This window comes from Mirounga leonina, unplaced genomic scaffold (assembly GCF_011800145.1).
Source record: "Mirounga leonina isolate KUSES-001 unplaced genomic scaffold, KU_Mleo_1.0 Mir_180, whole genome shotgun sequence".
In the NCBI taxonomy this organism is placed as follows: domain Eukaryota; kingdom Metazoa; phylum Chordata; class Mammalia; order Carnivora; family Phocidae; genus Mirounga; species Mirounga leonina.
In genome coordinates, this window is record NW_023270469.1 from 11576026 (window position 1) to 11646523 (window position 70498).

Here is a 70498-nt window from a genome sequence, read left to right on the forward strand (position 1 = left end):
TTAAGCCTGGGTTGGCTGTTTGTGATTGGTTATCCTTAGTGTTTTGCTTTTTTTTTTTTTTTAAGATTTTATTTATTTATTTGACACAGCGCACAAGCAGGGGGAGTGGCAGGCAGAGGCAGAGGGAGAAGCAGGCTCGATCCCAGGACCCCGGGATCATGACCTGAGCTGAAGGCAGTTACTTAACCAACTGAGCCACCCAGGCGCCCCGTGTTTTGCTTTTTTAACTTAGAGGCATGTACAGACTTAGATCATGGTTTGCTTACATAGGCCACCATAACATTAGAGCCGCATCAATCTAATGGCCTTGTTTAATTTAACTCAATGCTGGGGGCTCATTGTAGAAATAGCAGTTTTCAGAAGCTGCATGCATTGGGACTCAGTAAAGCCTTTTTTAAAACAACAACAAAAAATGCTGAGCTGTATCCATCACCATATGATCTCATTCTGCTAAGAAGCTTTTCATACATTTGAGTCCAAGTGAAATCATTGAGTGAGCAGAGACAAGAATAGAAGAGTTTCCTAGCGAAGTAGCCTCTCAGGTCTGGTCTGCTTAATGGTTTTTTATTCATGGCTTTACATTGCCGTTGCAGCTCCCTTGCTTCCCAAGGAGCTCAAGACAATCAGGAACATGAAATGTTCCTTTTTTTGGAATATTAATCATGGTTGACAGTAACAGTGCTTAACGTTGTAGCAGTTGCTTTTTATGTATATTACTTAGTCCTCACAATAACCCATAGATTAAATACTACTGTTACCCTATTTTAACAGATAAAGAAACAGGAAGAGAGAGGTTAGGTAATCTACCCAATTGGTAGCAAAGTCAGGATTATAACGCAGAAAGGGTAACTCCAGCGCAAAATCCTGTGAGGAGAACGCTCGACTGATGAGAAAGCTCTGGGCTGTCACTTCTCCCACCTGCCTCATAAAACGTTATAGGAGAAATTAAAGCGTTTTCTTGATGGGGGTCATCAGTGGAGATTTATTAGAGGGAGATAAAGAGTCAGTCTTCTGGGATAAAGTCGGAGAAGAGAAAAATAAAAGGTCTGAAAAAGAGGATGGAAAAGAAGACCATCTGCCCAGAAAGACAAACCATATATGGTTAGAGTCTGCCCAAAGGCAGCTGAGGTCTGCAGTACCTGACGTGCTACTTCCAAATGAAAATTGGAGTAGCAAGGATATTTCCCTCTCATGCGCTTTTATTTTTGTAGTAGGTTCAGATTCATTAGATACATGTCAGATGTCCAACATTTAAAAAGAAACAGCTTTAAGAAATAGGGTGTCTTCTGGGGTTGGTGGAATCTGGGACTTAGTTGATCTTTCCTTAAAAATGAAAAGGGGAGGGGCGCTTGGGTGGCTCTGTGGGTTAAGCCTCCAACTCTTGATCTCAGCTCAGGTCTTGATCTCAGCGTCACAAGTTCAGGCCCCGCGTGGGGCTCCACGCTGGGTATGGAGCCTACTTTAAAAAAGGGGGGAGATGGGCACCTGGGTAGCTCAGTTGGTTAAGCGACTGCCTTCGGCTCAGGTCATGATCCTGGAGTCCCTGGATCGAGTCCCGCATCGGGCTCCCTGCTCGGCAGGGAGTCTGCTTCTCCCTCTCCCACTCCCCGTTTGTGTTCCCTCTCTCGCTGTGTCTTTCTCTGTCAAATAAATAAATAAAATCTTTAAAAAATAAAAAAATTAAAAATTAAAAAGGGGGGAGAGGGGACAGGGAAGTAGTAGAAGAAAATGACCATTACAATTCCAGGTAGAAAAACCTCTGTATGAATGCAGTCCGGCTACCCTGAAAGCTTGTTGAAGCACCTGGGCAAGAGTTGTAGCATCTTGCGTTGGTTCTCTTTTCTGTACTTCCAATGGCTGTGGTTTTTGATCAGGCTCAGCACTAACTCAGACCATGTGGACCGCAGATGAGATTGCCCAGCTGTGTTACGAGCACTATAGGACCAGGCTGCCCAAGCAGGGGAAGCCTGAGCCCAACCGTGAGTGGACATTACTAGCAGCCGTGGTGAAGATAAAACCTGCAGCTGACCAGGCCTGCGGCGGCACTAACAAACCAGCACAAGGTGAGGCCTTTTCACCTCCCAACGCTCCCTCTCCCTGTCAGAGATGGTAGGGGAACTGTTCATGGCCGGGCAGGGACAGTCCTGGCTGGTGTCAGCTGCAGTGGTGGGCAGTACTTGCAGTGGGAGCTGGCGGTGCTCGAACCACATTTGACATTTTATAAGAGCTCACCTAATGATTCATTCTTTTCCTCTCAGTGACAAAGGAAGTTGTCTCAATGGGAACAGGAACGAAATGCATAGGCCAGTCCAAAATGAGGAGGAGCGGTAAGCCTGGGTAGGGTTTAAACAACGCCTGTCTAGGGAGCTTTGGCAACCACCCTGCATTTTGTCCTTTCCTCTCTTCCTGTTAAAGGGGCCACATCAGGGGCGCCTGGGTGGCTCAGTCGGTTGGGCGTCTGCCTTCAGCTCAGGTCATGATCCCAGGGTCCTGGGATCGAGCCCCACATCGGGCTCCCTGCTCCGCGGGGGGCCTGCTTCTCCCTCTGCCCCTCCCCCTGCTTGTGTTCCCTCTCTTGCTGTGTCTCTCTCTGTCAAATAAATAAATAAAATATTTTTTAAAAAGGGGGGGCCACATCACTGAGGTGGCTGACCTTTCCATTCCCCCTGTCACTCCATTGGGAAGGACAGTACTCATTTTAAGAATCGGAATACACAATGGAGGCAAAGGCCACCAGGAACATGCTTTCTGCATAGATTGGAAGTTGGCCAGTATTTTCATGCGCAAAACAAAAGTTCCCTGGACTTAGCTGCTCCCCATTAGGTCCAGGGCCCCCCAAGAGCAATCTCGAATTACATGGAGATTTGGACACCAAAAAGACTGGAAATCCCTTAGAGATCTGGCATCTTCACCTCCTGCATCCAGTTAGCAGATTGCTTCCCAAGTTTGCTTTCCCCATTTTCCCAGCCTTGCCTTCTGTGTGCCAGGACCACTGTGGATTGAGTTTGATGGAATTGTATCACCCCATGCTCAAGTGTGATATCAGGGTACTAAAGACTTGGATCCCTTTCCTCCAGCTATTTTCCTATAAAGCAGTCGTTCCCAGCTATGGGGAGATTTTTGTCCCCCAGAGGACATTTGGCAGTGGCTGGAGACATTTTTGGTTGCCACAACTCAGGGGAGGGCGATACTATACTTCCTGCCTCTGGTGGTAGAGGCCAGGAATGCTACTAAACATCCTACCTTCCACAGGACAGAGCCTCACAACAAAGAATTTTCTAACCCAAAATGTCAGTAGTGCTGAGTTGAGGAACCCCTGCATTGCCATCAGCGATTGCAGTACTTCCTGACAGTCCTCCAGGAGCTACATGGCCGTCTTGGCCGCCGGGGGAAACCGCTGCGTTCTACTGCTAGGAAACAGGGCCTCTCCAGGTTCTGTATGTCTTCACTAGTGTCCTGTCTTTGCCATAGGAGACATCCTCAATGATAGCCATGCTGAGGTCATAGCCAGGAGGAGTTTCCAAAGGTAAAGGCACATCCCCAGAGAATGTGACTTAGCCTGCCATGGGGAGCCCCAGAATTTGCATTTCTAATAAACTCTCAAGTAACATTGATGATGTGGGTCTGTGAACTACACTTTGAATAGCCCTGGTCTAGACCGTGGTTCTCGTGCTTGATTTGCATCAGAATTATCTACATTTATGAAAAACCAGATTGCTGGGCCCTCCGCCGGAGATTCTGATTCAGCAGGTCGGGGGTGGGACCTGAGAAGTTGCGTTTCTAACAAATTTCAGATGATGCTGGTTCAAAGGCCACACTCCGAGAATCACTGGTCTAGATCATTCTCGTAATTCCAAATCACTGCCAGTCCCATCAGTCTCAGTAACTCTTTCTTAGAAAGTCATCAACCAGCCAGAGTGTTTCCCTTCACCGCAGAGATTGGCTGTTCATTCTGATAACACCTTGTGCCCCATTAGGTACCTTCTCCATCAGCTCCACTTGGCGGCCGCCCTGAAGGAGGATAGCATCTTTGTCCCCGGAACTCAGAGAGGGCTGTGGAAACTCAGACCAGACCTCTTGTTTGTGTTTTTCTCCAGCCATACGCCCTGTAAGTATAGTCAAGCCTTTGGATTAATGTTACGTTGTCTGTTTACTTATGTCCTCTTATCCATAGATACATTTCTCAAAAAAGCTCTTCTGGCTGCAGTGTAGCTGCAAACAGTGGACAGTGCCTTTTTCTGAACAGGCCATGGTGCCTGATCACTTCTCCATCAAGGAGCAACATTGCAGTTCTCGATTCCCAGTTAGGATTGGGAAGCTTCAAGCTGAAACCCCACAAGGTCTGAAACCATCAGTTGGGCTTAGAAGTCCAAAGCCTTGAGTTCTATAGCGATTTATCCTGAAACTCATTCTGTTCATTCATTCAACAGATATTTTCTACTACTTGTCAGTTACAGTATGACATTGGGTATATGGCAGTGAGTAAGACTGGTCCCTTGCGTAGCCTCATAGAATCCTTTCTGGAATGTGGATCTAGTCATGATCAGTTCAGTTAAATTTTGATGAGTTATAAGGGGATGTTCAGGTGCTGTGATTGCATCAGGCAGGAGGACCAGACATAGCCTAGGGGTGACCACTGTATATTTATTTGTCTTGAAAATGGAGAATAATTTCTACTCCTTTTAGATAGCAGCTTAGGAATGGTAGTAAAATTTCCTTACCCTAAAACCTTTGAAGTAAGGATATAATATTGTCCTGTAAGTATTAAACTTTAAAACTAATACATGCAATTAGAGCAGATATAGGTAATGGCTCCGAGGAGACAGAAGAGCTGTCAAGACTTGATCATAGTTCAAATCAGAAATATAATGCAGCTTAAGGAAGAATGAGTCTATCAGAAAAGAATTGGTTGAGTCAAAGGCCAGAAAAATTATATACAGAGATAGGCAGGACTCATCCGTGCTTTCTTATGAGCAGCGGATACCCTGGTCCAAAAAAGGATGTTTCCTAACTCGGTGCTTCTCAAACTATAATATGCCTATGAATCACCCACAGATCTTAATAAAATGTGGATTCAAATTCATTAGGTCTGGGATGAAGCCTAAGATTCTGCATTTCTTTTTTTTTTTTTTTTTTTTTTTAAGATTTTAGTTATTTATTTGACAGAGAGAGACAGCGAGAGAGGGAACACAAGCAGGGGGAGTGGGAGAGGGAGAAGCAGGAGAGGGAGAAGCAGGCCTCCCGCAGAGCAGGGAGCCCGACGCGGGGCTTGATCCCAGGACCCTGGGATCATGACCTGAGCCGAAGGCAGACGCCCAACGACTGAGCCACCCAGGCGCCCCAGATTCTGCATTTCTGACCAAGTCCCCATGATGTCAGTGGTGTTGGCCTGTGGACCACACTTTGAATAGCCAGGGCTTGGCTGATCCAATGGCGGGTGTAGCTTGTGGAGAGAGAGATCTGTGGATCACAGCTAGCCTGACCAACTAATTAGACCACATAAATCTGGTCTACAGGTTGGTCCATAGCCAAATGGGAAAAATCAGGACTATAGTGAGTTTTTCAAAAAGCTAATTTCTTTCCATGGAAAGGTTACGAGATTTTTATCTTTTTATTTTAAATAGTGGCAATTAGGAAAAAAAAATAGTGGTAATTAGGATTTTTAAAGATCTTGCTTGATGGAATACAAAATTGATCACCCCCTCTGTTGATCATAAAATCTGGAAATTTTACTGGTCTGTGAAATCAAAATCTAGAACTACTGACCTAACTGCCCTGGGCGAATGGGTCATCTTTTGAACTGTGATGCCCATGCATGGTTTGTCTGCAGGAGGAAAGGACATTACATGGAGAACGTGACTGTCCATCTCCCTTTGCCTTTAGTCCTCATTACTAATTGATAATTTGGTGCCTAGGTTAGCTGCTTCAGACTCTTACTTGTGAGTTTTATTAGCATGAGTCAGCATCTAGAGTTTAGGCATCTGTCTGGATCAAATCTCCGAGCCTTCAGAGTGGGAGGTGGGCCCCAGTCAGTTCTCCAAAGTCACTGTCACCTTGTGAGGTCTCTGGAACTCCACCAGCCAGCCTTTCTGGCAACAGTCCCACTTCTACATCTCTTGCCTTTCCCACTCTTAGGTTATAAAAGACTACAGATGTATTATTTACACACTTTAGAAAAGCAACACACTAGGTTAGTGTTTGAAGAAGTAGCTCCTTTCTCAAGGGGAAGCTATGCTTTTTACTAACCTCTGGTTTTCTGTTATTCTGTTTAAGCACAGAGTTAGGTCAGAATTCTCTGACCCAGCACAGGGAAACACCACTTGTATAATTCACTGCAGAGTCTTTACTGTGAAGATATGCACATAAATCTCCAAGATGGGGAAATTGGGAACATTTTTGCCAAAATATTTAACCATGAAATCAACCTCCCACTTTAGTTTTCCAAAGCATCTCACGGGATAACATTCCACATAATGCACTTGGGAAACTGTGCTCATCGTAAACCAAGGGTTCTCAACTCAGGACAGTTTTGCTTCTCGGGACATTTAGCAACATCTGGAGACTTTTTTTTTTTTTTTTAAGATTTTATTTATTTATTTGACAGAGAGAGACATACAGCGAGAGAGGGAACACAAGCAGGGGGAGAGGGAGAGGGAGAAGCAGGCCTCCCGCGGAGCAGGGAGCCTGATGCGGGGCTCGATCCCAGGACCCTGGGATCATGACTTGAGCCGAAGGCAGACGCTTAACAACTGAGCCACCCAGGCGCCCCTGGAGACATTTTTGATGGTCAGACTGGGAGGTGCTATTGGTACCTAGTAGGTAGAGACCAAGGAGCTGCTAACCATCCTTTGATGTAAAGGATAGCCCCCAAGCAAAGAATCATCTGGCCCAAAATGTCAGTACTAGGAACGTTGACAAACCCTGTTCTAAGCTAGTGTTTCCAAAAATTCCTGTGATGAGAACTACCTGGGATCTTTGTTAAAGTATTCTGCTTTCCAGATCCTCCCCACCGCAGAGTTTCTAACTCACTGGGTTTAGGTAGGATAGAGCCACAAAGGATTCTTACTCAGGAAATTTGGGCAAGTGTTCCTAATTCATCTCAGGTCAGCTAAGAAAATAGAATTAAACTTTGTTTCAGACAGTGGTTCCCCTGTCATCAGAATGACCTGGAGAGCTTATTAAAATACACACTGCTGCAGACCACCTCCAGAGTTCAGACTCAGCAGGTCCACTGTGAGTTCCAAGAATTTGCATTTCTAACAAGTTCCTGAGGGATGTTGATGTGGCTGATCCGGGGGCCTCACTTTAAGAACCACTGGTTTTTAAGGGGTTCCTTCTCCTGCAGGTGGGGATGCCTCCATCATTCCAATGCTTGAGTTTGAAGATCAGCCCTGCTGTCCTATCCATAGAGATTGGGCCAATAACCCATTAGTAGAAGCCAGTAGTGACCTGGAAGATCCTGAAGATAAAAAGAAATGTGAAGACTTGGGTAGTCCTGTGACCAAAAAGATGAGGCCTGAGCCTGGGATTCCTGACATTGTGGCCCACCATCAGAGTTTTGGCCATCAGGAAAGTGGCCCAGTCCCACCAAGTGTCAGTGGCTCTCATCTTACTGCAGAGGAACTGGCCACTGTCACCGGAATGGCCCCCAGTGGTGCCAAAGTAGTGGACGTTTATAGAACCGGAGCCAAATGTGTGCCGGGAGAAGCTGGAGACTCGGGGAAGCCTGGTGCTGCGTATCACCAGGTGGGGCTGCTCCGAGTGAAGCCCGGCCGGGGAGACCGGACTTGCTCCCTGTCCTGCAGTGACAAGCTGGCCCGGTGGAACGTCCTCGGATGCCAGGGGGCACTGTTGATGCACCTTCTAGAAGAGCCCGTCTACCTGTCAGCCGTGGTGATTGGGAGGTGCCCATACAGCCAGGAGGCCATGCAGAGAGCTCTGACCGGGAGGTGAGCAGGGAGGGAGGTCGAAGCAGTCTGAGAGGATGTCCAAAGAGCCTTTAAAACATCTATACGTTTTGATCCAGCGGTTCCATTGCTAGGAATTTGTCCTAAGGAAATAAGAAAGCGCTCAAATGTTTAGCTTTGTGTGTAGTCATGTTTAAGAAAGAAAAGAAAACTAGTGAAATGACCAGCAGTAGCTTAGGTGATTTTTGTTAAAACTAATATTGACGAATGTTTGACCTGGAAAGATGCTCATAATTTTTAAAGAGCAAGTTAAAAGATTATGATGAGTTCGTGTTGGTCTTAAAGTATATATGCACATAGAAAAAAAATTGTGGGAGGATATACACCAAGATATTGGTATGATTATCTCTGAGTTGTGATATTTTGGGTTTTTTTTCTTCTTTGTGGTTACTCTGTTTTTTAATTTTTGTGCAATGTACATATATATCACTACTGTAATTTTTAAAAACCATCAACGTCAGTGTCTTTGAAAGATTAAAGACAAAGGATGATCACTCAAATGTGGTCTTCCTAAGGAAGGGCAGCCAAGCCCAGTTAAGGCTATGGTAAATGAGGGCAGAGTGAGGCCATGGCCAGGGGAGGCCTCTCATGTCGGATGCACTGCTCCCAAGGCCGAGTCCGGGGAGCACACTCACTAATTCCACTCCAGGGGGGGTGTACCCAGGAGAAATGAAAACATGCATCCACATAAAAACTTGTACGTGAATGTTCATAGCAGTACCAGTCACAATAGCCACAAAGTGAAACAGTCCAAATGTGCATCAGCTGGTGAATGGATAAATGAAAGGTGATAGACTGTTACACTGGGTTATCAGCCCCAAAAAGGAGCAAAGGCTGGCTCAAGCTGCGACATGGATGAGCCTTGAAAGCTCTGTGCTAAGTGGCAGGAGCGGCATAGCGTATGATTTCACGGTGTGAAATGTCCAAAATGGGCAAATCCAGAAGTAGATTGGTGGGTGCTGGAGAAGGGCGTGGGGAGTGACTGCTGATAGGTGCAGGGTTTCTTATCAGGGGTGAAAGGTGATAAACTTAGATTGTGGGGACAGTGGCACAATTCTGTGAATATAGTAAAAAAAAAAAAAAAAGAACCCTTGAATTATACATTTAAAATGGATGAATTCTATGGTATCCACTATTTCCCAATAAGATGTTTTCAACGAAAGCACCCCTATGCCCAAGACATTTTCTGTGTTTTCCATGCTTTCCCTATTCTGAGGCTTTAGAGCTGCTGTCCACTTGGTTCCAGAGCAGTGTCAATGTTGGCCTCTAGATGGTATGAAAGACCCAAGAGGGAAAAACGAAGCTTTTATATTATAGGAGAGTTTTGGTTTCTGGTGTGTTTGGAGGATTCCTTAGGAAGCAGATGCCAACAAGTTAATATTTCTGTTTAAGGGTTTGAAATCTTTCAAAGCCAGTACCAGGACTGGAGTTTAGAGTCCCTGAAGTCACTGAGAGGTGGTGACTCAGCTCACCGTTTTCACTTCAGAGAGATAGGAAGGGATCTTCCTCCGGCTGTAAGGCTCACATGATCTCGATTCTCTTCTGTCACACCCTCTCACCGAGACTCAGCGGTGGTGAAGGGGTCCACGGGCCTAGACACTGTCTTCCTCGAGGAGCATGCCCAAACTGAGTGCATTTTCCCTCACATTTAGGTGTCGGAATGTCTCAGCGCTACCCAGAGGCTTTGGAGTTCAAGAAGTGAAAATAGAGCAGTCAGGTTTCCTGTTTGAACAGAGCCGCTGCGCAGTGCAGGCCAAAAGGGCTGACGGCCCGGGCCGACTTGTTCCTTGTGGTGCAGGTAAGGTATCCGCGCTCTGCTTGCCCTGGAGTAACTTTTCCCCAGACTGTGAAATGGCCTGGGAGGGGTTGCATCCAGCCCCAGGAAGGCAGCTTGTTCCCTGAGTCATCAGTAGTGTAGGCTTGACCACCCTGAGGCAGGTTCATGCTCGAGCAACTTTCTCATCCTGCCTTAGCCTGAGGTTCTTCGTCTTCAGATAAGAATATCATTTCTTGGGCGCCTGCGTGGCTCAGATGGTTGGGCGTCTGCCTTCGGCTCAGGTCATGATCTCAGGGTCCTGAGATCGAGTCCTGCATCGGGCTCCCTGCTCTTTGGGAGCCTGCTTCTCCCTCTGCCTCTCTCTCTCTGTCTCTAATGAATAAATAAATAAAATCTTTTAAAAAAAAAAAAAGAATATCATTTCTTAAACATTTAGTCCAATTAATAAAATGGGCAGAAGGCATGAACAGACATTTCCTCAAAGAAGACATCCAGATGGCCAACAGACACATGAGAAGATGATCAACATCACTCATCATTGGGGAAATGGAAATAAAAACTACAGTGAGATATCACCTCACACCTGTCACAGTGGCTAAAATCAACACAAGAAACAAGTGTTGGCAAGGATGTGGAGAAAAAGGAACCTCCTTGTACTGTTGTTGGTGGGAATGCAAACCGGTGCATCCACTGTGGAAAACAGTTTGGAGGTTCTTCAAAAAATTAAAACTGACCTATGCTAGTAATTGCACTACAGGGTATTTACCTTAAAAGTACAAAACACTAACTCAGAGGAATACTTGCACTCCTATGTTTATTGCAGCATTATTTACAATAGCCAAGCTATGAAAGCAGCCCAAGTTTGCATCGACTGATGAATGGATAAAGAAGATGTGGTGTATATACACAGTGGACTCTTGCTCAGCCATAGAAGAAAATGAAATCTTGCCATTTGGAACAATGTGGATGCAGCTAGAGTGTATTATGCTAAGCAAAATAAGTCAGAGAAAGACACACCATATTATCTCACTCATATGTAGAATTTAGTAAACAAAACAACTAGCAAAGGGGAAAAAGACACAAACCAAGAAACAGACTTTTTTTTTTTTTAGATTCATAAGACAGAGCATGCACAAGCAGGGGGAGGTGCAGAGGGAGAAGCAGACTCTCCACCAAGGAGGGAGCCCAATGTGGGACTCGATCCCAGGCCCCAGGGATCATGACCTGAGCCAAAGGCAGATGCTTAACTAAGTGAACCACCCAGGTGCCCCAAGAAACAGACCCTTTAACTCTAGAGAACAAACTGATGTTATCGGGTGGGAGGGGTGAAAGAGGAGATGAGGATTATAAGAGTATGCCTATGATGAAAAAAATATGTCATGTTCTTACCAGGATTGTTATGAGGATTAAATGAGAAATCCTGTTTCATGCATTGACTGTGTGCCCAGCATAGAATAGGGGCTTAGTGGTTATTAGGTCTTCTAATGAAGATGATGAGTGATGAACCTCTTTATATTACTAGATTCTGGAGGCCAAGCATCAGAGTGGCAGCCATTGACTCTGATCTGGAGGGAGAGGGAAATATTTTTGTGAAAACACTTCTGACGTTCACAGGAAACTGAACAGTTTTAACTCCAGAATCTTGTCTTTTCGTAGCCATCAGCTGGAGCGCAGTTCCTGAGCAGCCACTGGATGTCACTGCCAATGGTTTTCCGCAGGGAACAACGAAGAAAGCAATCAGGTGCCTTCAGGCCAGGTACAGCCATATTGGGGCAGAAGGAGATGGTGGTTGTGCAGGCACTGTTTACCACTATCTAATTCCAGAACATCTTCATGACCCCAGAAAGAAACCTTGAACCTGTTAGCAGTCATTCCCCAGGCCCTACTCCAGCCCCTGACATCCATGAATCGGCTTTCTGTCTCTGTGGATTTGTCCATTCTAGACATTTCACTACATGAAATCATATAGTATGTGGCTTATTTTACTTAGCATAAGGTTTTCTTTTTCTTTTCTTTTTTTTTTTTTAAAGATTTTATTTATTCATTTTGACAGAGACCGCGAGAGAGGGAACACAAGCAGGGGGAGTGGGAGAGGGAGAAGCAGGCTCCCCACTGAGCAGGGAGCCCAACGCGAGGCTTGATCCCAGGACCCTGGGATCATGACCGGAGCCAAAGGCAGACGCTTAACGACTAAGCCACCCAGGCGCCCCTTAGCATAAGGTTTTCAAGGCTCATCCCTGTTGTAACACGTATCAGTCCTTCATTCCTGTATACCATTGTGTGGATCTGACTACTGCTTTTTGTTTATCCATTCTTCCATCGATGGACATTTGGGTTATTTCACTTTCGTGCTATTAGAACTGGTGCTGCTGCGAATTTTTATATAATGAGCTTTTAGGTGGACATACGTTTTCAATTCTCTTGGGTATACCTTGGCGTGGAATTGCTGGGTCCTATGATAACCCTGGGGTTTTTTTCTTTTTTGAGGAATTGCCAAACTGTTTGCCACAGCACCTGCACCATTTTAAACTCCTACCAGCAATGTATGAGTCTCAATTATCCTACCTCCTTTACCACACTCATTATTGTCTGTCTTTTTTATTGTAGCCATCCTAGTGGGTGTGATGTGCTATCTCATTGTGATTTTGGTGTGCCTTTCCCTAATAAGTGTTCATGCTTCTTTTGATGTTGAGCGTTTTTTTCATATCCTTATTAGCCATTTGTATATCTTCTTCGGAGAAATATCTATTCTGATCCCTTTGCCCGTTTTTAAACTTGGTTTATTTATCTTTTTATTGTTGAATTAAAAAAATTTTTTTTTAAGATTTTATTTATTTATTTGAGAGAGAGAGAATGAGAGACAGAGAGCACGAGAGGGAAGAGGGCAGAGGGAGAAGCAGACCCCCTGCTGAGCAGGGAGCCCGATGTGGGACTCGATCCGGGGACTCCAGGATCATTACCTGAGCCGAAGGCAGTCGCTTAACCAACTGAGCCACCCAGGCGCCCGAATTGAAATATTTCTTTATATAATCTGGATGCTAGTCTTTTATCACAGACATATTTGAACATATTTTCTGCAGTTCTCTGGGTTGTCTTTTCACTTTTTGAAAGGGTCCTTTAAAGCACAGAAGTTTTAAATTTTGATGAAGTCAGTCCGTTTTATCTTTTTTCCTTTGATGGTTTGTGCTTTTAGTGTCACAGGTAAGAAACCATTGCCTGATTCAACGTCACAAAGATTTGCTCTATTTTCTTCTCATGGTTTTATAGTTTTAGCTCTTAGGTTTATGACTTTGACCCATTTTGAGTTAACTTTTCTTTAAGGTGTGAGGAAGGGGTCCAACTTCATTCTTTTGCACGGGGATATCCAGTTGTCCTGCTGCCATTTTTTTGGAAAGACTGTTCTTCCCCCTGGAAGATTTTGAAAAGAACACTTTCTTGGGCTTTACCACTAGGGATCCTGGTTTCATTAGGTGAAGCTTGGAACCCAAGAATCATTTGTGAAGCTCCACAGTGATTGGACTGGCAAAAAGGGCACCATGAAAGCAGGATTTTTTATCTTCAAATTGGCTTTTACTGAAATGTAGAGCATGAGGTCTGCTGGACATGGGACTCCCTTTGTATTTGAAATTCATGCATCCGCCTTACTGGTTTTTCTTTTTCTAAATGTTCAGATGATCCCACTCTGCTTTTCCCTCCCAGTAGTCTTTAATAGCCTGAGGGTGGGAGGGGCTGCAGGGGAATGGCCTCTCCACCAAAGGCATTTACATCTCGGGTCAGTGAGCTGCCCCTGAGTGACTTTTATAGGATCCCACCATTTACAGGTACAGTTAACCCTTGAACAGTGGAAGGTTTAGGGGCGCTGATACCCCTTGCGTTTGAAAATCCATGTATAACTTTTGATTTCTCAAAACCTTAACCACTAACAGCCTGTTCATGACTAGAAGCCTTACTGATAGCATAAACAGTTGATTAACATGTATTTCATATTCTGTATATATTGTATACCATTTTTTTTTTTTTGAGAGAGTGCACACATGTGCATGAGTTGCAGGGAGGGACAGAGGGAGAGGGAGAGAGCATCTTAAGCAGGCTCCACACCCAGCGTGGAGCCCATTGTGGGGCTCCATCGCACGACCCTGAGATCATGACCTGAGAAGAAATCAAGAGTCAGACACTTAATTGACTGAGCCACACAGACACCCCCTTATATACTATATTCTCACCATAAAGTAAACTAGAGAAAAGAAAGTGTTATTTAAAAAATTACAAGGAGGGTGTCTGGGTGGCTCAGTCGGTTAAGGGTCTGCCTTCGGCCCAGTTCATGATCCCAGAGTCCTGGCATCAAGCCCCCGCATCTGGTTCCCTACTCAGCAGGGAGTCTGCTTCTCCCTCTCCCTCTGCCCTCCCCCCTGCTTGTACTCTCTCTCTCAAATAAATAAAATCTTTAAAAAATTATAAGGAAAGTACACTTACAATACTGTATTTATTGGAAAAAATCCTGTGTAAGTGGACCCTGTGCAATTCAAAGCCATGTCATTCAAAGGTCAACTGTAGTTCTTTTCACTCTGAGTTGTTTTTCCATCTCTTTACTATTTCCTCATAAAAAGTTGTAATTAAAGTTTACAGGTGGATTTGTTTCTTTTTGATATGCTTATTTGCCGGCCCCAACACAGACAGCAGTAACAACTTACATCTCTTTAGACTTTTATTTTTTGTGTATTTTTTTATTATTATGTTATGTTAGTCACCATACAGTACATCATTAGTTTTTGATGTAGTGTTCCATGATTCTTTAGACTGTAAAAGAGAAAGTTTTGTTCTTCGCAGCCACTAACCAGGGTTGAAATGGCCTAGTCTGCAGAGTGAGTGACAGTGACAAAATTAGGGGTGGAGATTTTGGGTCAGTTTCTCCCCAAGCGTCTCCAGGCTTCGGGCCACTGTTTACATCTCTCAGGGGACTAGCTGTTAGCCACAGACCAGGGTGTGTGGGCAGGGCGGGTCGTACCTTCACAGGGACCACATTTCCTGCAGAGTTCCGGCTCTGTGCACAGGCCGGCAGCAGCCCCACCCACCCGGCTGTGGCTGCGGTTTGTGCTTTGCTCTTTGCTCGGGTACCAGTGCTCTTCCCTAGGAATCCACGCCCTCTTTTACCTTCAGAGCTCAGCTCATCTACCCCTGCCTTCTGGCTCACAATTACCATCCTCTTTTCAAATTCCTGTAGTGCTGTTCTCCCGGCTTGTCCCAATACGTTGGTGCTCTCTGTTGACTGGGAGCACCTCACGTTCCCACACTCGCTCTGTCTCCAGTTATCCACATGACTTTGGACGGCCCAGTTGCTCTCCAGGCCTCCGCGCACGCGTGCGTCTCTGTGAAATGAGGATGTTGGAGTAGATGATCTGAGGTCTCTGACAGGTTGTAGATGTCTCTCCGTTTAGAAGGCAGACTCCGTACAGGGAGGAAGTGGAGGGGGGAAAGAGCAGAAGCTTTACGGTTCAGGAGACATATTTAATTCCTAGTTCGCTTTCTCCCCAGGGTGTGACCTTGGGCACATTACCTCTCTGAGCCTCCGTTTCCCCACCTGTAGAGCAAGGGGAACTAAAAGTGTGTTTCACCCGTGAATGTGGTAGAAGTGCCGGCAAATGTGGTGCAGGCTTGCAGCAAACACCTTGTCAAGATTGAGTTCCCCTTCGCTTGTCCAGAGAAGCGTCATACTCTGTGTGGAAGAGTCAGTTTCTTCTGTTCTAAAGACTCACAGGGTTTCTCATTGCTCATTCCCTCGTGCTGGCATCCTGGGACCACCTTCTTTAGAACTGTGGGGAATATGAATGTGGACTGCAACATTAGAGACATTTAATATACTAATGCAATAGGAAAAGAAAATATTTCATTTAAGTCCTTGTGTTCTTTTACACACAATGCAATAATAACAGACACCAGGTAAAGGACCCTCATTTTCAAGAAGCTTCATTTTACTCTTTTCCCTTAAGTGTCAAATTCTCTTCCCATCCCAGAGCATCCCGGAGAGATCATTACATGCCTCATTGGATTATAAAAGAAAAGGATGAGGGATTAAAAAAAAAAAAAAAGACACCTAAGTGCATCTGAGTTTGTTAAAGATAGGAGATAGGGCCAGATTAAGAATACCAATTAGGGGAGCCTCTGTGACTCAGTCGGTTAAGCATCTGCCTTCCACTCAGGTCATGATCCCAGGGTACTGGGATCGAGCCCCGTGTTGGGCTCCCTGCTCAGCAGGGGTCTCCTTCTCCCTCTTAGTCTCCCTCTATGTCCTCTCCTCTCTCTCTCAAATAAATGAAATCTTGAAAAAAAAAAAAAAAAAACAATGTAAATGTGTAATCTCTAAGAGATTATACATGTGTGTATAGCTTTCCTGGCTCTTTGATGCACCAACCAGCAATGTTAACCAACTCACCAGGAAGAACCTAGTATCCAAGAGTGTAATCCTTGCTGCTGAAAGGAACCCGGGCTCCTTGGAGAGAGGCGGCTGCCAGGATGGCTGTGGATGATTGTTGTGCTCCATAGATGACCTGAGTGGTTACTAGTGAGTAGGTCTTGTTGATGGAGGAATTACTAGTATGGTCACTCTGTTCTGCTGTTGAATAAATCTTCAAAAAGGTCTTATCTCTCTGGAGGGAGCTCTTTTTGCCGCAGAGGAGAGGTTCCCAGCATCCCCCTTCTGTCTTTATAGGTATGATACCTTAGCATTACTCACAAGGCGATTGACTTAGGCTAAAAACATTGATAAGAGAAAGGGCTGTTTGTTCCTCCAGAGAGAAGAATGTTGGAACCATTTACAGAACTGGTCTCAAGAAGCTGTTAAGCTCACACTGATGGCTTCTTACAGTGACCCTGGAGGCCTTGACATTTCTCTACAATGTTGGTGGTAAATCGAATCCTTTAGGGCTCCTTCCAGTGCGGTTTAAGTGATGTGTTTCTTTAACAAACCTTGATGTGGAGCCATCTCCAGCTCCAGATGGGCACGGTTGATTGCTAAGGTTTCTTGTTTTGGTGGATGCTTCATTAATGCTCTGTAAAAATAAAGCCAGATGCATAGTTGCACATCAGTGGCCCCTGGGCTGTAGCAAAAGTTTCAGGGGTCACCTCTCAGTGTTTCAAGGGGAAGCGCGAGCATCTGGGCAAGACACTAGTTTATTTTTGCTGATTTATTTTGCTGATTCTGGGTGGGTGAGGTGGGCAATGGAAATGTTGAGTCTGTAAGACTGTCTAGGCTTCCTGAACAATAAGATGTGTGGTCCCGTCTCCTAAAATGATGAAACAGACTCAGAAATACGAGAACAAACTGGTGGTTGCCAGAGGGGAGGGAAGGGAGGGGATGGGTGAGAAAAGATGAAAAGGATTAAGAAGTACAGACTTCCAGGGGTACCTGGGTGGCTCGGTTGGTTAAGCTTCTGTCTTCGGCTCAGGTCATGATCTCAGGGTCCTGGGATCGAGCCCCACATCAGGCTCCCTGCTCCTCTGGGAGCCTGCTTCTCCCTCTGCCCCTCCCCCAACTTGTACTTTCTCTCTCTCTCTCAAATAAATAAATAAAATGTTAAAAAAAAAAAAAAAGGACAGACTTCCAGTTATAAAATAAATAAGTCATGGGGATGAAGAGTACAGCATGGGGGTACAGTCAATAATACTGTAATAACTTCGTGTGGTGACAGAAGGTAACTATGCTTACTGTGATGAGCATTTCCTAACATATGTAATTGTCAAATCACTACGTTATACACCTGAAATTAATATAATATTGTAAGTCAACTCTACGTCAATTTAAAAAAATTGCCATGGGGCACCTGGGTGGCTCAGTTGGTTGAGTAGCTGACTCGATTTCAGCTCAGGTCGTGGTCTCAGGGTCCTGGAATTGAGCCCTGTGTTGGGTTGTGTGTGTATGCACGTCCGTGCGTACTCTGTCCCCCTCTCTCTCAAATAAATAAATAGATCTTTAAAAAATAATCACCATCTTGGAGGTTAGCTACCACGATGCTATTTTAAGGAATTTCTTTTTACTTCATTTTCTGGTCACTGCTGTTACAGTTATTTGTTTTTCCCTGTTGCAGTTAATGTTTGTATCCAGCAACCTTGTTCACTCTTATTATTATCCTAATTTATCTGGAAATCCTTTTGCATTTTTTTTCAATGTAAACGATCTTTTGCAAATAGTATTTCCTTTCCAACCCTCCATTCCTTTAATTAATTTATTTTTTTCTTGACTTGCTATCCTGGCTAGAACTGACAATGTCACAAACATCAGCAAATAATGACTTACTCCTTTTATTTCTTGTCTTACTGGCCAGAACCTTCTGTGTAACATTGGATAAAAGCAGTGCCCTTATCTTATTCTTGATTTTAAGGACATGAATTTGCTGCAGGTTTTTATAGACACCCTTTTTGGACGTAAATACTGTCTTTCCTCGTCCTCATTTGCTAAAAGGTTTTATTTTTTTATTTTTTTATTTTTTTTTTTTTTAAAGATTTTATTTATTTATTTGAGACAGAGAGAATGAGAGAGAGAGAGCACATGAGAGGGGGGAGGGTCAGAGGGAGAAGCAGACTCCCTGCCGAGCAGGGAGCCCGATGCGGGACTCGATCCCGGGACTCCGGGATCATGACCTGAGCCGAAGGCAGTCGCTTAACCGACTGAGCCACCCAGGCGCCCTGCTAAAAGGTTTTAAATCATTCTGTGGATCTTGAACTCTAACAAATGCTTTTCTGAATGTTTTTTCTCACAATTTTTTTTTTTTTAAGATTTTATTTATTTATTTGACAGAGAGAATGAGAGAGAGCAAGCACATGAGAGGGGGGAGGGTCAGAGGGAGAAGCAGACTCCCTGCCGAGCAGGGAGCCCGATGCGGGACTCGATTCAGGGACTCCAGGATCATGACCTGAGCCGAAGGCAGTCGCTTAACCAACTGAGCCACCCAGACGCCCTCTGACAACTTTTTAAAAAGATTTTATTTATTCATTTATTTCAGAGAGAGAGAAGGAGAGCACGAGCAGGGGGAGGAACAGAGGGATAGGGACAAGCAGACTCCACACTGAGCATGAAGCCCGACGCGGGGCTTGATCTCCCAACCCTGAGACTATGACCTGAGCCGAAATCAGGAACCGGCGCTTAACCAACTGAACCACCCACGCGCCCCCCTTTTTTTATTTTTTAAGATTTTTTTTATTTATTTGAGAGGGAGAGGGAGTTTCTCACAATTATATTACATTTCTCCTTTAATCTGTTAACAAAATAAGTTTCATTAGTTTTTTGGCTCTGGGTTTTTTTGTTTGTTTGTTTGTTTTTTAATGTTAAAGGAACCACATATTGCCAGGCACCAATTGCCACTCGAGCTCAGTTAAGGCCCAGGGGGAGCAGCTTGTGAGGGCTCAGGGCCCCCTGCTAAGTAGCCTAGGTGCCAGCCAGGTGAGGGAGCTTTTTGACAGACCGGACACTTCCCTATTTCCCATATCCCCGTTTGGCCACAGTGTCCAAGCTGATGATACAGTCTGTGAGAACGGCAAAGGCTCTGCTGTGTAAAGAGGAGATTGCCCCTTCTTGGCACACATGCTTCCCTACTCTAAATCAGCTCATGAACTGTGAAAGGGAGGGAAAGGAGGCGTGGATGGCATGGAGGGGCAAAAGCAGGAAGGCCCCGGTGGGCTGGTGGCCAGGTGGGCTGGCCACATTCACTTCCCCTGATGTTCCAAACTATGGCCTGCATGAAGCTTCGTGGTAGAAGCAAAGGACTGGCCTCAAAGGCCCACAGTGCCCAGAGGAGAGTCAGTCCAGTGCTCGTCCAAGTGGAATTTAGGACCGCAGTTCGCACAGGGAGCAGCACTCGAATCTGAAACCGTTGCAGTGTCTTGAGCAGTATTACCCACAGGGCCAGCTCCCTGGAAAAGAGGTAGCCTGGTGTGGCTGGTAGGTGTCCTGGGGGGAGCTTAGTAAAGCCACTTCTGTCTTTACCCCACTTGAACCTGTCCCCTTGATGATTTCACCGCTGATGACACTTTTTTCTTTTTTAAGATTTTTATTTATTTATTTGACAGAGAGAGAGAGACAGTGAGAGGGAACACAAGCAGGGGGAGTGGGAGAGGGAGAAGCAAGCAGGCTTCCCACCAAGCAGGGAGCCCGATGCGGGCCTCGATCCCAGGACCCTGGGATTATGACCTGAGCCGAAGGCGGACGCTTAACGACTGGCCACGCAAGCTCCCCCTGATGACACTTTTTTTTTTTTAAGATTTTATTTATTTATTTAACACAGACAACGAGAGAGGGAACACAAGTAGGGGGAGTGGGAGAGGGAGAAGCAGGGAGCCAGATTCAGGGCTCGATCCCAGGACCCTGGGATCATGACCTGAGCTGAAAGCAAACACTTAACAACTGAGTCACCCAGGCGCACCCCCTGATGACACTTCTTAAGATGAGATTCCTTTTTTTCCCCTCACCCAAATCAGGTCTAGATGTTCTTCATGTGAAGAACAGGTGGAAATGGGGGCTCTGGCGCATTCAAACCTAAGAAAGCTCCGTGTGAAGCCTGGCATCTCTGATAGGGGCTGGTACATGTTAAACACTTCTAATAAACCCTCTTTGTCATCTGTTTCCAAACAGATCCCGGATCAGCAAAGTGGAACTCTTTAGATCATTTCAGAGACTGCTAAGCAGTATTTCAGAGGACAAGTGGCCAGACTCCCTCAGGTGATGCTGTAGACACCATGTTGTTTCGAAACTCTAGGAAGCTTGGGGTTAATTCTGGCTTACGAATGGCAGGAGTCCGTGGGCACTTAATTACCACCCGTGCACTCCTCTCTCCCTGGGGCTCTGATTGCAAACTCAGATGTGAGGTGTGCAGGGTGGGTTGCTTAGTCGTGCAGAGTTACAGAGGACTGGAGCGGGGGGACTTGGGGCTTGGCCCGTTCCAGGCTCTCCTTTCACCTTCCTCCAGAGGGAGAGCAAGGCAGATACATGAGTGTGTGGGGAGCAATAACGTCTGTTAGGAACATCACTCTCTTCTCTTTCTCTTTTGTTCACATCAGTGGTTGTGAGCTGCAGCTTCACGACTGAAATTGCTTCCAAGCAGGAGCATAGAGAACTCTAAAACTGCTCTGGGGGCAGGTGGGTGGGGGCAGTTCAGACACTAAATACCCAAGGTCATTGCCCTCACTTCCTACACAGACGCAAGCTGCTCACACTTCCGACCACTGCCTACAAACTCAGGGTTTCCCACTACCCCCTTAGGTTCATTTGTTCTCTGGAACAACTGATGAATTCAGGAAAGCATTATACTGAACAATTACTTTGTAATGTAAAGAATATGAATCAGGACCAGCTAAAAGAAGGGACACGTAGGGCAAGGTCTGAGAAGGTCCCAAACAACTCGTCTATGTCCTCAGGATGTGTCACCACCCCCCCCCAGCACATCACTCTGTATCTCCAGCCAGAAGGGGGACCCAAGTTTCGGTGTACAGAGGTTTTACTGTGGTTTCATTACGTCAGCCTGACTGAATAGTTTGCCACGTGATGTGACTGAACTCATTCACCATCTCCCCCTCAGGTCAGGAGGTCAGACTGATAGCACAGACCCCACTGGACTCTGTGGTTAGTCTTTCTGGCATGGCCAGCTCCATCCTGATCTGTCTCAGGCCCACCAGGAGTCGCCTCATTAAGTGTAAACTCAGGTGTGGTCAGAGGGGCCCACCATGAAGAACAAAGACATTCCTACCCCCGGGGAAATTGAGAGGGTGTGGTGGTTCCCTCGCAGCAACTGGCAACAAGACCTGCCAAATTCTTTATCGTACAGCCATGGGGAAGGTAAGGTATTGCTAGAAACTTCTCTATGAAGAAGTTGGCCCCTTGTTAACTACCGTGCATACTGCAGTCGGTAATGATGTCCTGCAGTCAGTTTGGTCAGTGGTCTGTTTGCTCATTTTTTGTCTGGAAAAATGAATCAAACTGACCAGGGGGTTCCAGACATTTTGTGTGTCAGTGAAAACAAATCTGAACTAAGATCAGGGGAGACTTTATTCAAAAGGATCATTGCAGTTAGAGAGGGGCTGTTAAAGCCACAGCAGGACTGATGCCAAAGCGAGGACACGGAGGTCGTATGGTTTGTAAGCGTCTAGGGCGGGCGGGAAGGAGTCTTCCTTTCTGGGGAGCAGTGAGCAAGGCTAGAAAGAACCGGGCAGGGAACATGGGATGCACAGTCAGTGTGAGGGGACAGGTGGATAGGAAATGTCTTTTCTTGAAATCAGTCTGTTCTCGGTGGGGTGGGGGGGTAGTTTGTTAAGAAGGGGTCACTACACATTCTGATGCGCACTCACGCTGAGGAGGGGTCAGAGTTCAGGGCCTGGGAGAAGGACAGAAGCATAACTAATGTTGGTCAAGGAAGCAAGAATTTTGTCCAGATTGGTGTGTGGGTAGTTCAGCTAGTCATTGAGACAGAATGGGAGTTTGGAGGGTCCGTCATAGGTAGACCTAAGGGGCATCCATGAGTCTTATAGGGAAGGGGACTTCTTTGCAGTAAGCCATTTCCCAGAACACTTTAAACCAAAAAGTAGTTATTCCTGTTTTATCTGATTCCACCAGGAGCAGACAAGACTAGCATTGTTTATTATCACTTGTTTCAATTCATGTTGCTTTCTGGTGAATTTCCTGCAATGGAGAGAGAGTTGCTATAGGAAAGCATACCAAAATCTTCCCGTTCCGAGGTCTGTTCCTAGGTCTCTGTTAGAAATCTGTCCGGCTGCTGGCTCAGTTGGCCACCATGCTGAGCTGATCCCTGAGAGCCTGTGTGCTTGCTGGTGTGTGCCTTAGGATGCGGAAGCTGGAGACGTACCACGAATACAAGGAGGCTGCATCTGCTTACCAGGAAGCCTGGACTGTGCTTCGAGAGCAGGCCTTCGGATCCTGGATCAGACACCCACCGGATTATGACCAGTTCAAATAAGAAGGGCAAACTGCAACACGCTTGTTGGCAGCAGAGTGTTTTCCAGCTCTTCATACTGGACTGCTGCTTCCTTTGTTTTCTTGCGGCCTTAGCGTTTCTTGCGGCCGCGTCAGGGAAAAAAGAAAAAGAAAAGGTCTGCTATCTACCAGAGCGACCTATCTCTTCGGACAGAATTCTGGATCACGGAACAATCTATCCTTGATTGAAGTAGCTCCCTCTGCTAACATGGCATCTGGCTGATGACCTTGGCATCTGTCCTAACTTGTGTGTTACTGCTTCTCTAAAATATGGAATAAGAATTTGGAATGTGATGCTTTAAAAGGATTCTGCAGTAGCTCCATTCTGTGTGTTCCTACATTGATTTGGCAGGTATTTATGGGGCTGAGATGATGCTCAAATCTCTGCAAGTTTTAGAGCTTCCTTTGGCGTAGTGGACATGTTTTGTGTACCCAGCCTTTCTTCCTTGGGGGAGCCACCCTATCCTGCTCTGCCCATGGAACTTGGTTGAAGCAAACCTTACTCCCTGGCTGTAGGAATGGGAGCCAGCCCTGGACAGTCCCGGAACTGTGTGAGAGCTAGCAAGAAAGAGTCTCTCTCCTCTTGTACCAGGAACTGTAAGGGCCACCACACAGAGATGCGGGCAGCTTGAGCATGAAGGCAAGAACGAAGGAAACCGAAATCGCTCCCGTGACCTTGTCCGGATGCCAGTGCCCACCGTGGACTCCAAGTATGTGAGATAAAATTGTATTGTTGTTTTCATTAAGCCTGGTTGAGTAGATTTTCTGTGGCTTTCAACTGAAAGAGTTCTGCCTAAAAGGCCAACAGTCAGTATAGCGGATCAGCAGCAGACCTAGCAACCCATCTGGTTTTAACCAACATCTGATATTTAACTCTCAACCTCTCCACACCCTAAATTACTGACAGAAAGGGAATTTCTCCCTGTTGGGATTATTCAAGATCCTTCTCAAAGTTCTTCAGCATTTTTGTATAGCTTTTTTTTTTTTAAGATTTTTTTTTTTTAACTCAGTTAACATATCCTGTATTATTAGTTTCAGAGGTAGATTTTAGCGATTCATCGGTAGCATAGAATACCCAGTGCTCATTACATCGGGTGCCCTCCTTAATGCCCAGCCCCCAGTTACCCCATCCCCCCACCTCCTTACGATTTTATTTTTAAGTAATCTCTGCACCCAATGTGGGGCTCAAACTCAAAACCCCGAGATCAAGAGTCATGCACTCCCATGACTGAGCCAGCCACGCGCCCCGTCATTTTTGTATAGCTTTGAATGTTTTTTTATTTTATTTTTTTAAAGATTTTATTTATTTATTTGACAGAGACATATAAATGTTGAAGGAACACAAGCAGGGGGAGTGGGAGAGGGAGAAGCAGGCTTCCCGCAGAGCAGGGAGCCCGATGCGGGGCTCGATCCCAGGACCCTGGGATCACGACCCGAGCCGAAGGCAGACGCTTAACAACTGAGCCACCCAGGCGCCCGCTTTGAATGTTTTTTTAATAACACCTTTATTGGAATATAATTTACATTCCATACAATTTACCCATTTAGAGTATACAATTTAGTGGCTTTTAGTATATCCACAGAGCTGTACAACCATCACCACAATCAATTTTGGAACATTTTTGTTACAAATTTGGGTGGAGGGGACACCCATCAACCCAGTAGGGTACCCATTTGCAGCCACTCCCCATTTTCCCTCAGCCCCACCCCCACCCCAGCCCTAGAGCAACCAGTGGTCTCCTTTCTGTCTCTAGGGATTTGCCTACTCTGAACATTCCATGTAACTGGAATCATAGAATATGTGGTCTTTTGTGACTGGCTTCTCCCACTGAACGTAATGTTTCCAAGATTCATGATGTGGTAGCCCGAATGAGTAGCACAAATTGGTCCTGTATTCCTTTCTACGGAATAAAAGTAACATCCAGTTGCATGGATGCATCACATCTTACTTATCCAGTCATCAGTTGATGGGCACTTGGGTGGTTTCCACTTTTTGGCTATTGTGAATAGTGCTGCTATGAACATTCTCGTACCAGTTTGTGTGTGAACATATGTTCTTAAAATTTTTTTTAATGACAGAAGTAATACATGTTTGTCCTAACAAATTATCCTTGAATTTTTTTCCATAAGAAATGTTTTATTTTTTTATTATTTTTTGAAGATTTTATTTATTTGAGAGAGAGTGAGTGAGAGGGAGAGAGAATTTGAAGCAGACTCCGCACTGAGCACAGAGCCCGACATGGGGCTTGATCCCACAGCCACGAGATCACAACCTGAGCTGAAACCAAGAGTCGGACGCTTAACCAACGGAGTCACCCAGGCACTCCAAGAAATCTTTGTAGATAGCAGGAAAGAAAGGCAAAAGCACCACTCCCTGAAGGCCAGGCTCTCCCATATGCTGCTTTAATTGGGGAGATTCTTTGCCTGACCGCAAATCCCATGTTTATGAAGGCAGTTAAGGTAACAATTAGCAGGAGCTGTTATCCACAGAAGATTATGCCTCTCTCTGTCTCTTGAGATACTATTTAAAGAATAAAGATTGCCTTCGGCTCAGGTCATGATCCTGGAGACCCGGGATTGAGTCCCGCATCAGGCTCCCTGCTCGGCAGGGAGTCTGCTTCTCCCTCTGACCCTCCCCCCTCTCATACTCTCTCTCTCATTCTCTCTCTCTCAAATAAATAAATAAAATCTTTAAAAAATAAAAAAATAAAGGATAAAGATTTATATGAGAATGTAAGGAGGGTAATGTCTTTTTATTCTGAAGTTTTATGGTAAATTTGTCAAATCAGTACCAAAAAAAACCCTAGACACAAAAACCACCCCTACATTTAGACTTCAGAGCAAAAACTGGGAAAACCCTGAAAGCTTCATACACAAGGCAGCTTCACCTTGGGCTCCACCTGTTTTCTCAAGACCTGAAAGGGGTGCTCAGACATCCAACTTCCTGCATTTTACTTTAATCTCTTAAAACCCTTATAACCTCACCTATGCCTTAAAATCACCTCTCTGAAATATTGGCAGGTTCTCAGATTTCATACATTTATTTATTTATTTATTTATTTTTAAAGATTTTATTTATTTATTTGAGAGAATGAGAGAGAGCACATGAGAGCGGGGAGGGTCGGAGGGAGAAGCAGACTCCCTGCAGAGCAGGGAGCCCGATGCGGGACTCGATCCAGGGACTCCAGGATCATGACCTGAGCCGAAGGCAGTCGCTTAACCAACTGAGCCACCCAGGCGCCCTCAGATTTCATACATTTAATTAGAACATGTAACTGGTTCTAATTTTTATTTTTTATTTAAATTCAATTAAATAGCATGTTAATTAAATTAATTAACATAATTAAATTATGTTAATTTATGTGTATTATTAGTTTTAGAGGTAGAGTTCAGTGATTGATCAGCCTTTTTTTAAAATATTTTATTTATTTAAAAGAGAGAGCAAGAACAGGGTGAGGGGCAGAGGGAGAAGCAGGCTCCCCCCTTAGCAGGGGACCCAGTGGGGGGCTTGATCCCAGTATTCCAGGATCATGACCTGAGCCCAACCAACTGAGCCACTCAGGTGCCCCTTATCAGTCTTATAAATACCCAGTGCTCATTACATCACATGCCCTCCTTAATGCCCATCACCCAGGTACCCCATCCCTCCCACCCGCCTCCCCTCCAGCAACCCTCAGTTTGTTTCCTATGATTAAGAGTCTCTTACGGTTTGTCTCCCTCTCTGATTTCGTTTGTTTTATTTTTCCCTCCCTTCCCCCATGATCCTCTGTTTTGTTTCTTAAATTCTACCTATGAGTGAAATCATATGATCGTTGTCTTTCTCTGATTGACTTATTTTGCTTAGCATAATACCCTCTAGTTCCATCCACGTTGTTACAAATGGTAAGATTTCGTTTTTTTGTTTTTGTTTTTTTTTAAGATTTATTTATTTGAGAGAGAGAGAGCGAGAGTAAGCACAAGCGGGGTGAGAGGCAGAGGGAGAAGCCGACTTCCCTCTGAGCAGGGAGCCTGATGTGGGACTCGATCCCGGGATTCCGGGATCATGACCTGAGCTGAAAGCAGATGCTTATCTGACTGAGCCACCCAGATGCCCCAGATTTCGTTTTCTTTTGGTAGCTGAGTAGTATTCCATTGGGTATATATACCACATCTTCTTTATCCATTCATCTGTCGATAGACATCTGGGCTCTTTCCATAGTTTGGCTATTGTGGACATTGCTGCTATAAACATTGGGGTGCAGGTGCCCCTTCAGATCACTACATTTGTATCTTTGGGGTGAATGCCTAGTAGTGCAATTGCTGGGTCATAGGGTAGCTCTATTTGCAACCATTTGAGGAACTTCCATACTGTTTTCCAGAGTGGCTGCACCAGCTTGCATTCCCCTGAACAGTGTAGGAGGGTTCCCCTTTCTCTGCATCCTCGCCAACATCTGTCGTTTCCTGACTTGTTAATTTTAGCCATTCTGATTGGTGTGAGGAGGTATCTCATTGTGGTTTTGATTTGCATTTCCCTGATGCTGAGTGATGTTGAGCATTTTTTCTGTTGTCCATTTGGATGTCTTCTTTGCAGAAATGTCTGTTCACGTCTTCTTCCCATTTCTTGATTGGATTTTTTGTTCTTTGGGTGTTGAGTTTGGTAAGTTCCTTATAGATTTTGGATAATAGTGCTTTATCTGATATTTGCAAATATCTTCTCCCATCCTGTTGGTTGTCTTTTTGTTTTGTCGACTATTTCCTTTGCTGTGCAAAAGCTTTTTATCTTGATGTCAAGTCCCAATAGTTCATTTTTGCTTTGTTTCCCTTGCCTTTGGAGACATGTCTAGCAAGAAGTTGCTGAGGCCAACGTCGCTGAGGTTGCTGCCTGTGTTCTCTAGGATTTTAGATGGATGCTTCTAATTTTTATTTTTTAATTTTTTTTAAAGACTTTTATTTATTCATTTGAAACAGAGAGATACAGAGAGAGACCATGAGCAGGGGGAGTGGCAGGGGGAGAGGGAGAAGCAGATTCCTGGCTGAGCCAGGGAGCCCAACGATGTGGGGCTCGATCCCAGGACCTGGAGATCATGACCTGAGCTGAAGGCAGACGCTTAACCATCTGAGCCACCCAGGTGCCCCAGATGCTTCTAATTTTAAAATTCACTTTTTTCTAATCCTTTAAAACGTGTTGTAGAGGGGCGCCTGGGTGGCTCAGTCGTTAAGCGTCTGCCTTCGGCTCAGGTCATGATCTCAGGGTCCTGGGATCGAGCCCCACATCGGGCTCCCTGCTCAGCGGGAAGCCTGCTTCTCCCTCTCTCACTCCTCTTGCTTGTGTTCCCTCTCTCGCTGTTTCTATCAAATAAATAAAATCTTAAAAAAAAAAAAAAACATGTTGTAGAAAACTTTAAATGGACACAAAAATAGAACAGTGCAGCGAACCCTCATGTACACATCCCCAGGACTTATCAACCACTGGCTTTATGCTGTTGTTACCTGATCTCTTCTCCCCTGCCCCCTCCAGTTGTTTTTCTTGGAGCTTTCTTTTTTTTTTTTAAGATTTTATTTATTTATTTGACAGAGTTAGCGAGAGCAGGAACACAAGCAGGGGCAGTGGGAGAGAGAGAAGCAGGCTTCCCACAGAGCAAGGAGCCTGACGCGGGTCTCGATCCCAGGACCCTGGGATCATGACCTGAGCCGAAGGCAGACGCTTAACGACTGAGCCACCCAGGCGCCCCTTTTTGGAGCTTTCTAAAGCAAATCCTAACCATCCTATTTCACCCAATAAAATTAACAGCAATTCCTTAATATCTAATTTGCACTCTGTGTTTGCTTTTCCCCTATTGTTTCAAAAATGTCTTTTGACTACTGATTGGTTCAACTTAGGATCCAAAAAAAATTCCACACAATGATTGATTTGTCTCTTGTCTCACTAAATATGTAACAGTTCACTTTCCTTCTTATGGTTAACAAATGAGTCATTTGTCCTGTGTAATAGCTCACTTGCAGATTTGGCTGCTTATTCCCTCCCAGTGTTGTTTAACAGTTTCCTCTTTCCCCATATTTCCTCCAAATTTGCGGTTACATGTAGAGGCTTGATCAGATTCAGGTTCAGCTGATTTGACATGAAAACTTCTTAGGTGGGGAATGCCTGGGTGGCTCAGTCAGTTAAGCATCTGCCTTTGGCTCAGGTCATGATCCCAGGGTCCTAGGCTCAAGTCCTGCATCGGGCTCCTTGCTCAACCAGGAGTCTGCTTCACCCTCTCCCTCTCCTTCTGCCCCTACCCCCAGCTCGTGCTGTCTCTCTCTCAGATAAATGAAACAACTCTTAAAAAGAAAAAAAAGAAACCTTATTAGGTGATTCTACATACTTCTGTTGCATAATCTAAAGAGGAACATCTGGTTGCCCCACACTCAGTGCCTGAGCTGTGGGTTCAGTGGTGTCAGCCTTATCTGTCCCACCATGAAGTTCCCTATCATCCTTTCACCTAATGGTTTTAGCAGCTGAGTCGGGGATCCCCAAGACCACCCTCAGGTTTGATGAATCACTGGACAGACTCACAGAATGCAGCAAAGCTGTTGTAGTTACTGTTTATTTCAGTGAAAGGGTACAGACTAAAGTTGGCATAGAGAAAAGGCACCCAGGCTCAGTCCAGGAGAAAACAGGTGCAAGAGTCCAGTTGTCCTCCCTGTATTAACCATGTGCGCCCGATGCATTGACATCTGGGGCCTCTCTTACCCTCAAGAGACCGCCCCTAGGAGTCTAGCCAACTCCCAGAGATAGTAAAAGATTCCGACCACGCACTGCAGAGCTCATAGCCCAGCCGCCTGCTGTGTGGCTCTCACACTCTGGGCCACTCTCCACCCCAGGCCCAGGTGCCAGAAAACCAGGGACAGCTGTTGTGCCTCAGACACCACTGAAATAAGTCCAACTAGCCAATCCCAAGTCTGTTTACCCTGCCCCATGCCGCCCTTCCCCCTTAAAATAACACGTCTGGCCCACATGGCCTCGCTCCCTCTGCCTCCTGACCAACTCCTGTGCTTCTCTGTCAGAAGGAAGGGCTTCTTGTGGCCCAGCATGTCCTCTCCTCCTCCATTTTCAAACTCTCTCCCAGTGGACTTGCACACACGGCACTTAATTCTCCCAGCGATGGCGGGTGACTGTACAGACAGAGTGCTGCCGGCCGGACCTTGGGTGCTGCTGACATGCAGCTTGCACAGCCCACACCCCGTAACACAAATGATCTGGCCCAAATGTCAGCAGTGCTGAGGTGGAGAAACCCTCATGGAGGGATTGTGTTTTAAAGTCACTTGGGGGGGGGGGCGCCGGGGTGGCTCAGTCTCAGTCGGTTAAGCGTCTGCCTTCGGCTCAGGTCATGATCCCGGGGTCCTGGGATCGAGCCTCATGTCAGGCTTCCTTCTCAGCAGGGAGTCTGCTTCTCCCTCTGCGTCTGCCCCTCCCCCTGCTCCTGCTCTCTCTCTCTCTCAAATAAATAAGTAAAATCTTTAAAAAGAAATAAAGTCACTTGAAATCGCTCCTCTTGTAGTTATTGCTCCAAATCTATACACAGTTAACGGTTTCATTTTGCTTTTCTTTTTTTTTTGCGGGGGGGTGGCTTTTCAAAAAATTACGTAAAATATTTAGATGATTCCAAAGTTAAAACCAGTAAAAACTCAGGGGAAAAACAAGGTACATTCAAAGAGGTCTCCCGTCCTCTCCCTCCCCTGTTTGTCCCTTGGCCTAGCACTGACCAGCCATTTTTATTAGTTGTTAGTGGACATTTCATTCTTTCTTTTTGAAATGCCCTGTGAATAGCCTCCATGCAGTATTTTGTATTTTTGCCAGGGTATCTTTTGGATGGATTCTTCTAAGTGGGATTTGCTGGGTCAACAGGTAAATGAACATGTAATTTTTCTTTACTGAAATCCATCTTCAAGGTTCTGTTTCTAAATATAGTGAGTGGGAAAAAAAAAAGAAAAAGCAAAATGCAGGACAGCATTAGTACATTCCATTTCAATAAAAAAGAAGGGTGAGAAGCTTACATCTGTGTTTTGCTTGTATATGCCAAACTGTCTCTGACTCGATACAAATACAGGGCCCATGGGGAGGGCCCAGGAGCGGCAGGGAGACTTCTCACCAAATACCCCTTATATTTTGTTATTTTAAAAATTTGAACCATGTTAATATTGTGCTTGTTTTAGAAATTTAAAAAATGGGAAAAAGTCTATTTTAAACAGTCAAAACCCCAGGAAATACCCAGAAGTGACATTATATAGGGAAGAGAGACTCTCCAACCTATTTTAGGCAGCTCTGCTTGTAATTCCACAGAATCATCTAAGAGACCTTCTTCTGAAGTTTGGCTCCTGAGGGGCGTGTACGTTTCCAGCGTTGCTTTTGTTCTGGGTTCACAAGTGGATTCTAATGTTATGTCTGTGGGCGCCTAGTTTTTATTCTTTTTCTTTAGAATTTTTAACATGTGGCTTGATTGAAATAATTGTGTGTGTATATATATATTCCATGCAGTCATTTCTGCCTGAAAGCATGGGGCTAACTGCCTCGTTTTATGGAGTTTGCTGGTGCCAAGCATTAGCTCACTGTCTAGGGAAAGGAAGCTACTACGGAGAAAATGACCCGCCCTGGCTGCTTGGAAGAGAAGCAGGCCCCGTCTGATTTGGTCGTGTCTGTGGCTGGTGGAAAGCCGCCTGTACCTGGACCTTGGCAACCTTTGTTTGCTTGGAGACAGTGTTCCGAGCAAGCCTTCGCGCAACTTTTCCAGTTTCTAAAACCCAGTTTCCTTTAAGGGGCTGAGGACACCGTTAGATTTTCAACTATGCCTGTCCTCTTGGAATGCTGAGTCGGAAAGCCAGATGAGCTGGGAAGAGGAGGCCCCGCACAGCAGGAAGGTGACGGGAGCTAGGAAGCTTCTCAGTCGAAAGATAGCGTACATGTGCTCGCTCGCAAGGGCTCGCGCAGTTCTTCCCATAGATGCAAAGGCAGCTATCCTGAAGGAGAGGTGGGACACAGAAAGAGCCAAGAAAGCAGATATGTTGAAGAAAACTTGATTTTCCAGAAAGAAGCGTTCTTTTTGTACCACCTGCTGAGGAATCATAGTTGGCCTTCAAGTCTTGTAAAACGTAAATCCCTTTAAACCTAAATGTGTCTGTACTGGGGTTAAGACTGACTTCCTGAAAGGCTGTCCAGATGGATCCAAAACAAATCTTAAGTGGTCCTTGTGGTCCAAAAAAGGGAGGAAAATCTGCAGAGACACGCTTCACGGCTGCAGGCAAGGTTGCATGCGTTCAATTTTTAGTTCTTAAAACCGGGGCCCCAAAACTGATCTAGGGGGATAGAAATCAAAGAGTAATTGTTGCCTGGTGGGGAATGGGGGTTGGGGGTTGAGTGCGAAAAGGCCTAAGGGGACTTCCAGGATTATGGAAATAGTCTTGTTTTGATGGAAGTGTTGATTACATGGGTGTAAACATTTGTCAAAATTTATTAAACTCTACACTGAAGATCTCTGCATTCTATTGTATGTCATTATACCTCAACTTAAAAATGTAAGAACAAACAAACCCTAGTCCTATTATTTGGTATTGTAGAATAAACTGATCAGGATATTCAAGTAATTATGTTCTAGTACCAACTCTGCCCCTACTTGATATGCAGATGTGGGGAAAGTAATCTGACTTCTAACCTGTCACCTGTTCTACCAAATGAGGTCCCAGCAATTAGGATGCTTGGTTTTTTAAACGGTGATGTAGGATTTCTCATAAAAATCCTTATTTGGGTCAATAATGCAAAGAGAAATTTTCTCCAGGAACCTGAGTCCATTGATGCTTTGAGATACATATGGCCTCAGTCATGTGGTGATAAGAGAGATCGAAATAATTCTTGTCGTAGCTAGTAACTTGGGTTCTGAATTTGGGTGTGGATTTTTTTGTCCCTTATACGAGTGAGCCAGCAGGGGGTAGAAACCAGCTTTTAGCACAAAGCATGTTCAGCACTGCGTTTCAATCTCCAAATTCAGCAAAGTATCTTAAGAGGAAAAAGGCAAAGACAGAGAGTCACTCCCAGTGGGGACCCAGGCTGCCAAATGTTGGTCTCAAGCACATGTTCCCTGAACTTGGGCTTGGCTCCAAGAGGAGAAGAGCTCACAATGGAAACAGTGATGGCTATTTGCTCAGGCAGCCAAGAGAATGAAAAGCGCATTGAAACCCAGCAATGTCTCCATGGGGAGAGGTATGGTGGGCCCCTTCATGATGAAACCAACCTGTCAACAGAGCAGGATAACAGAGCCCATTCCCAGCATCTTCCTTCAGTTCAACAACAAGACCTTTCTGTGCAACCTCAGGAGATCTCTGAGAAGTTCTGCTGTGGGCACCCCAAGCTTTGCTCAACAATAGGTGCATGCTCAATCCAGTTCACCCTGTCTTGGTTGAATTAGATTCTGTTAATTGAGACAAAAGAGCTCTTCTCGAGGTATGTTCCCTCATTGCCGCCAAGATTTCACCCAATTCCTTTTTTATTGCTGCGACCGTGGACTATTTTGACCTCCAGTGAGTACCTTTTCAGCTGGTATTTCCTTTTTCTTTTTTTTTTACATAATTTTTTAAAAATTTCAAATCTCTAAGACCAACACGGGACTCGAACTCACAACCCTGAGATCAAGAGTCCCATGCTCCACCGACTGAGCCAGCCAGGCGCCCCATAGCTGATATTTTCATGCCATACTTTTTGTTCTTCATTTATCCAGCGCCATTGTGAACACCCTTCTGTCAGCCCATCCATAACTGCCAGGTGGAGAGACCGGCTGGCAGCGGGAGAATCAAGGCTTCGGGGCGACAGAGTGGCAGCAGGGTCTCAACCAGCCTCCGGACGACAGCGCCCACTCACCTGCGCTGACACGGGCCGGCCAGACGGTGCCTCCCACCTCTTGGCGTCCTTCACGAAAGATGAAGGCCCACAGGGGTTAGTATGTTGCCTGCATGCGCTTTGGAGGAACTCTGTTCTAAAATAAAGGATGGTGCAGAAACTATGGCGCAGGGGTTGCAAACCCAAGTATTTCCAGGAGTAGAAAACTTAAGGAAAGTAGGTAGAGTGACCTGAGAAGTGTATTCCTTGTCCAGTGAGGAGCCATTACTTTGTTCCAACTGATTGTCGTCAGATCTTACCAACTTTTTCAGGAGAAGCAGGAAAGTTGGATTGTTACATACATGTCTGGGGGCCACGTAGAGACACAGGCCTTTGGTGCGTATCCTCTGGTCTAGCAGAACAAGGATGGATTTTGACCATCAGCCTGAGTCGGAACTGTGGCTCAGGATGTACTGATGGTGTGATCTCGGATAGGTCAGTACATTCGCAGAGTGTCCACGTCCTCACTTTTGAAATGAGGGCGCCACTCCCGCCGTCTGGAGGGTCGCAGGGAGAAGATGAGATCACGGATAACACGGGTGTGGGGAGGGCTGCCTGCCTGGCACACAGAGAATGCCAGCCTTGGTATTTCAGCTCATAAGTGACTCTTCAGTTTGCTGATCCTGATTCCCAGGGCGTTTGCTAATCAACACGGGAGACTGTCCCTAGGAGAAGCCTACTGGGCCAGTGTTTGTGGGGCCTCCTGCTGCATCCCAGGCATTGGCACGGTCGCTTGCCTGCGTCATTCCCACCTCTGGAAGCCGCAGCCCATCTTCAGCTGCACAGGGGGCGAGGAAGCAAAGCTGTTGATCACAGAGGCCTATGTAGATCCTCCCACCTAACTCCTGTGGCTTTGCCTCCCTGATGTCAACCACCAGGATTGGTGTTTTCCTCCCTAAGGAAATAAAGATGAAAAGGGGAACCAAATGCACTTTTTAAAGTGTTCTAACCTTTGGTCTAATGAAGAGCAAGTCTTTTGAGATTAAGAAAATTGATACAGCCTGGGCGCCTGGGCAGCTCAGTTGGTTAAGCGTCTGACTCTTGATTCTGGCTCAGGTCGTGATCTCAGGGTTGTGAGATGGAGCCCCGCGTCAGGGCTCCGCACTGGGTCTGGAGTCTGCCTAAGATTCTCCCTCTCCCTCTCCCCTCCGGTCACTCTCTAAAAAAAAAAAAAAAGAAAAGAAAATTGATACAGCTTCCTTCCAAATTCTCCTTGGAGATCCTCAGTCCACCTTTGGGACTGGTGCCTGGGTGCCCAGAACTGCCCCATGCCCTCCATGTAGCCACAGTGTGTTTCATTCAGCCACTGCAAACAGTTAGGATGCATTCCCGCTTAAGCAGGCTCTCAGCCCCAGGTCGACCAGTCACATGCCTTCTGAACACCATCGCTATGCCAGGCATTATGCTGTGCACCCGAGGTTCAGGGATAGGGGACAGTCCTCTCGTTGCTCCTTGTCTGATAGGGAAGACGGGCAAGTGCCTTCACAGTGGAACAGCACAGTGTGAGGGTGGCTCTGATCAAGGTCAAACACCCCACCTGGGACAGGGGCGCGGGAAGATCTCACAGACCCAGGTTCGCTTGAGCAAAGAGGCAAAAGCAGAAGGAAGGATTACGGGTTAGCGAGCAAAGAGAAATGGTGGTATGTGTGGAACAGTTTGAGAGGATATTTGGGCCCAAATCACCATATACACGGGCCAGAGTAGAGAGCAAGGCACAGCGAGCCTGGCAGAGTATGAGGGGCTAGAGAGGAACTTGGGCAAGTCAGGGAAGACTTTGTACATCCCAAGAAGGAGAACAGTTTTCTCCAGATGACTCCGCCATTCAGGGATTAAGAGAAAAGGGTGTTGGGCTGGAAAATGCATTTTAGCAGGATCGCTCTCCTCTGCAGCAGGGAGGCTGGAACGGCAGGGGCAGGGGTGGTGGCGGAGAGATCACAGTTGGGGGGTTACTGGAGTAATTCAAAGAGAAATGATGAGGCCCGGACAATGCTGGTGTTAGGAGCCATAGGAGGGGACTGGCGAGGCTGATGGGCTGGTTGCAGGTAGGGAATGAGGAGGAGGGAGTAATGAGGATGCTCCCAGGTCACTGCTGGGTGACAGGACGGAATGTGGCGCCATGTATCAGGAAAGGGGACAGTTTCAGAGTTTAGGATTTCTGTACTAGCTTGGGATAAGGACCGGGCAGGGGGGCGGTATTTGCAGGGGCTGATTTGGGGGTCAGGAGAGATGGGCTGCAGATAGAGATTGGGGGGAGGGGGCATCTATTTCCAGGAAGTCCTTGAGGACGTGAGTTAGGGTAAAATCATCCAGAGGGAATGTGGGTGGAATGAGAAGAGAAGGGGGGTGTGGATGGAGCCCTGGAGGCCCTGGAGAGCTTAGGAGCAAGTAGAGAAGCACAGGGAAAGAGTGTGGCTGGGAGGCCAGAGGGAAGACAGGAGCTTCAAGGGAGAATCTAAAGGGTAGACTATACTAGAAAAGAGAGACAAGGAAGGCAGGAACTAAGAACCTTGTTCCCTGCCTCCTCCCCCACTGGGGGGGACAAGGTTATTTTTGGCATCCTCAGCAAGTGCAGGGCCAGAGAAGTAGGAGCTGGCCTCTCCTGGGCGGAGGAAAGAAAGGGAAGCGAGAAACGGAAGTACTTGTATGTTCTTCTTTGGGAAGGACCCAGTCTCTGTTCTTGCAGATGTAACTTAGAAACAAAAAGTTAGGAAATATTTCACACAGAACAATAAAAGGAGTAACACCCACCATACAGTTAACAGTAAACATTTTGCTGCATTTGCTTCAAGCTTTTATTTTCTGGAGAAATAAAACAGGACTAGTTGTGTTTGAAACCCAACATTTACCACCACCACCCCCCTCCCCGGCCTCCCTGATACTATTCCCCTCCCTCTGTTAGTCACCATCCTCAATGACATAGTTTATACTTTTATTACATAAGTTTGCATCCTTAAGCAATACATACGATTATTTTGCATGTTTTTACATTTTTTAAAGATTTTTTTTTTTAAGTAAACTACACCCAACATGGGGCTCGAACTCACGATCATGAGATTGAGAGTCGCACACTCCACCAACTGAGCCAGCCAGGAGCCCCCCATGTTTTTAAATTTTAAATGATAACATGCTGAATATATTTCTGCATCTTGCTTTTTTCCTTCCTCAGCACCATTTTGGAGATTTATTTATGTTGCCATACCTACCCCTAGTGCATTCTTTTTAGCTGCTGTATAGTATTCCTTTGTAGGAATATACCACGTTACCCCTCCATTCTCCTGTTGGTGAACATTTAGCTGGTTTCCGATTTTTTGCTGAGGCAAACAAGGGTGCAGTGATCATTCTTGGATATGTCTCTTGTACATGGGTGGGGATATTTCTAGGATATATACCTAGACATGGAATTTACTAGGTCATGGGTTATCTGCATTTTTAATTTTACTGGATATTGTGAAATTGCTTTCCAATGTGATGGTACCGTTTATGAGAATTCCAGATATTTCACATCTTCCCTACCATTTTTTTTAAAGATTTTATTTATTTATTTATTAGAGAGAGAGACACAGTGAGAGAGGGAACACAAGCAGGGGGAGCAGGAGAGGGAGAAGCAGGCTTCCCGCTGAGCAGAGAGCCCGATGCGGGGCTCGATCCCAGGACCCTGGGATCATGACCTCAGCCGAAGGCAGACACTTAACTGAGTCACCCAGGCACCCCACTACCATTTTTTTTAAAGTAGGCTCCACAGCTGGTGTGGAGCCCATCATGGGGCTTGAACTCATGACCCCAAGATCAAGACCTGAGCTGAGATCAGGAGTCAAACACTTAACCAACTGAGCCACCCAGGTGCCCCTTCCCTACCATTTTTAAATGTTACAACTTAATTTGGCCAATTTGATGAATGTGAAATGGTATCCCATAGTTTACTTTCCTTTGCATTTTCACAGGTCCATCAACCATATAGTATAAGATTGTATCTTTTAGTGTAGAGCTTGTGCACTGAGCAAATCTAGGGGGCACTATTCACATTGTATGAAAAGCATACTCTGGAGTTGGTGCAATGGGCAACATATACAGTGGCCTTGAGTAATGTTAAGAATTTTCTGTTCTCCTTTGCCCATTGTTCTGTTGGGCTGTTATATCTTAATAACTGCAAGAGTTCTTTATTTATTCTGGATATGAATTCTTTAATTTATATCTGTTGTGGGTGCCTGGGTGGTTCAGTCAGTTAACCGTCTGCCTTCGGCATAGATCATGATCCCAGAGTCCCAGGATAGAGTTCACATCAGGTTCCCTGCTCAGCGGGGAGTCTGCTTCTCCCTCTGACCCTCCCCGCCCCCATGCTCGCTCTCTCTCTCTCAAATAAATAAAATCTTTTTAAAAAATGTGTATCGGGGCACCTGGGTGACTCAGTTGTTAAGCGTCTGCCTTCGGCCCAGGTCATGATCTCAGAGTCCTGGGATCGAGCCCCGCATCGGGCTCCCTGATCGGCGGGAGGCCTGCTTCTCCCTCTCCCACTCCCCCTGCTTGTGTCCCCTCTCTTGCTGTGTCTCTCTCTGTCAAATAAATAAATAAAATCTTTAAAAAAAAAATTAATCAATTTTTTTTCTTTTTGTATTTTTTTTAAGATTTTATTTATTTGAGAGAGAGAAAGCATGGGAGGTGGTGGGGGGAGGGGCAGAGAGGCAGAGGGAGAGGGAGCAGACTTCCCTCTGAGCAGGGAGCCCGAAGTGGGGCTCGATGCCAGGACCCTGGGATCATGACCTGAGCCAAAGACAGATGCTTAAAATGGACTGAGCCACCCAGGCACCCCTATTGTATTTTTGTATCTTGTCTAAGAACTCCCTACCTATTCCAAGGTCATATATACTCTAAATTTCTAGATTTTAAAGTTTTGCTTTTCCACATTTAGATCTTTATCTTGAAGTTATTTTATGCATGTTAAAATGTGGGGATCTATTTCTTTTTTAATATTCAGTAAATCTCCATACCCAACATGGAGCTTGAACGGACAACCCCAAGATTTAAGAGTCACACGCTCTTCCGACTGATCCAGCCAGATGCCCCAGGATCTATTTTTTCCATATATATAGCCAATTATAGAATCAGAGATTAACTAGTTCATCATTTCCCTTTTGATTTTCATGCTATCACTGTTATATTTTAAACATTGGTCTGTTTCTGGGTTTCTGTTGTGTTTCCTGGTTTATTTGTCTATCTCTATGCCATATGGTGCAGTCTTAATTAGTTAACTACTGCTAAGATAAGTCTCCCCAGCTTGTTTTTCTTAGCATTTCTTGGTTATTCTTGGCCTTTTGCTCTTCTAGCTGGATGTAGCATCAGTTGTTGGATTCCGCAAAACAAAACAAAATAAAACTGGTTGGGATTTTTATTGGAATTGCATTATAGATTAATCTGGGGCAATATACAGCTTTTTAATATTGGATGTTCTCATCCTCGAATATGGTATATTAGTGTATCTCTCCTTTTATTTAGGCCTTCTTTCATGTCCTTCAATAATGTTTCGTCATTTTCTCCATGAAGGTCTTGCATATTATCATATTAAATTTATTCCTATGCGCTTACAGATTTTTGCTCCTATTGAGAATATCTTTTTTCCTATTATATTCCTTAATTGGTTACAGCTGGTATGTAGAAACAACATCCATATTTGTAACTCCTCTGGTATCCAGCAACCGTGCTGAACTTTATTTGTTCTAAGTTTTACAGATTCTCTTGGATTTTTCTGTGTAGACTATCACTGTCTTTATATAAGAACAATTTAGTCTTCCTGTCTCATTTTTATGCCTCTCATTTACTCTTCCTCTCTTACTGTATTGGCTTTATGCCAGGACACTGTTGAGTAGAAGCAGTGATAGACTTTTTTTAACAGCTTTAATTGAAGATACTAAGATAGAGTTCACATACCACGAAGTTCACCCTTCCGACTTCACAGTACCGTTTATATGTGTTGACTGGTTCATTTTCCTACTGATTTGTCATGCCACCTATGATATATGTTTTATATACAGATCTGCTTCTGGGTTCTGTTCCATTAGTGTATTTGTCTATCCCAATATCAGCACCACACTGCCTTATTTATCATAGCTTTAAATAATATTTGCTCTAGATTTTTTAATGAATTCTCTTTATCAAGTTAAAGAAGTGCCCTTCTTAATTTGCTAAGAGGTTTTTAAAAAACTATGAGTGGGTTTTATTTCAGGTGTTTTTTCTTCATCTATGAGATAATCCTATAGTTTTTCTCCTTTAATTATTAATTTGGTATATTTTATTAGTAGACATAATGATGGACTATATGACCCATTCTTGAGCTAAGTTCTACCAGGTCATGATTGATTGATTTGAGAAGGAGTGGGTGACAGAGCACAAGACGGGTTAGGGTCTGGGACACCTGGGTGGCTCAATTGGTTAAGCGTCTGCCTTCAGCTGAGGTCATGATCCCAGGGTCCTGGGATCGAGTCCCACATCGGGCTCCCTGCTTGGCAAGAAGCCTGCTTCTCCCTCTCCCATTCCCCCTGCTTGTGTTCCTGCTCTCGCTATCTCTCTCTCTGACAAATAAATAAAATCTTTTAAAACAAAGGTTTAAAAAGAAAAAAAAAAAAGAGGGGGTAGGGTCAGAGAGAGCAGCAGACTCCCTGCTGAGCGGGGAGCCTGATGCAGGGCTCTATCCCACAACTCCAGGATCATGACCTGAGCCGAAGGCAGTCGCTCAACCAACTGAACCACCCAGACACCCTGGTCATGACTGTTTTAGTACACTGCTAAATTTTATTTACTGGTATTTTATTTAAGATTTTTCTGTGTTGATAAATAAGATTAGTCTGTCATTTTTCTCTTAGGAAGTTTTGGCATTGGGATTTTCAGTGTCAAAATGAATTTGTAATTATTCCTTTTCTAATCTCTGAAAGTTTAAAAAAGGTTAAGGATTCCTTACCTAGTTTGATAAAATTCATCTGTAAAATCTTGCTACTGTCTTTTAAGGACTAGAGTTGGGGGAAACTAGATGCTCTTTTTTTTTTTTTAACTTTTCAATCCTTCGTTCAGATGCTACATTTTAAGGGCAAGATTGACAAATCCATTTTTGTTGGAATTACAAATAAGGCTGCTTTCCTCAATGGTTTTTTTTTTTATAGATAACAGCTACTCCCTCTTCTTTTCCAAGAATAGTTTCTAATACCACTTTGTAATTATTTGCTTGTGTGCAGGTAAGCAAATAATACTGTAAGCATCTGGAGGACAGGGTAATGTTTTATTTCTGTTTGTGCCTCAGTGTCCAGCAGTGTGAAAACACTGTAAATAGAAAAAACAGACATCATAACATGATCTCACACCGCCAGCTGTCTTTCCTCTTCAATCTCACGTCTGGTGTCTCAGCCGTCACTTGGTAGCGATGAGCTATGAGAATTACACTGCCTGTATCTCATGGGTGTCTTTTGAAAACTAATCGTAATAATATATATAAATCATCTGACATCCAACGAGTGTTCGATAAAAACTATAAATTACTTTTTCAAATTTATTTTTTAATTAAAATTTTTTAAAGTAATCTCTATGCCCAGCATGGGGCTCAAACTCAGTGACCCAGAGATCAAGGGTTACATGCTCTACCAAATGAGCCAGCCAGACACCCCTATAAATTACTTTTAAAAGGAAAAAAAAAAAAAAACACAGCTGGCTTCAGTGACCCTTGCTTTTTTTTTCCTTCCCTCTACTATTTCTGTTTAGTTTCATTTGTGAGTTTGTGGTTGTAAACAGAAACAGATCAAAATGCCTTTGGAAAGCTATCCCTCCCCCATTTCTCTATAATCCTATCCTGTTTATACTGTTGAGAGTTTTAACCATTCCTTCCCAGCCAGTCCCTGCCTCAGGCAGGAAGGGTGAGGGGCTATCTGGTAATTCAAGTGAAGCCAGAGCCCTCCAGGGGACTTTTAACATTGTCCTCAGAATGCTCTTCCACTGGATTTGCTAAGCTGATGGGACCACTCTGCCATCACATGAGAGGAATCTGCCTGAGAATGGAGTCAACACAGAGGGAAACAAAACCAAGAGGAAAGAGTTTTGATGTTACCATTTGATCTCTGGTTCGAGCTGTCTGAAGCCAGTGAACTTTCCCTGTACAGTAACTCAAATAATAAATTGCCTCTTTAGAGCTTAAGCCAGTTTGAGTTGGGTGTACGTCACCACAAACGAGATTCCCTTCAACACAGAACTTGTTCCTTCCCTTTCCCGTGCTCACTCAGGGGTCAGCTTGTATCTGCTTATAGTCCAAAACCACCAGCAAAGAGACCGCTGACTCTGTTGGGTCAGGTTTGGGAAAGACCAACACAGTGCTTAATGACCAATGATTCCTCTGGTCCCAACTGGGAAGCTGACCTCAGTAGACAGCTTTGACGGGTTGCTTCTGTAATTTGGGGAAGACAAAGCTGAAGATCTTTGTTTCTTCCCCAGTAGACAGTTTAAGGCAGTCATTTTAACTACATGTTCCTAGATTGCGGGATGATACCTCATTTCTTTATCCTGATTATTTACGTAGGGCTCTAGCATCCAACACAGGCTATCCAAGGAAGATTTGGGAAAGTTAAGCTTTCCTCTTAGATGCATTTGTGTTCTGGCAAGCCTACATATTTATACTCATTTGTGAGGAATCATGAAACTCATGGGCATGGGAAAATCTAATTGTGATTTCTAGGGAGAGGGCTTGGAGAGCAGCCCCATGAAGAGTACAGGGGCATGTAAGAGGCCGTGTGTGTACAGTTACCATCCCAACACTGTATGTAGTGGTGAAAGGCTGCAAATAACCCAAATGCCATTAAAAGGGGCCTAGGAACTAGGTAAGTAATAACGACATTCACACGACGCAGTACCATTTAGCTGTAAAAAGGAACTAAAAGGCTCCCTATGAACTGATACAGAAAGGTCAGCAGGCTATACTGTTAAATGAAAAAACAACACACACAAATATATATAATGTTTTCTTTTGTAGAGAAAAAAAAGGAAATAAGGACATATATTTATATTTAATTATACTTCCAAAAATAAATACCAGAAAGAAACAAGATACTAGTTAAAGTAGTTTCCCATAGGCAGAAGGTTAGGGAGTCAGGAAACAGTAGTGGGAGGACCTCTCAAGGTCTCCCTTTTTAAAATCTTTTATCTGAACCATGTGGATATATTAACCATCAAAACAAAAGCCCGTCCCAGGCTGTGCAGCCAGGGGCCCCACAAACCCTCCTGCTGGCCTAGTAGACGCCGAACCACTGCTCTGACCTTTCTGCAAGCAAGTAAATAAAGGACATGGTCACACTGCAATGCCTTTATAAGAGGAAGTTTTATTGTTAATTATTTACTTTAATAGTTTCAGAAAGAGGAACAGATTAGCTCAGTCCAACATGATTGGCAGTTGGCAAAATCTAGTGAAGCAAGTGTCTGATTGCTAAGGACTTAATTTGGGTGCTTTTAATACTTAGCCATCTTTAACACTTCAAACATAATCCAGAAGAAATGCATCACCTCCCTCCCTTTCACTTTAATACCCCACCTACCTCACTTTAATACGGAAATATCTTCATTAAATAATGATCCTCAGAGAACAAGTTCCCTGGAGAGTACAGCCATGAGGACAGTGCACAAGAAGGAAAACTCAAAATAAAACTCTGTATGATAATTTACTAATCTAAGGAAACAAAACCTTCCAATATATTAAGAAATAAATCCAGTTACAAATGCACTAATTAGGTCTATGTGAAGAGGTCTGGGAACTGAAAACGGCCGGCTATTTACAAGATACACAAGCGGGAACGGTGCACCTAGCCCAGCGCTGGCCCTCAGAAGCCAAAAGTGTTCTCTCCACTGTAGGCCACATACAAGAATCCATCTTCATCTTTTTCCTTCTCGTAAAGCTGTCCCATAGTTAGGCTTGAAAGAAAAGAAAAAACAACACTGAGAATTGGGTTTGGTCACTGAGTCCAGGTGTTCGAAGAAAGCTGATCTGGGGATAAGGGACGTGACTGCTTGAACCAGCTAATCTGCCATTCTGTGGGTGGCAGATCATGAAAATGAAAGTAATTCCAATCTCCGCACTGCTGTGTGCCAACAATCCTGTGTTACAGAAGGGAAATGGAGCCATGAAAGATTAAGATTAAATTAGGCCTCTGGCAATCAGTAAATAAGACTAGAATCAAAGCTCCGTCGTCCTGCCCCGAGGGAAGGCCATTAGCCGCACCCTCACACCAAATTATTCAAATTATTCAAATTATTCCTTCAGAGGCCAGTGGGCTTGCCTGGGTAGTACCTCTTTCTTTCTGGAGGCCAAGGGCAAGAGGAAAAAACCTAAGCAAAATTAAGAGCCTAAGAGGCCCATCCCTGCGTGGGTGGAGGACCAAGGTAAAGAAGACTACATGGGGCTTGCTTCTCCTACAGGCTTAATGTGAAGGTTTATAATCTGTACCTAACAGGATAAATATAAGTGGGTTCAATCTTGTGGAAGCTCCCCCACCAAAAACCCTGTGCCCCAGCGATCGGTATCCGTGCCATCAAAGAAAAGTTATTTTCCTCACATGTAATGCAAAAAGCTCTCAGACTGTATCTGGGATCCAAAGAAACCCTGCCCAATGCTCCTAAGAACCCTCCAGAAATAGACAGTGCTCAAACTAAACGTGTGTGGGTGGGAAAGCTGCTTTTCCCTACGCCGTAAGGCAGACTGCAGCACAAGACCTAATCCAGTTCTCTGCCATGGATCTGAGCTGTACGGGGTCCAAAGGTAAGCCCAGTACCACGGGCACCCTGGGCGAGCTCTGGCCATGTGACTGTACGAGAGAGGGGCAGGAGGTACAGACATGGGCTAAACATCAGTGTGACCCCACGTGTGGGGTCAACGAGAGCCAGCCGAAGACAGCAGAGGTCACTAGCTGCCCAGGCCACAACCGGTGCTTCTATGCAGGACTCAGTACAACAAGGGCCACGGGGCGACAGAGGGGCCTGGGGCCTCACGCAGGTGCAACCGGGCCTGGCCCACTCTGCCAGCATTCTCCCAGCGTGCTGCGTGGGACCTCCATGTAACAGGGATATGGGCCACAAGTATAAAGGGGGCAAATATTTCCCTTTCCTCTTCTTCCTGCCCAGCTGCAGGCTTGGCCCGGTGGGCGGCCTGGGCCCATGAGAATTCTTAAGTAACAACATGGGGGTGGATGAGTACGAATACAAATGACCTGTCGTCAGCATCTGGTACGTAACACGGTGCTCCCGAGCTCTTAACCTGGAATGTGAAACGTAAGGACTCATGCTATTTCTGCTATGAGAGAAACGTCCTACAGTTTGTCCAGGACCGTAGCCGCTGGCTACAGGCAGCGCGTGAAATGAGGCTCATCTGAACTGGGATGTGTTTTAAGTGTGAAACACACACAAGATTTCAAGCCTGCTATGTAATAAAGGATGTAAAAACCTCAATTTCTATTACATATTGAAATGACATTTTGGATATACTGGATACATAAAATATATTACTAAAATTCACTTGACCTGTTTCCTTTTTAATGTACTAGAACATTTTAAATTACAAATGTGGCTCCAGTGCCACTTTTCAACAGCACTGCCCTGGAGCATGTGAGGACTTGAGGGACAGTGGGTAGAGGGAGGAACCCCCGCATGAGGCCCCCTAGAGCGGGGGTCTCAACCTCAGCTATACAACAGAATCACACGGGAGCTTTAAGACATCTCCAGGCTCAAGCCCCACCCCAGGCCAATTACATCAGAATCTCTGGAGGTAGGATCCAGGCATCAGTAGGTTTTAAAAATGCCCAGAATGATTCCAGGTGCAGCTAGGTGGAGAAACAGTCTCTCTGCCAGAGGGAGATAGGGGCTTGTCTTTTTAATGCATTTTCTTTTCTTTTGTTATTTTAAATAGGCAAAGTGAGGCTTGAACTCGGGACCCTGAGATCAAGATTTGCACGCTCTACTGACTAAGCCAGTTAGGCAACCCCATCTGTCTTGTTTGTTTGTTTGTTTGAGATGCTTATCTTTAAGAGCCCTGTGATTAGAAGTGGATGAGGAGTCAGCAACTAGCCAAAGGCCTGACACGGAGCTGCATCTCTCAAAAAGACCTTTACCCCCTTGGCTGGGAATGCCCCGAGGAATCGATTGCGCTTTTCTCAGAGATGCCTCGGGATGAGGCGGCAGGGAAAACAGCTACAGCTATTGCACAACTCTCCTAGCTCCACTTCGTCCACATGTCCAGGATGACCTTGATGAGGACCTGTCCTACCATCTCCCCACGACCATTACCAGAGGGATTTAGAGGCAGAAGTAAAAGGCACTGTGCAATTCAAAGGCAGCCACCCCTTGATTCCAATGTCAGGGCTGGTTGCATCTGATACACTAAATGCACTCCGTTCCTAACAGGTGAGAAGCCCCAGTGCTAATAGTCCAAATCCCACTGCTGAATTAGAAATACGTGAGGAGGGGCGCCTGAGTGGCTCAGTTGGTTGAGCGTCTGACTCTTGGTTTCAGCTCAGGCTGTGCTCGCACGATCATGGGATTGAGCCCCATGTCGGGCTCTGTGCTCACTGGGGAGTCTGCTTCAGATTCTCTCTCCCTCTCTCTCAAATAAATAAATAAAATCTTAAAAAAAAAAAAAAAGGAAAAGACATACTTGAGGAACTACATAAACACTGGTGGTCCCCCCCAGACTTGGCCTGCAGTGAACAACGGCCACTGGAGCCCCCACTGCCTAAGGCAGGTGAGACTGCGAGCGGAGGCCCATCATCATGTGGCTCTCAATCCTGTCTTTAGACTGCATCGTCTTTTCAGTAAAACCTAGGTTTATAAATTTGTTTAACCAGTGCCCCAGCAGCTAAAGAGGGTGATCATAAAACTCCTGATTATAATAGCACTTACGTGCCAAGCACTGTTCTAAGTGTGTTTATATTCATTCTTTTTATCCTCACGGCAGTCTTCTGAGGCAACATAACCTCACAAGGATCACAATCCACAGTTTATGGATAATAATAAAAGTGAGGCAATAATAGTGAGACACGGAGTAGTTAAATGATTCACTCCAGATCACAAAGCTAGGACACATGCTTAGCACTAAGCCTTGCCGCCTCCAAGTGGAATACTGTCCTACTGCCCTAACGTCAGGATCTCGTACCTTCCGCACAGATCTCCCCAAACAGTGCTTGTAGGGGCGCCTGGGTGGCTCAGTCGTTAAGCGTCTGCCTTCGGCTCAGGTCATGATCCCAGGGTCCTGGGATCGAGCCCCACATCGGGCTCCCTGCTCAGCGGGGAGCCTGCTTCTCCCTCTCCCACTCCCCCTGCTTGTGTTCCCTCTTTTGCTATGTCTCTGTCCAGATATATAAAAATCTTTTAAAAAATTCAAAAAATAATTTAAAAACTTAAAAACTGCTGGTCACTCACACACACGCATGCACACACATGCGCACACACACACGCACGCACATCCGAAATCACTTGCACGTCTGGTCCCAGTGCCTCTCTGGATTCAGGAGGTCAGAGTTGGGCCTGAGATTCTACATTTGTAAAAGATGCCCGAGGAAGGCTGCCACCAGGCTCCATGTCACAGGGCTCTTTCCTTCGCATCCTGTAATGTGACAACCGGCTGGGTGTGCTATGACTGGAAGCGTCCTCTCGCTGTTCTCCTTTTCTGTCACGCGGCCTCGTGTGGAAACCTGACTCAGTTGGCAGCAGCACTGGGTCCTTACACTGAGGCCAGCCCTTGGGCAGGAACTTGGAAAATGACAATACTCAAGGCTGGGAGCCGAACACTTTCATTCAGCAGCCTGTGACCGAAGGGGCAATTCTGAGTGTCACTGAGTGCCATGAAAGAAGACTGAGACATCTGTACAGTATGATTTCAAAATAGCTCTTACGGGATCAGGCCACACACAGACCAAGTCCGAAAAATTTGGTCTGGAGCCAAAAAGAGCTGGCCACAAACACGGTTTACACTAAGTCCCATTAAAGAGTTAAACGCAAATGCAGGGGGACAAAACGCAACCCTAGTCGGCGGGCTGGCCTGTCAGTTCAGGACAAGTTCCACAAGCCTCTGAGAAGAGGTCAGAGGCCCGAGCCACACAGCGCTGGGCAGGCGGCAGCTGGGATGCCCGAGGATCCTCACGCACACCGGCGCCTCTCCTGTCAGGCTAAGCGCCACAGGCCTGCTGGATGGCCTGACAACTTGCACGTCCGAGGCGTCCCGCCCAAGTTACTGGCTGAGGAAGACAGCCAGGGATGACCTCCAGACCCTGATACTAAAGCACACCGCTGTGGCATCAGCTAAGACATGCACTCATTCCCAGAAGCGTGCAAAGAAATGGGAAAAGTAATGGCAGATTCAAGCCACAGAGCCAATCCAAGGTGTGGTGGGACCCTGACGTACTGAATCTAGGGAACCTAAACTGACTGCTGAAACTCTGTCACTCACCCCTCCATTCAGTGTCACCCACATTCAGACAAACCAGCCAATAGTAACAGCACCTTTCAGAAGGGTCCACTTCCAGGAATGGCCGTGCTGCCGAGCGCGAACACTGGCTTTCAGCTACTCGAGAGCGCATGCACTGGGGGGAGGCCAACCCAGAACTGTGTGGGTGCCTAATCCCTGCAGAACCTTCCCGTGGTCCCCGACCAAGGTCAGGTCGTGAAGGCTGTGGGCTCCAGCCTGACTCATGAATTGGCTGGACTGACGGGCACACACCTGGTCTCCCATCTGCTTTGGAGCCCACGTGCTTCCACTGGACCTGGATTTCTCTCTTTCCCAGCAGGGAGGAGGAGGGGGTAAGGTGGGAGGACAATGGCCACTGCTGTGGGCCTTGGAAAGGCAACCACCTCAAAGTGAAAGGTATTGTAGCCATGAAGGCTCCCGACATTCTAAAAAATTAAAATTTACTGGCTATTCCTTTTGCCAGATTTTTCTGATATAAATAAATCCTATTCCATTACTGCTGGAATAAACCCTTGAAGAGGTATTCACCTAGAAATGATCAAAAGTGCTTAATTTAAGCACATTTCTAAATAAAGGATGGACTGTAAGATCTCACAACTTCCTTTTACTTAGTATCTCTTTAAAATCAAAGAAGCAACTAAGCACCACAATCTTAACACCGGTTTCCAAATGTAACATTCCCAAATTATCACATCTTAGAGATATTTTATTTATTAATATACTACTGTTTCTATTTTAAATGGGGATTAACAAGACTCGTCTGTGTTCTAAACAAAGACTAAAAGATAAGATACCACTGCCAGGTCTGGGCTCCCCTCTAATGCCAGGACTGGGAAGCTTGTACACTGATCTTCCTCGAGCTATGTCTGCACCAAGGCACAATTCTTTTGTTTTTGGCCTGATTCTGGATGCAGGAACCTAGGCAGAGAATTCAACTTTCCAACGCTAAATGGGAAAAGGAAGTTGAGATCCTACCCCCTCTGCCCTGCTTTAAAAAAAAAAATAGAACTCAAAGAACTTAGGAAGTAAAACTCTCAGGGACTTGCCTTGGTCTCTATTTCTAGAATCAGTATTTAATACTCACTACTCTAAACAATCACATTTTTACAAGATGATCGTTTGTGTTCCAGAACACTCTCCCAAAGGCAAGAATAACTGAAGTCACTTCTGCTCAGCCTCCCACCTCGCACGTGACCCTCTCGAAGCGCTGTTATGGGATGGGCGAGGGCTCCTGCAGGCCTGGGTTCACCCTTTCCCAACTCCAATCCCCCCAGCGACTCTCTGAAGGCTGCAAGCACTGGTGGAAGGTTAAGGGAGGCCCCACACTTCCCTAAGGGGGCTGGCAGGAGCTGAGGAAGAGGCTGCGGCTGAAGTGCCTTGGGGAGGAGATGGCAGGGCTGAGTCACACACCAGCTTTCACGGGAGACCCTGAGGCAATTCTGTGTGTGCTGCCATCAGGTGATCATCATTTGCATAAAGCCCAATGATGTCACACACAACTTTTGTTTTAGAAACAATTTTTCTTTTTTTTTTTTTAAGATTTTTTATTTATTTATTTGAGAGCGAGCACATGAGAGGGGGGAGGGTCAGAGGGAGAAGCAGACTCCCCGCTGAGCAGGGAGCCCGATGCGGAACTCGATCCCGGGACTCCAGGATCATGATCTGAGCCAAAGGCAGTCGCTTAACCAACTGAGCCACCCAGGCGCCTAGAAACAATTTTTCTTAATAAAACCAAACTGCTGCATTAAGTGTAGGACAGAAAGCCATTAACTGGGGCCAAAGGCCTGGGCAGAGGAAGCCTGGTTAGTGATTCTCGAAAATCCTGACTTGGGTCACTGGTGTCATCTGCTTTAGGGCAGATTCTTACCAGGTTGGAAAGGCAAATGGGAGTGGGGGAGAAAAGGAAGCAGCCTCTGCTGCCCTGAGAATCACTTTTCATTTCCAATTCTATTTATATCTCAGGGATAATGGAGGGAGGGGGCAGTTGCTAATCTACAGCCATTTTAATTGCTAGATTAACATGGAGCCACCAGAGTAACAATGTCTCCAGAAGCCTGCTCATTTCCTTTAAGAAATATCAGAGGCTAAGAACTGATAATAAATTCAATGTCACAGGTCCTAGTCGCCTACTTCTGCCACTAAGAAGCCACCTCCAGGAAGGAGGAAAGACAGGGTCATTGAGACTCTGCAGAAGCTGCAGGTGGAATGAGTGAAGATTTACCTCCCCACCACCTTCACCTTAAGAGAAGCTGAGTGTGACCACAGACGCCCAGGGCTTCCTACCGCAATGAAAAGTGCACCCAGCACCATGATGCCTAGAGGCCTGGGAAGGAAAGCTGGAAGAGCCCCAATAGGCAGCAAGACTGCCTCTGCCAACACCCCAGCTTCTCGAACTATAGCTGAAGGAGACCAACGGCACCCAGCAGCCAGGGCCAGGCCTATCTCCTCAGGCAGAACCTTTCATTTTCCCCCTAACCTGCTTCTCTGCCAAACACAGGTAACGGAGGTGATGGAGATTGGGAAAGCAAAAAAAATAGCCAGAGCGCTCTACCTTTCAGAGGAAAAGGACTGGAATTTGGCTTACACCTTTTCTGGAGCTTTCAAGGATTTTCAAAGGGAACGTATTTTGGCCACACTGGGCTAGTTCCCAGGATTTCTGAAAGCCTTAGGTTTTAGAAGTACTACTTTTGGGGGGTAACAAATGAGACTTAGTTTGGGTCTCCAAGATGAAAGGTAGCCAGGAACTCACACTCCGGGAGAGAGAGACTAGCATCTGGCTCAGAGGCTAGTACTCAACCAGTAATGGCAAAGGACTGACCAGGAATTTAGAAGGAGCCAGTTCATCTTCTTTTTTCCACAGGGGACTAAAGCTGGGCTATCAAATATACAGAAGAAGGGAATTGTTATGCCCCTGCCTTGAGATTCAGGCCCCAAGTTATCCCAAAGAATGCTTCCAGGCAGCACAACAGCTAGAGCAAGGGGGCAATTACTCTGACAGTCGGAGCAGGTGGTACCAGGGAGGAGTTAAGTCTGTGAAGGGACCTCAGAGCCTTTTGTTGGACGGCAGCCATTTCGGCATACCTGAGGATCAGGCAGCTACAGACTTGCACAGTGGCACAGAACTAAGTTTGGAGAGCAAGCAGCAGGGTGATTAACTGAACCTGAGCCTCAGCAGGGCCCACAAGCTCCCAGTAGAGAATGACAGGACTTATTTCATGGGTCATTTGAAGAAAACCTCATTTTAGGCTTCAGTTCTACTGATGGCTTAAGCCAAAGTAAATCCTCAGCTGTTTTAAAGGATTCATGAGGGTCTGAGGCTAGATTTCTTTTTTTTTTTTTTCTTAAGTCCAACCTTGTTCTATCTTCTTGATCCAAAGTACATTCCCATGTACTACAGCCCTTTCTTATTTTCCTTGAGCTCCTCATGTCAGGGAGCACAAAATCCAGATTTCCAGTCAGGACCTCTTAAGAGTTTTCTAACCTCCAAAATTTAGAGTTCTGTAAACAGCCGAGCAGATGGCCAATGCCAGTAAACACCTCTCACCTGGACTGTGGGACTGTCTTATCCACAAACAGGAAGATTGCCTTTTCAGAAGGAAGCTGGATCCTTTTCCTGATGATCCACATGAACTGAGCCACAGTGATGTCAGATGGAACCAGATACTTCCGTTTGTCAATGTCAACAATCTGAGAGCCTGAGACTTTTTCCACAATCACCTAGGAAAGCAAAGAGAGATCAAGACTGGATTTCTAACATGAGGCTCTGGCCTTGCATTGTTCTAGCCCTGCATTGTCAGGGAGCTGATGAATAGTATGTGGGCAAGGAGGTGGGTGGGAAACTGCACAACACTGGAAAATATGCCCCTGATTTAATAAACCACAAACTCTTAACTCTGGAGGTTAAGAACTAACATAAATGTATGATACAGAAACAAAGTACTTTTCTGTGGTCAGTTACGTTTATCATCCTGGATCTCAGCAAACGTAAGAGAAACACAGCGCCTCCTACAAAGCTTTTCAACATTTTGTCTGGGCAGGCCTGAGAATATCTGGTGAGGGTTTCATCTACAGCCAATTACTCCAGGACCCCAGAATGGATCTGCCTTCACACTACAGGGGAAGTGAGATCCCAAGGAACACAAGAAACAGGAAATGATGGACTAATAGGAATGAGTGGCACTCCCAGCCAGCCAAGAACCAAGCTCCTCATTTGGCCTGTTGCTTCTCCCTGAACTAGGTTTCAAATGTGTCCCTCTGACCCCTCCTCAAAGGAATTGTTCAAAGAGCTACAATGACAGGCATGGATGTCCTTTAAAAATCAGTAAGGATTATAGAAACTTTATGCCCTACCGTGGAAGAAATAATAAGATCATATTTATTACTGACTAAGGAGAAACCACGAGAGAAGGGGTTCTCAGAAGCTTCTCAGATTTTGCTGGTCATGAAAGAATGACAGGGTCAGGGTGAGGAAAGGGAGCTAGAAGTCAAGTAAAGATAGAGACTCAAAGTTAAAGATGAGTGTCCTGAGACTAAAGTACCACTTCTAAGACCAAAGTGACAGTCTCCCTCCACCGTTGTTCCCAAAAGTGGCAGTGACCTGTTGCCCTGTCCTAGAACATCTTTCCTTACATAATTGGCGAGGGAGCCCAGAGGCTGCAGACAGCTCGCTGGCCTAGATCCGGAGATTCAGCACTGAGGCACCCTGAACAGCACCGGCTCAAGCCCCTCACGCCACGGCCCCGGAAGGCCCCTAACGCAGTCTGGCCTGTGTGCTACTGTAACCTCAACTTGTCAACTGTTGAATGGCCCGGGGCCCTATCACAAGTCCTAGACGACGGGGTGACAGCGAGGTGAGGGGGCGGGGAGTGCACTCACCGGAACCCGGTCGGGATATTTCGCTCGGATCTTCGCGGATTCCACGCATCTGTGTTCTGTGGGAGACACAGACCCGGCTGACGGTCGTGCCTGCCCGGCCCCCGGTTCCGGGGACCCCAGCCCACCTCCCCCGGCGACCTGCGCACGCCCCGGGCCCTTGTTCCGGCGTCTCAGCGGCCTCGGCCCTCGGCCCCTGCCTTCCGGCAGAAGGGCGAAGGGCGGCACAGGGTCCGTGGGCAGCCGCCCGGGGCTCCGGGGCCTCAGCGACCCAAGGCCTGAGCGCGGCATCCGCCCCGCCCGGCCCAGCCCAGGGCGGCCCGGGTGGGGGAGGGGGCCCACCCGCCGCCCCGACCCCCACCACCGGGCCCCTGACGGAGCCCTTACCCAACGAGTGGTCCTCCTTGAACATCCACTTCATGGCGGCGGCGGGGAAGGGATGCAGCCGGCTCTCGGAGCCGCGGAGCTCAGCGAACCAACCACAACAACAACGACGGCAGCAGCGGCGGCGGCGGCGACCACACGGCAGGCGGGACTTCCGGCTGCCGGAGCCTAGCAACCGGCCGGGGGCGGGGCTTCCGGCGCCGCTCGCCGGGGGCGCCGCGCCAGGGGGCGGGGCAGGAGACGGCGCCGCGAGGGGCTAAGGAGGGGAAGTGGGGATGATGCCGTTCACTACAGGGCTGTCTTTGAGGGGTTTTGGTGACTGGGACGGGGATGCTGTCGGGAGCTGGTAACAGGAGTGGGGTCTCGGTGACGAGGGGAATTTTGGAGGTATGAATGACAGAAGAGGGGTCTCTGGTGGTTGGTAATGGCGGGGGGAATCTGTTTAGGGCATTGACAGTTTGGGGAGTATTGTTTGGGGCTGGTAACAGGTTGGGGGCGCAACACAGAGGGTGTGACTAGTTTGAGGGGACTGTGTGGGGAGAGGTGCCGATGACAAGCGGGGTTCAGTATTGGAGACAGCCATATAGGTTGCCTTGCACCTAGAAATTGAATTTAAACAAATTCTATTTCCCTTCCATTTTTCATGAATAGGTGTTTGACTAAACATATAAGAAAAGGTATCACAGATATGCATTTGAGGAGCGTAACATCGCACTGATCACAAAGAGACCCCTTAACCTTAACTGCAGAGGAGTTAGAGGTGATTGTCAGGCTGGGAGAATTCCCCCTGAGAGTTGGTCATAAGACAGGTTTCTTTGGCAGTCAGCATAGAGTTCAGCCATCACAGCCTAGGCTGTGTGTGCGCATATGTCACCTTGAGCATATGCCTTGAGGTTCTCCAGTGATGTCACGCCTTTCTTCCTAGCAGAGTCATCAGGACAGTCTGCTCTGGGTCAACAGCTGTTTATGAGCTGGTGAATACGTATCAAGAATATTCATTTAATTGGGCACATGATCCTTGCCATGTGCTTGTGATTCTGATGCATCTGAAAGGCTTGCATGTTTGAACATTGTCATTCATCATTTCCTACAGTTGTAATTCCTGATGGATGCTGTGGAATCTAGCTTCATTCTAGAAGTATTTTGGTTATTTTAAGATTGTCTGAGCAACCAAAATAGGTTTTTGTTTGCTTGCTTGTTTTTAATGAAGTGAAAAATCCTTTGAATTTCGTACCTGGAAATTATTACTGCTGCATACAGGAGCACTGTTCTAGGTATTGGGGAAAAGCAGTGAACAGAACAGACAACACACCTCTTCTGTCATGGGGTTTGCATTCTGGTGGGACAAGATGAAAAATAAATATGTCAGGTAATGGTAGGTGCTCTTTAGAAAACAAAGCAGGCTAGGTGAGAGTGATGGTGGAATAGAATGCTAATTAGATAAAGTGGTTGACATAGGGACAGGAAGGAACATGGAGACAGGAAGGAACCCCTTGTGGCTGGAGTTGAATAAACAAGGGGGAGTGTGTTAGAAGATGAGATCAAAGAGATGTATAACAAAACTATTGCGCTTTGAATTCCATGTGAAGAACTTTGGATCTTATTTAGAATGACATGAGAAGTTGGTGGAGGATTTTAAGCAGAGGTGTGACATGGTATGGCTTTCCTTTTGAAGTGAGCAGGCTAGATTTGTAGGCAGACTCTAAGGGGTTGAGAATGGAAGCCAGGGAACAGTTAAGAAACTGTTGTGATAATCTGGGTGGAAGATGATGTTGGCCTAGACCAGGATAGTGTCTCTGGGGGTGGTGGGAAGGAGTTGCATTCTAGATATATTTTGAAGGTAGAGCCAACAAAATTTGATGATAGACTGGATATGAAGTGTGAGGGACAAGTCAAAGTCAGGGTTTTTGGAAGGGTGGAATTGCCATTTACTGAAATAGGGTGGAGCCAGCTTGAGGGGGTGAGAATCAAGGTTTGGTTTTGGCTATATTGAGTCTGAGATGCCCAAGAGACGCATCCAAATAAAGATATGGAGTAAGTGAATAGATCTAGGAGCCTCAAATTCAAGAGAGAAGTATTTAAAGCTGTTGAACTGGATGAGATCAGCTAGAGAGTGAGTGAAAAAATTGAAAATACCTTTTTGCAAATAGAGTTAAACACTGAGGAATCAAGGTGGATGTTCACCATTGGACAGTGGATCAGTGGAAGAGTTTGAAACTGGACTGAAGACTCCTTCCTTTTACAGAACTGGTCATTGTATCCTACTCCAAGGCATGTGTACACCACCTTGCACCTGGAAGACCTTAGTATACTTCTCAGGGGAAAGATCCCATCAGTCACCCACTTACAAGCATGTAACCTGATGGTCTCAGTACGGTGCAGTGTCTTTCTGTCTTCTATCTTTACCTACTTTCTTGATGTCTTTTTCCAGTTCACCATTCTAATTGGCTTCTCTGATCTGTCCTGATGATATGCATCATCTTCTTTACCTGTGGGGTCATTAATAATATTTAGCTTATTGAAGGTTCTAAAGATGCCAAATGCCTTCCTTAAGGGGGTGGCTAGTTGAAAAGGTTATTCAGAAGAAAAAATAGGATAATGAAAGTATGCAATTACATATTAACAGACTTATAAAACATGCAGAATAAATTTCAAATGTTGGAGAGGTCTGTGAACATGAATGCTGAGGGATGGTTAGGGCAATGGGGGCTGACACCAAACCAAATGAGGTTTATCAGGAAAGACTTCACAGAGAATGTGAATCTTACATTTCAGAGAGAAGGGTACATTTTCCAAAGGATAAACTTTCCTTGATAGAAACAAAGGCTGGGGTTGGAAGAGGGAACTGGGAAGTAATAATAGATAAATGCTGGAAAGCCTTGATGCATACATTCAGGCATTCTAAACGGATTCAAGATAACCCTGAATGGGAGCTTCTAGAGAGGAGTAGAACATGATCAAAATGTGTAGTTTTAAGAGAACAACTCTCTTTGTCCTTAAAAGTAAATTGTATCAAGGGGTGCCTGGGTGGCTCAGTTGGTTAAGTGTCTCACTGCGTTTCAGCTCGTCATGATCTCAGCATCCTGGGGTCAGGCTCCACACTCAGCAGGTAGTCTGCCTGTCTCTCTTTCTCTGCCTGTCTCTCTCTGCCTCTCCCCATGCTCACAGGCTCTCTCTTTTTCTCTCTAAAATAAATAAATCTTGGGCGCCTGGGTGGCTCAGTTGGTTAAGCGACTGCCTTCGGCTCAGGTCATGATCCTGGAGTCCCAGGATCGAGTCCCGCATCGGGCTCCCTGCTCAGCAGGGAGTCTGCTTCTCCCTCTGACCCTCCCCCCTCTCATGCTCTATCTCATTCTCTCTCTCAAATAAATAAATAAAATCTTTAAAAAAAATAAAATAAAATAAAATAAAATAAATCTTTTTAAAAAGTAAATTGTATGAAACATGAGAAAATTATGGAAATGGAAACTGAGAAGTCAGTTCTGTTATGAATATATGAAAATGACACAATATACACAGATCTTTAGCATTTTTAAAAACTAATATTCCCTCTTAAAGAATCAAAGCCACAAAGACTAGCTTTTTCGAACCGTGGAAGCAAAGAGTAAATATTAGTATCCATTATTACTAAATACTTTTGCAAAGCTCATGGCATCTCAGGAGAAGCATTTCACACACCTAAATTCTTAGCAGTCACCACCCTGTGTCTCAGCAGTGACTAAGCTGATACTTGCTACAGTAGGTGTTTCCTTCTGCTGAAAGAAGGAACTTTGAAGGCAAACACCTCCTTCCTCAGTATAGAGCTACCCTCAGGAGGTGACACTAGAACCATCTATTCCAGAATCTTATTTTAATGGTTATTTGTTTATTTTTATTTCAGTGTAGTTAACAGTGTTATATTAGTTTCAGGTGTACAATACAGTGATTCATCACTTCCATATATTACTCAGTGCTCATCAAGAAAAGTGCACTCTTAATCCCCTTCACCTATTTCACCCATCACCCCACCCACCTGCCCTATCTCTTTGTTCTATATATGTTCTATATAGTAATATATAGTCTTTTTCTGGTTTGTCTCTTTTTTCCCTTTGTTCATTTGTTTTCTTAACTTCCATATGAGTGAAATCATATGGTTTTAATAGTTCTTCAATAAATGAAAGTCATTCACTTAAATCATACAGTATGTCAGAATCATAATATAGATTTAAGCCTAACAATTGCTGTGTTTAAGAGCTGTGTTGTCACCCAGAAAAGCTTTAAAGCAAGAATGAGTAGTACTGGACCTGATATAACAAAATCTTATGGCTGATATTAATTATCTTTTTTTTTAAGATTTTATTTATTTATTTGACAGAGAGAGAGGAAACACAAGCAGGGGGAGTGGGAGAGGGAGAAGCAGGCTTCCCACAGAGCAGGGAGCCTGATGCAGGGCTCCATGCGGGGCCTCGATCCCAGGACCCTGGGATCATGACCCCAGCCAAAGGCAGACTTAATGACTGAAGCACCCAGGCACCCTATTAATTGTTATCTTGAACTGTGGTAAGGACCCTGGATAATTTTCCCAAATGGTCAGGTCTTGACCCCTCAAGCGTCTGTGTTGTTAGTATCTCAGCTGTATTCTTCATCTAAAAGCCATTTCTAGGTGCCTTCAAAATAGAGGCATCTATTCCGCTCTGACCACAAACCTCACACTATCGTTTGGGACTGCAGTGTGATCCTTCCAGGCCTTCTGATAAAGTACCTGGCTGTTGACCATGGTTAAAAAAAAAAAATCCCTTCTGCCATGTTCAGAATACTGGTTGGAGGGGCGCCTGGGTGGCTCAGTCGTTAAGCGTCTGCCCTCGGCTCAGGTCATGATCCCCGGTCCTGGGATCCAGCCTCGCGCTGGGCTTCCTGCTCCCAGGGAAGCCTGCTTCTCCCTCTCCCACTCCCCCTGCTTATGTTCCCTCTCTCACTGTGTCTCTGTCAAATAAGTAAATAAAATCTTTAAAAAAAAAAAAAAACAGCAACAAAATACTGGTTGGAGGTGGTGGCGATGGTAGTGATGGAAGCTTTCGATTAAGTGATAAGCCACTGTCATCTTTGAGGGGGGCCACAGCCTCTAAAACCGGCAGCCAAGTTTGTACCCAGTATAAGGTGATGAAATATAGCAGAGAGAGCCATGTAGTAATTATCCTTTATTCCTCGAAGAGCTTGGGTATTTGTGCCCTGTTTCTTTGTCTGTCCTGCTATGGCAGATAGTGAAAGCATTAGGAAATTTGGAGGCAAAGGGACCCGGGTTTGGTCTTAGCCGGGGCAAAGTGCAGGGGCACAGCCACACTTACGTTTTGGGTTTTCCTGCAATGGAGGTTGGGCTGTGACTGTTGGATTTAAGTATGAACCACCTTGCGGATTAACAGATGACATAAGCAGGTAAGGACTTTAAGTCAATTTTAATGAAAATCTTATTTTACATAATTTTTTTTAAGGTTTTATTTGACAGAGACACAGCGAGAGAGGGAACACAAGCAGGGTAAGTGGGAGAGGGAGAAGCAAGCTTCCCGCTGAGCAGGGAGCCGATGGGGGGCTTGATCCCAGGACCCTGGGATCATGACCTGAGCGGAAGACAGACGCTTAACGACTGAGCCACCCAGGCGCCCCTTATTTTACGTTAACGTTAACAGAGGAAAAGTCTACGATTCTGGGCACGGAAACATCCTATTTCCATTCAGCCTTTGGAAAACTCACGTAAAGCGTAAAGCGAGGACGAACGCCCCCCAGCGGGCACCGCCCCCGCTTGGCCCCACCCCTGCCAAGGCCCCGCGTCCTTGCTATTGGTTCCTTTCCCTGCCCCGTTGGTTGCCGTGGAGACCAAGGCTATGGCAACCAGGAGAAGCCAAACTTGGTCCTGCCTCTCGAACCGCGTAGGGGTCCCGGGAAAGCGGCCGGAATCGGCGCGGCGTTCATGGCGCTTTACGAGCTCTTCTCTCACCCGGTGGAGCGCGGCTACCGCGCGGGGCTCTGCTCCAAGGCCGCTCTGTTCCTGCTGCTGGCCGCCGCGCTCACGTACATCCCGCCGCTGCTGGTGGCCTTCCGGAGCCACGGTGAGCCTGCTCGCAGCCGCTGCGCGCACAGCGCCCCAAGGCCCGCGGTGCCCGTGCTCGCCTTCCTGACTTCTTCCCCACCGCCCTCTCTACCTCAGGGTTTTGGCTGAAGCGGAGCAGTTACGAGGAGCAGCCGACCGTGCGCTTCCAGCACCAGGTGCTGCTCGTCGCCTTACTGGGACCGGAGCGCGGCGGGTTCCTGGCCTGGAGCACGTTCCCCGCCTTCAACCGGCTGCAGGGGGATCACCTGCGCGTCCCGCTGGTTTCGGTGCGTGGTTTCCGTCGGGGCCTAGAGGCCCACGGGGACGGGGCGGGGTGGCTGGGGGTGGCGGGGGGAGGGCGAGCGGCCCCGGCCGGGGTAAGCCCAGGTTGGGTCTTAAGGGTTCGTGAACCCACGAAGTTGTGTACACAGGCGCATTGGCCTGAGCATGTTTAATGTCCCGGGAAGTGACTCTTGTTTCGTTCGACTTCTCCAAGCAGTCCACAGCCCCAAGAACGTTAGCCACTGCTGTCAGCATGTCCTACAGAAGCGTGGGGAGGGCCTGTCTCTGGCTCCCCGTCATTTCCGTGGGCCTGGCCTGATGGTTGGGTGGTCACGAAACTTTGAGTCACGAAGGCCGGCCGAGCGCTTTTCTTAGGAATTATCCCAGCGTGTCGCTGCAGTTGCGCTTCGCAGCAGGGACCACCCGTCAGGACACGCATTTTTTATGCAGACCTGACACGTGGAAGCCGAGGCGCTGATTGGTTAAGCGACCTACCCAGGATGTGCTGGGGTCCCAGTCCCCCCTGCCTGGCTTGTAGGATTAGATGCTGCTCCATCTTGCAGTTGTCCAGGATGAAAAGGAAGCATTTTACTGTCTTTAATTCAGTATTTGGTTCAGGATGAGTGAGTGCTTCCTTTACAGTCATTCCCTTTCTGCTCATTCCCTGAAAACATTTTCCTTTAGAAGTATGAAAACTCTATTTTTTCTTCTTCCAAAGTCGAATCTCTTTACACATCTCAGAGATGATTGGCCTACAAGCCAACTTGTGTACCTGAAAAAAAAAATTCAGACTTTCTTCAAGCAACTAAATAAAATGAAAAAAATTTTTTTACATCTGATTGGTCATATGAATAACTACAAACAAAATATGATTATTACTTTTTTCTGATTGCTTTAAATTTTTTCTGATTATAAAAATGCATGCTCATTGTAAAACATTGAAGAGTTAAAGGTATACATAATGACATAAAATTAAAGGCTGGGTTTGGGACATGTACATTTGCTAATCAACCTTATTCTTTTTAAGATCTGCATAAAATTTTCATGATATGGAAAAACAAATGGATTTAACCAGTTCCCTGTTGGTGAATACTTGATGGGCTTTTACTTTTTCCCTATTAGAAAGAATACTGCAGTGAACAAGATTTTGAATAAATCTTACACTTTTAAACAGCAAATTGTGAGGAATTGCAATGCGTTTGTTGAAATGGTACCAGTAAATAGAAAACTTAGCAAGCAAATAATTATTAAATCCAGAGAATTAAAAAGTAAGGAAAACGGAGAAAGGAGTAGGATTTGCATAGTCATAAATATGTGAACACCGAATATTGATTGACTAACCAAAATGAGAGTTTAACTCGTTTGGGGGGCTGGAGGGAAGAAAACAACCTTCATCTCTTCTCCTGGGAAGTCAGTAGAGAATGCTTGAAACTGAGAAATCCAGAATTGCCAGTGCACAGGTTATTTAAAGACATGGAGGGAGTTCCTGGGTGGCTCAGTCAGTTAAGCGACTGCCTTCGGCTCAGGTCATGATCCCAGAGTCCTGGGATCGAGCCCCATATCGGGCTCCCTGCTCTGCGGGGAGTCGGCTTATCCCTCTCCCTCACCCTCTGTGTGTGTGCTCTCTCTCTCTCTAGCTCTCACTCTCTCTCAAATAAATAAAATCTTTAAAAAAAAAAAAAAAAGACACGGAGCTAGATTTCTAAATAATCAGGCAAATGAGATAAAAATATTTGCCATGGGGCTGGAAATCTGCTGGGTTTTGCAACAAACATTGTTGAACACTTTTTATTCTTAAACGATCAGGTCTTTCAAATTGATTTTAAAAAGTAGGACTGGAGTAGGAGACAAATTTCCGTCAATAACTCCTCACTAATCACGACATGTTGCCCAATTATTTTTTTTTTTAAGATTGTATTTATTTATTTGACAGAGAGAGAGCACAAACAGGGGGGAGCAGCAGGCAGAGGGAGAAGCAGGCTTCCTACTGAGTGGGGAGCCTGATTCAGGGCTTGATCCCAGGACCCTGGGATCATGACCTGAGATGAAGGCAGACGCTTAACTGATTGAGCCACCCAGGTGCCCCAGCCTGTTTTTATTCCTTTTTTTTTTTTTTAAGATTTTATTTATTTATTTGACAGAGAGAGACACAGCGAGAGAGGGAGCACAAGCAGGGAGAGTGGGAGAGGGAGAAGCAGGCTTCCCGCTGAGCAGGGAGCCCTATGCGGGGCTCGACCACAGGGTCCTGGGATCATGACCTGAGCCAAGGCAGACACTTAATGACTGAGCCACCCAGGCACCCCAGCCTGTTTTTATTCTTATTTGAGATGATAATGTATGTGGGGAAGGGTGACTGTGGATGAGAGGCCGTGTCAAGGTATGCTTACTTGTCACTCTATACCCACTGTATTTCTGGGGCTCTGCATGCATGTGTTTCCTTCTAAAAGTGGAAGCAAAATTTTTTTTATTCCAAACAAACAAAATATTAACTTGTTAGTTGTACTTTATTTATTTTTAGAGAGAGAGAGTGACGAGTCTGGGGTGGGGGAGTCGGTGTGTGGAGCAAAGGGAGAGAGAGAATCTTAAGTGGGTTCCATGCTGGGAGGAGGCAGCGCTCTCACGGCCCTGAGATTATGACCTGAGCAGAAATCAACAGTCTGATGCTCAACCGACTGAGCCACCCAGGAGCCCCTTCCTAGTTTTACTTTAGGTTAACATTACCTGTCTTTTAAGTTTTTGGTAGAAGTTTTTTGTTTTTGTTAGATTTGTGTATTCCTCTCTATCATACTCTCTGGTTACTTAAGTCTAAGAGATAATCATGAAAAGTTAAAGTAATCATGAAAGCAAGGAGATAGCATTAGGTTTCATTCATTTTTTATTTTCATTTGTTCATCCAACACAATGGATTGGCTCTCCAGTTGGACTGCTAGTTAGTTAGGCTCTAATCTAACTAACATACTAGTGTGTGTGTCAATTTTTGGTCCATGGAACCAAGACTGCCTCTTATTTTTATGGTGCTCCAGAATTATTAATCCTTTTTAATACTGGGTAATTTTACACTATAAAACACAAAACCAAAGCTCCTTTTTCCTAGTCTTTTTTCCCCCTCCATTCCAGGCCAGTGTTTATAAGTAATCGATGAACTATGTCATCTACGTTCTTTTTCAGGTGAATGATTTGCTTCCTTCCTAGCTGAGCTCTTGGTTTGAGAATAGTTTGAAATCATGAGATATAAATAAATGAGCTAGAAGATAGCGTGGAAGTACAGATCTCAACAGCAACCTCAAAAAATAAACTCATGAGGAGTAAACTTAACAAGAAATGTATACTTAAAAAAAAATTTTTTTAAAGTGGGGGCTCCTGGGTGGCTCAGTCAGTTAAGCATCCAACTCTTGATCTCAGCTCAGGTCTTCATCTCAGGGTCATGAGTTCAAGCCCAGCGTTGGGCTCCAGGCTGGGCATGAAATCTACTTTAAATAGATAGATGGATGGATAGATGGATAGATAGATAGATAGATAGATAGATAGATAGATAGATAGATAGGTAGGTAGAAAAACAAATGTGCAAGATCTATATGAGTGAAACTTTAAATAGACTAATGAATGACACAAAGGAGATAAAAAATGGCAATCTCTGTCATATTCTTGGGTAGGAAAATTCAACATCATAAAGATATCTCTTCTCCATTGATCTATAATTTTAATGCATTCTCGGTGAAAACATGACAATTTGGGGGTGGGGGGAGACAGCCATATGGAAAAAGAAGGAAAAATTCTAGGAGAAAGAAAAGGGTAAGAGGAGAATAGCTCTCCCAGATATTAAATTATACCTTAAAGCCATAATAAATAAAGCATTGTGGCTTGGGGGACTTGTATAAAAAGTATAGAAAAGGATTCAAATATGATGAAGGTGGCATTTTAAGTGAAAGATGACTTAAATGAAAGATGACTCTACAATAAAATGGTATAGGGACAACTGGGAAGCCATCTGGAAAAAGTTAAGATGGAGCCAGTGCTCAGATGATACACTAGGATTAATGTCCAGATAGATCAAGATTCAATTTAAGGGCGCCTGGGTGGCTCAGTTGGTTAAGCAACTGCCTTCGGCTCAGGTCATGATCCTGGAGTCCCTGGATCGAGTCCCGCATCGGGCTCCCTGCTCGGCAGGGAGTCTGCTTCTCCCTCTGACCCTCCCCCCTCTCATGTGCTCTCTCTCTCATTCTCTCTCAAATAAATAAATAAAATCTAAAAAAAAAAAAAAAAGATTCAATTTAAAATACGGAATAGGGGCACCTGGGTGGCTCAATCAGTTAAACATCTGATTTTGGCCCAGGTCGTGATCTCAGGGTCCTGGGATCGAGCCCTGTGTCAGGGTCCCTGCTCAGGGGGGAGTTGGCTTGTCTCTCTGCCCCTTCCCCCGCTTGTGCGTGTGTGTGCTCTCTCTCTCTCAAATAAATAAATAAAATCTTTAAAAAAATTATTGGCATGGTAAAACCGTAAGCACAATCAAAACAAATACAAGTAGGAAAAAAAGCTCTATCATTTGTATCACTTGTAAAAAGCTTATTTTCCTAACAGAAAGTGCCTATAGATCTATAAATAAAAGACTAACCACCTAATAGAAAAACGGGCAAGGACTGTAAACAGTTCAAAGAAGAAACACATGTGACAAACATACGAAGTCACACTCATGATTAGAGAAATGCAAAGAATATATCGAGATGCCAGTTTTTTTCAATCTATCAAATAGGCAAAAATTGAAGTTTGACCACACCATGATCAAGATGTAGGGAAACTTGAGAGCATTTGTGTATCTCACTGGTGGTGGTGTAGATTGATGCACCTCTTTGAAGGAATATTTGTCCATATTTTTTAAAGATTTTATTTATTTATTTGAGAGAGAGAGGGAGAGAGACCATAAGCAGGGGGAGTGGCAGGCAGAGGGAGAAGCAGACTCCCCGCTGAGCAGAGAGCCCAACGCAAGACTCCATCCCAGGACTCCAGGGTCACGACCTGAGCTGAAAGCAGACGCTTAACCAACTGAGCCACCCAGGTGCCCCAATGTTTGTCCATATTTATCAGAATTACAAATGCATATGCCTGCTTCCACTTCTAGTAATGTATCCTAAGGTTTGTGCACACACGTGAAATGACATACATGAAAAATTGCATATTGGGTGCAAATGTGCCCAAATATGTGCACAAACACGATACTGACTTGCTTTCGAACTTTTGATGCTGGCTTTTTGCAAAAAGATTTATCCTACCCACCAGTTTCTCCTTGAGGGGTTTGTTTTTTTTTTTAAAGTCTGGACATTTTAGTCCTGGAAAGAGGACCAGATTTAAAGTCAAAGACATGGTTTCAGGGCGCCTGGGTGGCTCAGTCGGTTGAGCGACTGCCTTCGGCTCAGGTCATGATCCTGGAGTTCCGGGATCGAGTCCCGCATCGGGCTCCCTGCTCGGGGGAGAGTCTGCTTCTCCCTCTGACCCTCCCCCCTCTCATGCTCTCTCTCTATCTCATTCTCTCTCAAATAAATAAATAAAATCTTTAAAAAAAAAACAAACATGGTTTCAAATCTTTACCATTACTAGGCCACACCCAATAAATCCCTCAATCTCCCTGAACCTCGATTTTCTCACCTGTGCAGTGGGGCTAATACTTGTTTTGCTAACCTCAGGCTTTATTGTAAAGATCGAATGAAAAAATGCATTTCTCTCCTTCCCACACTGTATTGGGGTCTGGATTCTTCTGGCAATTCCCTCCGGCCCCATCTTGTCTTGCAAGTTGAGACATTTGATCTTTGTCTTTCTGTCCAACCCTAAAGATCCACAAGGCATGGGTCCACTACAGAGAGTGAACCCGACTTTGTCTTGCAAGTCTTCCCAACTGAAGAAAATTCACAGAAAGACAAGGCAGCCTCTTTTCCGTCCTACTCGTAATTGCTAATACATAATTGCCTCAGTAACTTGATCGTCAGCCCTGGTAACAGATATCCCTCCCCTACACCTGTGAAGCTGATGGAACAGGACAGAGAAAACAGAATCCAACAGAAGAGAAAGGGTAGATTTCTCTATAACGAGGCCTAGGATAAGGACATTATTGTCTGAAGGAAAGACATGATTGAAAGGTCCTGAAAACTGAGCTAGCTCCATCTCAATCAACCTTAGGAGCCTGAAAAAGAACAAAGAATCTCTTCCTTGCATAATAATAACAGTGGAAAGCAAAATGAATCTGTTCATGGAGCATGCCAATGGGAATCTTGACATGCTTAGTAGACTCCTTCTGGGAACCTACAGGGAAAAAGGGTCAGTTGTAGCAACAAGATCCAGAGCTGTCCCAAGGAATCATGTCCCCAGTGATCATATTTCGTGCCATCTTTCCTGTATGAGGTCAGACTGGGCGGTGAGACTGGATTCTGGTGTTTTTTATGAGCTGTCATTTGTTTTTATCCCTCCTTAGATCTCTGTTTTCCCTACTTTCGTGTCCATAATTTATAAACTATCTGTGTAGTTTTAATGACTTGCTCATTTTATTTAGCTTCCTTTTTCACTGTACTGATTGGTACTAAAAGATGCTTGAGCCTTTCAAGCCCCGACGTCAGTGATGAGAATGAGTTCCAATGTCGATAGTCTGAAGCAAAGACACCTGTGGTAGAGGAAAATATTTTAGAGTTTGGTGTTTTTCTCCTGAGTCTGTTTGGAGAATGAATGTATAATGATTAGGATCTGTTCCTTTTCTACTTAAAAAAAATTGAGGGGCACCTGGGTGGCTCAGTTGTTGGGCGTCTGCCCTCAGCTCAGGTCATGATCCTGGGGTCCTGGGATTGAGCCTTGCATCGGGCTCCCTGCTCCTCGGGAAGCCTGCTTCTCCCTCTCCCACTCCCCCTGCTTGTGTTCCTTCTCTCATACGTCTCTCTCTGTCAAATAAATAAATAAAATGTTTTAAAAAATATTTGCCTCCTGGAGAAGTAGAAGTCAATACTAGCGTGCTATTTAAATATTCCGTACAAACTCAGATGTGTTTCTAAAGAAAAAAAAAGAAAACACCAGCAACAAAACAAAAAAGATCAAAGGAGACAACTAAAAAAAAAAAACAAAAAACTGCCATCTAGGTGTTGTTCTTGCCACTTCGAGTTCCTGTTCAGTGTGGCCCTTGAATATTTGAAAAGCACGAATGTGAAGGTCCAGGGCCAGACATCGGGTCTCTTTCCCCGCTATTGATCCCCTTGTACCTATTTATCCTTCCTTTTTCCTTCCAGTGAGGGAGCTAAATCCCATGTATAGCAGAACAGTGGGTCACTGTGTTATGGCAGGGATACGGATTCTTCCCAGACTTATTAAGGACCAGGGCCACTGGCTGTCTTTGGGTTTCCTAGACTCGAGAAGAAGACAGGAACCAGGATGGGAAAATGGACTTGTTACATTTTAAACTGGAACTTCCCCTGCAGTCCACGGAGCACGTTCTCGGTGTGCAGCTCATCTTGACTTTCTCCTACCAATTGCACGTGAGTCAGTTCCTTAGGGAAGCCCATCCCCTCCTTTTTATCCTTTCATAGAATTGAGCCCTCTGTCCGGTTTCCAGGAAAACCCACGCGGCAGAAGGCTCTCCTCTGAGGGGTAGTTTGGGATTTAATTGAGGCAAATCACACGTTTCTCATTGGGGCCGCAGTAATGTATGCGAGCTATTGGAGCTCAGGGGGTTCCGGGCAGAGAGCTTCCTTCATGGCCTCACCAGCTGTTTGAGGGACTAGGAGGCGGCCACCACAGACGGGGATGCCGAGGATCCAGAGCCTTCAGATGGACCTGAAATTGTCTCTCCTAATGATTTCAGAGGATGTCCACATTCGTGATGCAGAGCATGGCGTTTCTCCAGTCCTCCTTTGCTGTTCCAGGGTCCCAGCTGTATGTGAACGGGGACCTGAGGCTGCAGCAGAAGCAGCCCCTAAGCTGCGGTGGCCTCGATGTCCGATACAATGTAAGAAGGCTCCTCAGTGTCCGTCTCTTTTCTTTCTCTATGTGACTGTTTATCAGGTTCTTTAAAGAGGGAGACATGAGAGTTAGAAAAGGCATTTCTCTGTGGGTGGCATAGACGAGGATTTCTGAGGAATTCTCACCAGGAATTCTTTCAAAATATAGAGACAGATACACCTGTCTTTGCATCTAAAAAGAGAACAAAAGCCTGTCTTTACGAACTAAATTATTTCTTGTTTGCGGGCGTGCATGTGTGCATACACGTGGCTGATTCCAAGTGGCCTTTTCCAGTTCGTGTAAATCACTGGGGAAGTCCTACTAACCGCCATTCGCTAAGCATATAACGTATGCCAGCCCCGGGTGAAGAGGTCGGACTTTGTCATCTCGTTCAGCAGTCACAGCCACCTCACAAGATGCCTGCCCCTGTCATTTCCCAGCTCTCCAGCCGCCCATCCTGTCATGGCCCCCCGTGCTCCTTTCTAGCCAAACCTGCCCTTTTGCTGTGCCTCAAACCCACAAAGCAGCTCCTGCCCCCGTTTTTGCCCTTGGCCTTTCACTCTGCCACATATCCGCATAGCTTGCTCTCCCACTCCATTCGGGCCCCTGTCCAAATGTCCCTGAGCACAGTCCTTCCATGACACCGCTTTCTTTTTTTTTTTTTAAAGATTTTTTTCATTTATTTATTTATTTGACAGAGAGAGACAGCGAGAGCAGGAACACAAGCAGGGGGAGTGGGAGAGGGAGAAGCAGGCTTCCCGCGGAGCAGGAAGCCCGATGTGGGACTCGATCCCAGGACCCTGGGATCATGACCTGAGCCGAAGGCAGACGCTTAACGACTGAGCCACCCAGGCGCCCCCATGACACCGCTTTCTTTCTTTCTTTTTTTTTTTTAAAGATTTTATTTATTTATTTATTTGAGAGAGAATGAGAGAGAGCACATGAGAGGGGGGAGGGTCAGAGGGAGAAGCAGACTCCCTGCTGAGCAGGGAGCCCGATGCGGGACTCAATCCAGGGACTCCAGGATCATGACCTGAGCCGAAGGCAGTCGCTTAACCAACTGAGCCACCCAGACGCCCATGACACTGCTTTCTAAAGAGCATTCTCTCCCCTGCCCATCATCCCTCACCCAGACTAATTTTCTTTATTCCACTGGAAATAGTAAAGATAAGCTTTTGGCGTGTTCGCTTACTGTCTCCCCCATTGCTAACAGCACTCACATCTCCACTATCACCCCTAAAACAGGGCCTGGCGCATTGTAAGCACTCAGATTTGTTGAAAGCATGAACTCTCGATTTACACATCAGGAAACTGAGGCAGACAGAGGTTAATTAATTTTCCCAGAGTCCTGCCACTTGAAAGTAACAGAGCCATAAATCATCTGTCCAGGGCTGGAACTCATGCTTATGGTCACTCATGACTAATCCTTTATCACAAGGGAGCCCCTGTAAGTTGGGCCAGGCTACTTTTGCAAATGAAAGAGTGATCTTATCAGTTATTACAGGCATAAACCAGGACTGCCCCAGATAGACGGATTTATGGTCCCTCTACCTATAGTCAATATAAGGTTGTTTTTTTTCTTAAGATTTTATTTATTTGACACAGAGAGAGAGAGTGAGAGCAGGAACACAAGCAGGGGGAATGGGAGATGGAGAAGCAGGCTTCCTGCCGAGCAGGGAGCCCGATGCGGAGCTCAATCCCAGGACCCCAGGATCATGACCTGAGCCGAAGGCAGACGCTTAACCAGCTGAGCCACCCAGGCGCCCCTCAGTATAAGTTTAAATAAAAAGGAGGGGGACTATAAGATAAAAACTTTTTACTTCAAGATTTATATATTGATTATATCAACAGGAATGTAATATTACAAGGCAGGAGATTGTTTCCTTCTTCAAAGGATTATATACTTATTATTTGCACTTTATCCTATTTTCACCTCTAGATTAAAAAGAGATAAATTACAGGGGTGCCTGCCTGGCTCAGCCAGTTAAGCGTCTGCCTTCTGCTCAGGTCATGGACCCGGGGTCCTGGGATCGAGCCCTGCATCCAGCTCCCTGCTCAGTGGGGAGCCTGCTTCTCTCTCTCCCTGTGCTTCTCCCCCGCCACTCGTGCTCTCTCTCTCTCTCTCTGCATTCTCTCTCTCAAATAAATAAACAAAATCTTAAAAAAAAGAGAACTAAATTGCAGAGTGTCCAAGAAAGAGCAAGAAAAAGACAAAGGAGTTGAAAATATGGTCTCCTTAAAAAAAAATTAAAGGAATTATTGCTCCCCTTGGAATAGAGAGGGGTGTTTTGTAAGTAACTAAAACCTGTTAAAGGTGGATATTGACCCCTTTGCCATCCCTATAAAATGGGAGACTCGGGTGCCTGGGTGGCGCAGCCGGTTGAGCATCCAACTCTTGGTTTTGGCTCAGGTCATGATCTCAGGGTCATGAGATCGAGCCCCATGTTGGACTCCACACTCAGCTCAGAGTCTGCTTGAGGTTCTCTGTCCCTCTCCCTCTGCCCCTCTCATGCTCGCTCACTTTTGCTCTCTGTCACTCTAAAGTAAATAAATCTTTTTTTTTTCAAAGGGAAGACTGAATGTAGATGATTTAAATTGCAAGGCGGGCAGGGGGCAGGGGTGGTCACCAGCCATCCATCCTTGAAAAACGGATTACTGATGCTGGAGTAGGTCACCAAGCACAAGAGGGTGGTCCCTGAGATCAGCTTGGTAGGCAAAAGGGTGGAAAGACGAGTGGAGAAGTGGCTGGGGGCTTACTCCACATCCTCCTGCCATTTCCCAGGTGTCTGTAATCAATGGGACCAGCCCTTTTGCCTATGACTACGACCTCACCCATGTTGTTGCTGCTTACCAGGA

At 45.6% G+C, this 70498-nt stretch overlaps 3 protein-coding genes across 6 annotated transcripts in view; 2 read left to right on the forward strand and 1 right to left on the reverse strand.

Annotated features, from left to right (window-relative positions):
* ADAT1 (adenosine deaminase tRNA specific 1) overlaps nucleotides 1-22807 on the forward strand; it is a 24221-nt gene extending 1414 nt beyond the window's left edge. For 2 of the 4 annotated variants that reach the window (XM_035024749.1, XM_035024748.1), the window contains 9 exons: nucleotides 1875-2063; nucleotides 2259-2327; nucleotides 3472-3526; nucleotides 3978-4108; nucleotides 7346-7949; nucleotides 9620-9765; nucleotides 11401-11500; nucleotides 20366-20452; nucleotides 22568-22807. In XM_035024749.1, the coding sequence (XP_034880640.1) occupies nucleotides 1895-2063; nucleotides 2259-2327; nucleotides 3472-3526; nucleotides 3978-4108; nucleotides 7346-7949; nucleotides 9620-9765; nucleotides 11401-11500; nucleotides 20366-20452; nucleotides 22568-22700 (1494 nt within the window). In that variant the 5' untranslated portion in view covers nucleotides 1875-1894 and the 3' untranslated portion in view covers nucleotides 22701-22807. Of the gene's footprint in view, nucleotides 1-1874; nucleotides 2064-2258; nucleotides 2328-3471; nucleotides 3527-3977; nucleotides 4109-7345; nucleotides 7950-9619; nucleotides 9766-11400; nucleotides 11501-20365; nucleotides 21566-22567 lie in introns of those variants that run through there. The other 2 variants (XR_004682843.1, XM_035024750.1) reach the window with 2 other exon arrangements.
* A 20119-nt stretch (nucleotides 22808-42926) lies between these two features.
* Nucleotides 42927-53509, reverse strand: GABARAPL2 (GABA type A receptor associated protein like 2). The gene is made up of 4 exons (XM_035024751.1): nucleotides 53332-53509; nucleotides 52948-53003; nucleotides 51617-51789; nucleotides 42927-43532 (listed from the first exon to the last, which is right to left on the reverse strand). The coding sequence occupies exons 1-4, from the start codon at nucleotides 53363-53365 to the stop codon at nucleotides 43442-43444; spliced, it is 354 nt and encodes a 117-aa protein (XP_034880642.1). The 5' UTR covers nucleotides 53366-53509; the 3' UTR covers nucleotides 42927-43441.
* Nucleotides 53510-58999: 5490 nt separating this feature from the next.
* Nucleotides 59000-70498, forward strand: part of TMEM231 (transmembrane protein 231) — a 16194-nt gene continuing 4695 nt past the window's right edge. Inside the window, exons 1-5 of the mRNA XM_035024752.1 lie at nucleotides 59000-59411; nucleotides 59510-59679; nucleotides 67051-67179; nucleotides 67506-67649; nucleotides 70425-70498. The exon at nucleotides 70425-70498 is cut by the window's right edge and continues 8 nt beyond it. Coding sequence (XP_034880643.1) covers nucleotides 59273-59411; nucleotides 59510-59679; nucleotides 67051-67179; nucleotides 67506-67649; nucleotides 70425-70498 — 656 coding nt within the window. The 5' untranslated portion in view covers nucleotides 59000-59272. The remainder of the gene's footprint in view (nucleotides 59412-59509; nucleotides 59680-67050; nucleotides 67180-67505; nucleotides 67650-70424) is intronic.

Bases quoted from the DNA above. Each gene is read 5' to 3' on its own strand.
- GABARAPL2 (XM_035024751.1), bottom strand. From the start codon at position 53,365: ATGAAGTGGATGTTCAAGGAGGACCACTCGTTGG. The intron at 53,004-53,331 runs GTAAGGGCTCCG...TGTCTCCCACAG, and splicing joins CAAGGAGGACCACTCGTTGG to AACACAGATGCGTGGAATCC. The intron at 43,533-51,616 runs GTGAGAGGTGTT...TTTTCTTTCAAG, and splicing joins AAGACAGTCCCACAGTCCAG to CCTAACTATGGGACAGCTTT.